This window comes from Amia ocellicauda, unplaced genomic scaffold (assembly GCF_036373705.1).
Source record: "Amia ocellicauda isolate fAmiCal2 unplaced genomic scaffold, fAmiCal2.hap1 HAP1_SCAFFOLD_31, whole genome shotgun sequence".
Classification (NCBI taxonomy): domain Eukaryota; kingdom Metazoa; phylum Chordata; class Actinopteri; order Amiiformes; family Amiidae; genus Amia; species Amia ocellicauda.
In genome coordinates this window covers 255,159-320,041 of record NW_027102876.1, presented here as the reverse complement: position 1 = coordinate 320,041, position 64,883 = coordinate 255,159, and the positions used below count along the sequence as shown (strand labels likewise).

The 64,883-nt window shown below is 44.2% G+C and overlaps 25 non-coding genes and 54 pseudogenes across 25 annotated transcripts; all 79 read right to left on the bottom strand.

Annotated features, from left to right (window-relative positions):
• Positions 1-17,186: 17,186 nt before the first annotated feature.
• LOC136730314 (uncharacterized) lies at positions 17,187-17,305 on the bottom strand (annotated as a pseudogene).
• A 213-nt stretch (positions 17,306-17,518) lies between these two features.
• LOC136730373 (uncharacterized) lies at positions 17,519-17,637 on the bottom strand (annotated as a pseudogene).
• A 215-nt stretch (positions 17,638-17,852) lies between these two features.
• Positions 17,853-17,971, bottom strand: LOC136730114 (uncharacterized; annotated as a pseudogene).
• Positions 17,972-18,519: 548 nt separating this feature from the next.
• On the bottom strand, positions 18,520-18,638 carry LOC136730169 (uncharacterized; annotated as a pseudogene).
• Positions 18,639-18,855: 217 nt separating this feature from the next.
• On the bottom strand, positions 18,856-18,974 carry LOC136730141 (uncharacterized; annotated as a pseudogene).
• Positions 18,975-19,193: 219 nt separating this feature from the next.
• On the bottom strand, positions 19,194-19,312 carry LOC136729900 (5S ribosomal RNA). Its single transcript, XR_010809161.1, has one exon. It is a non-coding gene; the product is annotated as a 5S ribosomal RNA (ribosomal RNA).
• Positions 19,313-19,529: 217 nt separating this feature from the next.
• LOC136729969 (5S ribosomal RNA) lies at positions 19,530-19,648 on the bottom strand. Its single transcript, XR_010809226.1, has one exon. It is a non-coding gene; the product is annotated as a 5S ribosomal RNA (ribosomal RNA).
• A 216-nt stretch (positions 19,649-19,864) lies between these two features.
• Positions 19,865-19,983, bottom strand: LOC136730333 (uncharacterized; annotated as a pseudogene).
• Positions 19,984-20,193: 210 nt separating this feature from the next.
• On the bottom strand, positions 20,194-20,312 carry LOC136730312 (uncharacterized; annotated as a pseudogene).
• A 216-nt stretch (positions 20,313-20,528) lies between these two features.
• Positions 20,529-20,647, bottom strand: LOC136729939 (5S ribosomal RNA). The gene has a single exon (XR_010809198.1). It is a non-coding gene; the product is annotated as a 5S ribosomal RNA (ribosomal RNA).
• Positions 20,648-20,858: 211 nt separating this feature from the next.
• Positions 20,859-20,977, bottom strand: LOC136730035 (uncharacterized; annotated as a pseudogene).
• A 224-nt stretch (positions 20,978-21,201) lies between these two features.
• On the bottom strand, positions 21,202-21,320 carry LOC136730208 (uncharacterized; annotated as a pseudogene).
• Positions 21,321-21,530: 210 nt separating this feature from the next.
• Positions 21,531-21,649, bottom strand: LOC136730182 (uncharacterized; annotated as a pseudogene).
• Positions 21,650-21,868: 219 nt separating this feature from the next.
• On the bottom strand, positions 21,869-21,987 carry LOC136729927 (5S ribosomal RNA). Its single transcript, XR_010809186.1, has one exon. It is a non-coding gene; the product is annotated as a 5S ribosomal RNA (ribosomal RNA).
• A 224-nt stretch (positions 21,988-22,211) lies between these two features.
• Positions 22,212-22,330, bottom strand: LOC136730207 (uncharacterized; annotated as a pseudogene).
• Positions 22,331-22,539: 209 nt separating this feature from the next.
• LOC136730289 (uncharacterized) lies at positions 22,540-22,657 on the bottom strand (annotated as a pseudogene).
• A 220-nt stretch (positions 22,658-22,877) lies between these two features.
• On the bottom strand, positions 22,878-22,996 carry LOC136730079 (uncharacterized; annotated as a pseudogene).
• A 221-nt stretch (positions 22,997-23,217) lies between these two features.
• Positions 23,218-23,336, bottom strand: LOC136729976 (5S ribosomal RNA). Its single transcript, XR_010809233.1, has one exon. It is a non-coding gene; the product is annotated as a 5S ribosomal RNA (ribosomal RNA).
• A 215-nt stretch (positions 23,337-23,551) lies between these two features.
• Positions 23,552-23,670, bottom strand: LOC136730325 (uncharacterized; annotated as a pseudogene).
• A 217-nt stretch (positions 23,671-23,887) lies between these two features.
• Positions 23,888-24,006, bottom strand: LOC136730271 (uncharacterized; annotated as a pseudogene).
• A 218-nt stretch (positions 24,007-24,224) lies between these two features.
• LOC136730144 (uncharacterized) lies at positions 24,225-24,343 on the bottom strand (annotated as a pseudogene).
• Positions 24,344-24,567: 224 nt separating this feature from the next.
• Positions 24,568-24,686, bottom strand: LOC136730338 (uncharacterized; annotated as a pseudogene).
• A 220-nt stretch (positions 24,687-24,906) lies between these two features.
• On the bottom strand, positions 24,907-25,025 carry LOC136730200 (uncharacterized; annotated as a pseudogene).
• Positions 25,026-25,231: 206 nt separating this feature from the next.
• LOC136730318 (uncharacterized) lies at positions 25,232-25,350 on the bottom strand (annotated as a pseudogene).
• A 219-nt stretch (positions 25,351-25,569) lies between these two features.
• On the bottom strand, positions 25,570-25,688 carry LOC136730145 (uncharacterized; annotated as a pseudogene).
• A 224-nt stretch (positions 25,689-25,912) lies between these two features.
• LOC136730300 (uncharacterized) lies at positions 25,913-26,031 on the bottom strand (annotated as a pseudogene).
• Positions 26,032-26,250: 219 nt separating this feature from the next.
• LOC136730189 (uncharacterized) lies at positions 26,251-26,369 on the bottom strand (annotated as a pseudogene).
• A 224-nt stretch (positions 26,370-26,593) lies between these two features.
• On the bottom strand, positions 26,594-26,712 carry LOC136730299 (uncharacterized; annotated as a pseudogene).
• Positions 26,713-26,931: 219 nt separating this feature from the next.
• LOC136730188 (uncharacterized) lies at positions 26,932-27,050 on the bottom strand (annotated as a pseudogene).
• A 225-nt stretch (positions 27,051-27,275) lies between these two features.
• On the bottom strand, positions 27,276-27,394 carry LOC136730340 (uncharacterized; annotated as a pseudogene).
• A 216-nt stretch (positions 27,395-27,610) lies between these two features.
• LOC136729983 (5S ribosomal RNA) lies at positions 27,611-27,728 on the bottom strand. The gene has a single exon (XR_010809240.1). It is a non-coding gene; the product is annotated as a 5S ribosomal RNA (ribosomal RNA).
• A 220-nt stretch (positions 27,729-27,948) lies between these two features.
• LOC136729987 (5S ribosomal RNA) lies at positions 27,949-28,067 on the bottom strand. The gene has a single exon (XR_010809244.1). It is a non-coding gene; the product is annotated as a 5S ribosomal RNA (ribosomal RNA).
• Positions 28,068-28,622: 555 nt separating this feature from the next.
• On the bottom strand, positions 28,623-28,741 carry LOC136729981 (5S ribosomal RNA). Its single transcript, XR_010809238.1, has one exon. It is a non-coding gene; the product is annotated as a 5S ribosomal RNA (ribosomal RNA).
• Positions 28,742-28,965: 224 nt separating this feature from the next.
• LOC136730280 (uncharacterized) lies at positions 28,966-29,084 on the bottom strand (annotated as a pseudogene).
• A 217-nt stretch (positions 29,085-29,301) lies between these two features.
• Positions 29,302-29,420, bottom strand: LOC136730390 (5S ribosomal RNA). Its single transcript, XR_010809283.1, has one exon. It is a non-coding gene; the product is annotated as a 5S ribosomal RNA (ribosomal RNA).
• A 554-nt stretch (positions 29,421-29,974) lies between these two features.
• On the bottom strand, positions 29,975-30,092 carry LOC136729921 (5S ribosomal RNA). Its single transcript, XR_010809180.1, has one exon. It is a non-coding gene; the product is annotated as a 5S ribosomal RNA (ribosomal RNA).
• A 220-nt stretch (positions 30,093-30,312) lies between these two features.
• On the bottom strand, positions 30,313-30,431 carry LOC136729842 (5S ribosomal RNA). Its single transcript, XR_010809109.1, has one exon. It is a non-coding gene; the product is annotated as a 5S ribosomal RNA (ribosomal RNA).
• Positions 30,432-30,652: 221 nt separating this feature from the next.
• Positions 30,653-30,771, bottom strand: LOC136730389 (uncharacterized; annotated as a pseudogene).
• A 215-nt stretch (positions 30,772-30,986) lies between these two features.
• LOC136730078 (uncharacterized) lies at positions 30,987-31,105 on the bottom strand (annotated as a pseudogene).
• Positions 31,106-31,319: 214 nt separating this feature from the next.
• LOC136730316 (uncharacterized) lies at positions 31,320-31,438 on the bottom strand (annotated as a pseudogene).
• A 219-nt stretch (positions 31,439-31,657) lies between these two features.
• On the bottom strand, positions 31,658-31,776 carry LOC136730148 (uncharacterized; annotated as a pseudogene).
• A 224-nt stretch (positions 31,777-32,000) lies between these two features.
• LOC136730279 (uncharacterized) lies at positions 32,001-32,119 on the bottom strand (annotated as a pseudogene).
• A 217-nt stretch (positions 32,120-32,336) lies between these two features.
• LOC136730378 (5S ribosomal RNA) lies at positions 32,337-32,455 on the bottom strand. The gene has a single exon (XR_010809282.1). It is a non-coding gene; the product is annotated as a 5S ribosomal RNA (ribosomal RNA).
• A 554-nt stretch (positions 32,456-33,009) lies between these two features.
• LOC136729966 (5S ribosomal RNA) lies at positions 33,010-33,127 on the bottom strand. The gene has a single exon (XR_010809223.1). It is a non-coding gene; the product is annotated as a 5S ribosomal RNA (ribosomal RNA).
• Positions 33,128-33,348: 221 nt separating this feature from the next.
• LOC136730062 (uncharacterized) lies at positions 33,349-33,466 on the bottom strand (annotated as a pseudogene).
• A 214-nt stretch (positions 33,467-33,680) lies between these two features.
• Positions 33,681-33,799, bottom strand: LOC136730248 (uncharacterized; annotated as a pseudogene).
• Positions 33,800-34,350: 551 nt separating this feature from the next.
• On the bottom strand, positions 34,351-34,469 carry LOC136729988 (5S ribosomal RNA). Its single transcript, XR_010809245.1, has one exon. It is a non-coding gene; the product is annotated as a 5S ribosomal RNA (ribosomal RNA).
• Positions 34,470-34,685: 216 nt separating this feature from the next.
• Positions 34,686-34,804, bottom strand: LOC136730357 (uncharacterized; annotated as a pseudogene).
• A 210-nt stretch (positions 34,805-35,014) lies between these two features.
• On the bottom strand, positions 35,015-35,132 carry LOC136729896 (5S ribosomal RNA). Its single transcript, XR_010809157.1, has one exon. It is a non-coding gene; the product is annotated as a 5S ribosomal RNA (ribosomal RNA).
• A 220-nt stretch (positions 35,133-35,352) lies between these two features.
• Positions 35,353-35,471, bottom strand: LOC136730205 (uncharacterized; annotated as a pseudogene).
• Positions 35,472-35,691: 220 nt separating this feature from the next.
• LOC136730377 (uncharacterized) lies at positions 35,692-35,810 on the bottom strand (annotated as a pseudogene).
• A 225-nt stretch (positions 35,811-36,035) lies between these two features.
• On the bottom strand, positions 36,036-36,154 carry LOC136730367 (5S ribosomal RNA). Its single transcript, XR_010809281.1, has one exon. It is a non-coding gene; the product is annotated as a 5S ribosomal RNA (ribosomal RNA).
• Positions 36,155-36,364: 210 nt separating this feature from the next.
• On the bottom strand, positions 36,365-36,483 carry LOC136729943 (5S ribosomal RNA). The gene has a single exon (XR_010809202.1). It is a non-coding gene; the product is annotated as a 5S ribosomal RNA (ribosomal RNA).
• A 221-nt stretch (positions 36,484-36,704) lies between these two features.
• On the bottom strand, positions 36,705-36,822 carry LOC136730266 (uncharacterized; annotated as a pseudogene).
• Positions 36,823-37,031: 209 nt separating this feature from the next.
• LOC136730270 (uncharacterized) lies at positions 37,032-37,150 on the bottom strand (annotated as a pseudogene).
• A 206-nt stretch (positions 37,151-37,356) lies between these two features.
• Positions 37,357-37,475, bottom strand: LOC136730295 (uncharacterized; annotated as a pseudogene).
• Positions 37,476-37,692: 217 nt separating this feature from the next.
• Positions 37,693-37,811, bottom strand: LOC136729974 (5S ribosomal RNA). Its single transcript, XR_010809231.1, has one exon. It is a non-coding gene; the product is annotated as a 5S ribosomal RNA (ribosomal RNA).
• A 220-nt stretch (positions 37,812-38,031) lies between these two features.
• Positions 38,032-38,150, bottom strand: LOC136729951 (5S ribosomal RNA). Its single transcript, XR_010809209.1, has one exon. It is a non-coding gene; the product is annotated as a 5S ribosomal RNA (ribosomal RNA).
• A 224-nt stretch (positions 38,151-38,374) lies between these two features.
• Positions 38,375-38,493, bottom strand: LOC136730014 (uncharacterized; annotated as a pseudogene).
• Positions 38,494-38,717: 224 nt separating this feature from the next.
• On the bottom strand, positions 38,718-38,836 carry LOC136730355 (5S ribosomal RNA). Its single transcript, XR_010809280.1, has one exon. It is a non-coding gene; the product is annotated as a 5S ribosomal RNA (ribosomal RNA).
• A 223-nt stretch (positions 38,837-39,059) lies between these two features.
• LOC136730061 (uncharacterized) lies at positions 39,060-39,178 on the bottom strand (annotated as a pseudogene).
• Positions 39,179-39,736: 558 nt separating this feature from the next.
• LOC136730180 (5S ribosomal RNA) lies at positions 39,737-39,855 on the bottom strand. The gene has a single exon (XR_010809263.1). It is a non-coding gene; the product is annotated as a 5S ribosomal RNA (ribosomal RNA).
• Positions 39,856-40,076: 221 nt separating this feature from the next.
• LOC136730388 (uncharacterized) lies at positions 40,077-40,195 on the bottom strand (annotated as a pseudogene).
• Positions 40,196-40,410: 215 nt separating this feature from the next.
• Positions 40,411-40,529, bottom strand: LOC136730118 (uncharacterized; annotated as a pseudogene).
• A 215-nt stretch (positions 40,530-40,744) lies between these two features.
• Positions 40,745-40,863, bottom strand: LOC136730249 (uncharacterized; annotated as a pseudogene).
• A 220-nt stretch (positions 40,864-41,083) lies between these two features.
• Positions 41,084-41,202, bottom strand: LOC136729925 (5S ribosomal RNA). The gene has a single exon (XR_010809184.1). It is a non-coding gene; the product is annotated as a 5S ribosomal RNA (ribosomal RNA).
• A 224-nt stretch (positions 41,203-41,426) lies between these two features.
• On the bottom strand, positions 41,427-41,545 carry LOC136730344 (5S ribosomal RNA). The gene has a single exon (XR_010809279.1). It is a non-coding gene; the product is annotated as a 5S ribosomal RNA (ribosomal RNA).
• Positions 41,546-41,767: 222 nt separating this feature from the next.
• LOC136730034 (uncharacterized) lies at positions 41,768-41,886 on the bottom strand (annotated as a pseudogene).
• Positions 41,887-42,110: 224 nt separating this feature from the next.
• On the bottom strand, positions 42,111-42,229 carry LOC136730278 (uncharacterized; annotated as a pseudogene).
• A 210-nt stretch (positions 42,230-42,439) lies between these two features.
• LOC136730005 (5S ribosomal RNA) lies at positions 42,440-42,558 on the bottom strand. Its single transcript, XR_010809247.1, has one exon. It is a non-coding gene; the product is annotated as a 5S ribosomal RNA (ribosomal RNA).
• A 209-nt stretch (positions 42,559-42,767) lies between these two features.
• Positions 42,768-42,886, bottom strand: LOC136730011 (uncharacterized; annotated as a pseudogene).
• Positions 42,887-43,110: 224 nt separating this feature from the next.
• LOC136730277 (uncharacterized) lies at positions 43,111-43,229 on the bottom strand (annotated as a pseudogene).
• Positions 43,230-43,439: 210 nt separating this feature from the next.
• On the bottom strand, positions 43,440-43,558 carry LOC136729910 (5S ribosomal RNA). The gene has a single exon (XR_010809170.1). It is a non-coding gene; the product is annotated as a 5S ribosomal RNA (ribosomal RNA).
• A 215-nt stretch (positions 43,559-43,773) lies between these two features.
• Positions 43,774-43,892, bottom strand: LOC136730130 (uncharacterized; annotated as a pseudogene).
• Positions 43,893-44,111: 219 nt separating this feature from the next.
• LOC136730386 (uncharacterized) lies at positions 44,112-44,230 on the bottom strand (annotated as a pseudogene).
• A 211-nt stretch (positions 44,231-44,441) lies between these two features.
• On the bottom strand, positions 44,442-44,560 carry LOC136730089 (uncharacterized; annotated as a pseudogene).
• A 215-nt stretch (positions 44,561-44,775) lies between these two features.
• On the bottom strand, positions 44,776-44,894 carry LOC136730362 (uncharacterized; annotated as a pseudogene).
• A 215-nt stretch (positions 44,895-45,109) lies between these two features.
• On the bottom strand, positions 45,110-45,228 carry LOC136730128 (uncharacterized; annotated as a pseudogene).
• A 219-nt stretch (positions 45,229-45,447) lies between these two features.
• On the bottom strand, positions 45,448-45,566 carry LOC136730179 (uncharacterized; annotated as a pseudogene).
• Between the last annotated feature and the right edge of the window lie 19,317 nt (positions 45,567-64,883).

Genomic DNA, 64,883 nt, shown 5'->3' with positions numbered 1-64,883 from the left:
AGAACCATAAAGGGATCCATCAGAGCGATTACTCGAGGAACCCTTTATGGTTCTGTGCAGAACAATATCTTCTAAGAGTGTGGAGTGTCGCCACACAATTTCTCTCAGAGGGCTTTTGACCAATGGCAATCCAATCCTGAATGACATCACCACTATCCTGTTGTACTTTATGCGAGAGATGTATTAAGTAGTTTATAATGAGAAGAATAACAATAATCACCTGTTTTTCATAGTTGCCTATAGGTTTTGTATCCATTGTCTCCTTCATATTAGGAAAGGAAGTTGATCCATAGCCTACTCAGAGACAACTGAGAGTTGGTCTCTGAGCAGCAGCACAAAGGGGTCGAGTCTCTCAATGTCCGTGTGTTGGAGATATTCCACCATATTGGTCCCAGCCTTTAAAACAATGTTAATGAAAGGTACTCACAGTCATTTTAAATATTACATCCTGTAATGTTTCCTTTCAAAATATAATCTTATTATGACTTGAACTAAATAAATCCTTTGACCCACTAATACCAAATTACAGTTAGGGGGGCCACAGGTGTGATTTGAAAATACGATCTTCCATGTCTTTCTGTTGTGTTTTGACCTGGGGATCTGTAATTGTCCAAGTGGCTACTGCACATGTACTTATTTAATATTAAATGTGTTATTTAATTAGGCTTGGTTCTGGTGAGCATGTACAAGACGTCAGCTTTTTAAATAACTGTGTGTATTGGATCATACACATTTTAGAAATACTCTCTCAAACTTCCCGCATTGGTACCTCACCAGGGAGGTAGAAAAAAGCAATAGCATTGAAAAAGTGTGATTGTAGTTCTGCTCTTCTGCAATATATTTCTACAAGATCAAGAACGGGCTCTGAAAACACTGAGGGTACAGGACGAGGACAGCGAAGCAATGAGCAACGCTTGATACAGGATAAGAGCAACGGATACTTAGAATTTATAGGTGTAGGCCCCGTAGTAAAATATTCCCATCCGTTTTCATGGTACAATACTTTGATAATGACCCCCAATAGTCTTTCAAATGCCTGAATATCTGAAAAACATTTTTTTTTTCTGAATTGAAAACCCTAGCTGGCTATGCATTCGTTTGGCACCATCTAACATTTCGGAATCTGTGCATTCTTTACCCTTCCACAGGCGGTACACACTGGCAGCAAAACATAAATTGTTACCTTGGTTTATGTCTATTATTTTACAAAATAAAATACCTTTTAAGCGCCTCCGCGCACCACCACCACCTTGCATATTTCTAATCACAGTGACCGTTATTCGCAAACTCAAATGTGATAGAATTTTGTTGTGACTTTGTAGTAAATTAGCTATGCTCTCTAAGAAATCTGCAGCGTCCAGCTCCCCCACATTTCGACTCCTCGATTAGAAAGGATTATGTAATGACCCCGAGCTCGGTCTCAGCTGTACAAAATCATTAGGACCCACATTGTGTGATATTTCATTTAGCAATCCTTGCACAGCTCCATGCACAATACGGACAGCATTCATATAAGATTGTACCAGATCCAGGTTCACAAACCTGAATTCTTCATAAAACTCCATACCCCGAAACCTATTAATTTCTCGGTCATAGCGACGAATAATCTCCAAAAACCCCCGAGGAGGGTCCCCGCCAACGCCACCCTCAGCCATTTGTTCATCATTTTCATTATTCATCTCTAACATTGCAGCATCACCACCCCCGATCTGATTATCATTGTTATTAGCTACCGATGCTAGTTCCTTAGATACATCCTGATCTATATATTCCTGAATTTCCAAGTTTACCGGATGGCCTCCCGTCTGGAGAGTGTGCAACAGTGTCTGTGACCGTGCTAATTGTGACACATTTGTTCTAAATTTAAGCCTACGCAGCATTCTTTTCGCAGCATTAATTTTATTTCGCATTACCCCCCTAATTACACAAGCAGACTGACAGATTTTGTGCTTCTCCTTTTTCATTGTTTGTCAATTGTTGTTTTCAGAATTGGTTGTTTTTTGTAACAACCCTTCTCGATCTTGCAGAGACTGATTGATTCACAGTGTGAATTACAGATTCATCAAACTCTCATCAGAAACGGGGCAATTCCCTATTTGTTTTAACAAATTTGTCAAAACATGTATTATGCACTGAGCGGTGTTTAACGCCTCCACAAGCTGACTGCATATCTTGCTAAACACCAGGGCCCTACAATCACCAGGGGTCTGTATGTCAACACAGGGTGATTGATCACATTTCATCTCAGTATCCCCACTAGTGGTGGCTTTAACCGTGCTTTTACCCCGTTTACCTCTTTTTACAGTAGCGGAGCTCGGTCGGTTCACTTTCACACATTGCACCCCCACATCGGTGGTGTCGTGTGCCACCCGGTTTGTCTTACTCAGGGCTTTTCTGGGCGCTGTGTTTCCCCTTTGTGTGACTGGTGGCTGTCTCCCCCGCTGTAGAACGGACCTCCCTTTATCAGCACGATCGGATCTCTTCACCTGTTTTCCACTTGACAAGCCTCTCAAGCAGGGCAATGCAGGCTGTGCCGCATTTTTAGCTATAATAAAACAAACATGTCAATTACACTTTATACAGTGACTTTTCACTACATTTCGAACAAATACAAAATATAATATTATTATTATTATTATTATTATTATTAATAACATTGGTAAAAACGGTGAATGTTACACACCTCCATTCAAAGTTTGCTCTGTGACTTGGGGTGGGTGGGGGAGTGCTTAGTTATGTGGGTTAAACAACTGTCAAATCAAAAAACAAACATTGGTCCCATAAATGTACACAATATAATGTTTTAGAAGATGTAATTAATTTATAATATGTAACAACTTGTTCTATGGCATACCATGAAATCTGAATAAAACTGGCCATTAAACACATTGCTTTGGCCCACCTTCAGAACACGTGTCTCCTGCGGTTTGGAAGGCGCTGTTCGGGACGTAGGCATTGGGGGTTGCGAGTTCCACTCTCCGTGGTCCCCTGCGGGGTGCTCGGCCCGACAGTCTCGGCTCTGTTATTCTGTGCTGTAATATCTCGGTTCTCTCTCACCTTAAATTATACAAACCATGAACTATGCATGATATACTAACACTTTTAAACCCAACTCTATTACTATAAAAAACATTCTTACCATCAATACATGATAACGCATTTACTAGCTCTTCCTCATCAAATGGACCCCAGTCAGATGCCATTATGAAGAGTGTGTCCCTTCATATATTATATTGGATGTGTAAAATTAACTGCTTGGAGCGGCTTATTTATGGGGGGGCAAAATGGTATTTCATAATTTTTCTAAGAATCACACAAAATTGTATTCCACATAACATACCAGGAAACCGCCAAAAATGTTGTTCTTATTACAGAATTCAGTTGGGGCGGTATGTTGGGGTGTCTATTTCACTCCGATAAAGTTGATCTCCAACAGACATCTGTATCTATGCGTGCTATGGTCATGGTCTCACGTTCAAAACAACGTGTACACACTGGGTGAGGTGACCATTTAGAGAGATAAATTGTTATCACATATTTGTTATGGACACGAGCCTAATGGGTACAAATGACTGTACCCACGTGGCACCCATACACGCACCCAACTCCGCCCACACTCCTCCTCCTCTGTAGAGCCACTGCCCCCCATTTACCCACGTGTCCCCACACACGCCCCCAACCCCACCCACACCACGCCTCCTCTGTAGAGCCGCCGGCCACCATTTACAGTATAAAGAGCATGCTGGTAAACACAGAAAACATGTCACCCGTTCGGGACAGAACAGGTCTGCGGTAACTGGTGGAAACCCCCATAGCGCACTATGGCTACACCAGCTAAGAAGACACCCCCTAGCGACCACGCTGCTGATGAAGATGCGGGGGCACCTAACACAAAATTAAGATGGTCGGAAGACAGGGACCCAAAAGAGGTAACACTTTATTTTACTTTAAAAAAGTGTTTAGAATATTATTATTAATTTTAATAGTATGCCGGTGTTTACATGCTGTTAGGCCGTATGTGTGTATATATAAATTTCAATGCAAAGTGAATTTAAATGCATGTTTTCTTCTTTGTATGTTTATCAAAAGAATAGTGTCAGCGCTCCTCCTCCGAGCCCCAGGGATGCTCTCCCAATGTCTGATGAAGACGAAGGTGTCAACACTGGTGATGAGTCTGAAGATGATGACAAGGACCATGAACATGGCAGGGAGGATAAAACCTCAGACACTGATGATGGAGTTGGACCATCAATGGAAAGAGAGGTAAATATAGAGGTCCTACAACTGTGTATAGTTGTGTACTTCTTTACTGACCGACACACATTACAGTTTTAAGTGTTATTTTCTTTTCTCTTCATTAGAATAGTGGAGTACCAGACACCAGTGATATGGATTCCTCTGTCAACTCTTTAAGACCCCGAACAAGATTGAACATTGCATGCTTCTGTTCTTGCCTTGCTAGAACCCACAAGAGTTTTGATTCAGACAGGGAAGTTCCGAGATATAATTGTAAAAACTATGATGATCATGTAACACTAGTGATGACACACACCATAAAGGGCATTATTGCGCTAGTGTTACAACATTGTATTGGCCGTGAATTAGTTGATAAGTGTGAGGCCTGTCTGATAGGTGACCCCAGCCAAGCACAGCATCTCTGTCTAACTTTAGATCACGAGCAAGGGAGTGTCTGGAGTAGTGTCGCTCTTATATGTAACAAAATAAGTGTCACCCACTTTCTAAATGTTGTGTTATGTGTTGCACGTGCCCTATGTGGGCTATGCATCACCAGACAGACTGAGAAAGAAGTGAAATCTCTTTTGCATAGCTTAGAAACATGCACTCTACCTTCGAGATGGTTAAGTGACTTGTTGGAAAGTGTAGATGAGTAAGTGATACAATTAATTGAGAAGGTTATAAATAACAAGCCTTATAAGATGTTTTACAAATTTGTTTTGCAATAAGACATTATATATATTTTTTCCAGAGAAAGAAAACTCCTGCTGCCGTGGGTTTATGTATACGTATGTTTGAGGAATCTCTGCTTGAAGATGCCATCCTCACTCTAATAGCTCACAAGTTTGGTGATTTGTATGACACTAGTAATCCTAATGTGACATTGCTGGTTGAGGATATTGTGAAAACAGTGGATGCCCTCCCCAACATGCTCAAGAGAATGCTGTATAAAGATCCACGTCCTGGTGTACCTGCTTTTACAGCTGTTCAAAAAGTTCTCCAGAGTTCTTTTGGAAACACCATCCCTATCATGACCAAGTCCAATATATATGTGTGTATTTAAAACTTGTATTTTTTAATTTACTAAAACAGTATCATAAGACAATATAACCTTAAAAACACAGTTTATGCTATAAAACATTACACCTCCACACAAGCAGGGTGAGGTACACTCGGACCCTCACCATGATGGATGTCACCCTAGCAAAATGGCTACCATCTTACCAAATGACCTATGACCTTACAAATGGTAACAAAATGGCTCCCATCTTACCAGATGACCTATGACCTTACAAATGGCTGACATCCAATATGGCCGATATCATCCAAGATGGCTGACAAGGGAGGGTAAAAGGGTAACCCTGGGGGTGATGGGAAGGAGAGAGAAGTTCCGGTTCAAAGGTGGGGGTAACCGGAAGGTGAGGTGGGCCTTCCGGTCTATGGTACGTAGGGAGGGCGGGACTTCCGGCTGTCAAAATTGTAAGTGATGCTGCCATCATACCGTTTGACATTGTCTCCAAGGTTCTCATCGTGAATAACAAACAAAATTCAAACTACCTTCTGGCCTGACCTTCTAGCTTGACCTAATCTTTCTTAAGTATACAAGAGAGAAAAACAGGTGTGAGAAAAGAATTTCTAACTTTCCTTCCATACATACATACATACATACATACATACATACATACGGAAAATAAATAATAGAATTTTGAATCACAATAAGATGTTATCAAGTACAGAAAAAGAAAATGTAATAAAATGTGATCTTAAATACATACAAATAAAGAAAATTGGTTTACTATTTCCAGATTCCTTTTTTGAAATACAATGACATGCATTACAAATGAGTATTTACATTATATTTACAGCCGGTGCTCGTGTGTCACTGTGTCCCTCAGGCTGTGGTAGGCGCTGACATATTGGGCAGCCAGGGTGGCTGTGTGTCCCTCCCCCAGGAGGACTGACCGTTTTTCTTTTTTCTAAGTTTTGTCACAGGTTGGGTGGGCATCCATTATGTTGTTACAGAATGTGTCCCTTATTTTGGGCTAAAGCTTTCCGTGGAGGGGAACGTGGATCAGTTTGTACCATTTTTGGGAAGATCTGCCTTGTTGGGGCGGAGCTGTGATCCAGGTGAACAGCAGATCGGGCATAGGTGGGCATGTGGGCAGAGGAGTAGGAAGGCCGGTCAAGCAAATAAGCTTGCTAAGGTACGCAGCAGCAGCAAGCAGCCCCCCCATCCAGCCAGCCAGCCAGTCTGGCTAGCAGTGACTGAGTGGTTGACAGACGGCAAGCAACGGAATGTACGTGCTCTGTGATGTCATAGCAGTCAGCTGAGAGAGGCTCGTGATGTCATCGCTGAGCTGTCTGTCTGTCTGTCTGTCTCTCTCTCTCTCTCTCTCTCTCTCTCTTCCTCTCAATTCAATTCATTTGTATTGTCAAAGCAATTGGACATACATACATACATACATACATACATATATATATATATATATATATATATATACATACATACAAACATCCATACATGCTAGAAAGTCATTACTATGTTATCTTAAAGGCTAACTAAGCAGAACATATATCATTATAGAACAGAGTTCATAGGTCAACACATGGTTTTAGGGAACAGGCTCGTAGGTCATACCGTTTGACATTGTCTCCAAGGTTCTCATCGTAAATAACAAACAGAAATCAAACTATCTTCTGGGCTGATCTTCTAGTTTGACCGTATCTTTCTTAAGTATACAAGAGAGAAAAACAGGTGTAAGAAAATAATTTCTAATTTTCCTTCTACACATATATACATACATACATACATATGTAGCGTTATGTTGGGTGTATTTGGATAAGAGCATTTGGGCTCTGAGCTGAAGCACGGATCTAAAGAAGACCTCTCCCCCCCCCAAAGTTATCAGATTTCCTTAGCTCATCAGCTTGGAACTGGTTTGCATCAAAGTGACAGTTTTGGGGAGGATGGCACCGAGAAGAGGCCAAATAGTTTGGAATTCTGCTATGAGATGTCTGGAGAAAGGGGCCTGTAGGTGATAAAAACTCTTTGAAGTGGACGAGAGCCGAAATCCCGACATAGAGCTACGAACCCGGGCCAACCGGCATTTCCAAAAGATGGCATGGATTGACATCAGTCATAAATCAAGCCCCCCTCCAATAGGACACTGGGGGCTGAAACCGAAATCCAATCTCAAGAACTCAGGGACCAATCACCTACTGATCTGACAGACTTTAAGGAACAGCGGACAGTCTTTCTCTCTCTCTTTCTCTCACCTGAACCAGAAACTCGCTGCCACAGCTCAACCTGTAGCTCTGTTGCCAGAACCGGAATCAGAAACCAACCAAGTCTTTGCCGGCAACAGAAGAGTTAAACTGGGAGAAGGAGATTGAGCCGTACGAAGAATTCTTTTAAAGGACTTTATTAAATAAATAACTTTACAGACCCACCTGATCAGTGGAGTTTTACAGCTGGACAATTGACTAAGTCGACTGAATACGAAAGTGTCAGTCACTTAAATAGCTATTTGAGTCTTAAGAAACTTGACCCTTGGAATAAACAGGGCCCTGCTTTCCTCAAAGACTTTGTCTTCAAGTAACTACGGTGGAACCCTGCTTACAAAGAAGATTTTGTGCACAACCTTGGAGCATTCAAACCAGTGGAAAATCTGTTTGGAAAAGACTCTACATTCCCGAAACCCCAACTTACAGGTGCATCGACTGAGTGGAAGTTCTTGGACAAAGCCGAACCGGACTGCCTTTGTTCCAAACCACACGGACCTCGTGCCGAGTGCTGTTATCTGAGCCCGAAGGCAGAGAGGCCTCTCTGCGACGAAGTTCACATAAGTTTAACAGTTTGGAGTTTGTGATTCATGACATTTGAGAAATCAATTAGAAATGTTAATCTGTGATTCATAACTCTAGAATGTGTAATATCATTTAGTTTTCTTAAATATAAATGTGTGTTGCATTAAACTGTTTTGTTGATAATTTTAGAAATAAAATCTGTCAACCCCGAGAAATATCTTCTCATTCCTGTTTAACTGTTTAGTCTGAAATTGACACAAGTTAATAGACATTAGATTATTGGTGGCCCTGCCTATCCTTAATCATTGAATAATAATCAGTTAAGGGAAATTGTGGTAACAAATAGGATCTTTCTCGGCACCTAAACGTAAATGAGACTGATATATATATAACGAGAAGTTACCCGACATAAAAACTAACCTGCGTAGTTATTTAATGTCTGACTAATAATACTAACGAGAGACTCACCTTCGTCTTACTAACCGGTATTGTAGTCAATGTGTTTATAACCTTTTTTGTTTAACGATTTGTTAAACGGAATGTACGTGCTCTGTGCTGTCATAGCAGTAAGCTGAGAGAGGCTCGTCATGTCATCGCTGAGCTGGCTGGCTGGCTGGCTGGCTCTCTGTGTGTGTGTGTGTGTGTGTGTGTGTGTATGTGTGTCTCTCTGTCTGTCTGTCTGTCTGTCTCTCTCTCTCTCTCTCTCCCTCTCAATTCAATTCATTTGTATTGTCAAAGCAATTGGACATGCATACATACATACATACATATATATGGAAAATAAACAATATGTGTACATCTCTTTCGGCATTAGTGGTGCCCTCACAGATGTGCAAGTTACATGACAGACAGACAGACAGACACACACACACTTTCACACACAGACAGACAGACAGACAGACAGACACACGCATATTATGGGTCTTTGTTGGGTAGTGAAATGGGTAGCATCAGTCGCAGTGTGGGTAATGTCAGGGAGCCAATCATAGTCCCCGTTATTTGCATATCGTGGCGCAAAGCATTCTGGGAAAAGCAACTAAACACGTTTAGTCATGTATTTGTCCATAGTTTACACATGAGATGAAAGAGACAGTATGACGTATTGAGCACCTAGGATTCCTCATGTGTATGTGAGGGGCAGAGGAACCGGATCCCAAGTGTGCGTCCCAGGTGCTATAGGTTTCAAAGCATGCAGGGGAATAGGCACCCCACCCTGACACCTACAGAAGACTGGATAGGGAGATATAAATAGCAATGGGGAGACTCTTGTACTTGGTGTGGCTCTATCCATATAGTGGGGCCAGCAGCCACTTAGCAGGTGCAGCAATAGAAGCTCAGCCTGGGGAGACTGGATTTAGCATTTCCTCTCCATTTTGATAACTATCCATAATCATTTCTGCAAAATACTTCTATGATACCTATGTATGTTTTTTACTTGTACTATATTATACTATCAAGTATCAGTGTACACATACAATGTGACCTGTTACATTAATACAGAGGCCACGGAAGGCCAGATCACTAATAGCCACTGTCCCCTGATATTACACTTTTTCACAATCACTTTGGCACTCATTTCAGAACCTTGATGTCATTTTTCAAAACTCTAGACACTAAACTCACACCCGATGATCAAAATGCACATTTTTCAAAACTCTAACACTTTTTTACAATTGCTTGGATACAATACACATCAACCTCAGATCATTTGTTCATTGAACTAAAATGACACAACTTACATCAAAGTATTACCATTTCAAAATGCAATTCACACATTACATCTGAGATCACTGTCTATTCATTTCATTACAGAGATCTAACTATCAATTGATACAGCTGCTCAAAATGATAAGTGACTGTTGCATTACTCTTAATGCATAGTTTTATGGAAACTGACAAACAGTATTCCATGTTTCGATCATGAAAGTTTCAGGATAATGAGATCCATTGACACCAATAACCGAGGAGCATGGTTTCTTAGGGTTACCATAGACTTGACTGTGTCTTCTTGTTTGTGAAGGAACAGGACTGTGTTTTCCTGTCTGGGTTCCCGCAGGCTTAAGTGGGTTTGACCTACTATTAGAAAAAAAAAAAAAAAAAAGGAGCGCTAATTAATTGTTCAATATCTGATACGCCGGTGATAATATAAAATAACGTGTTTATAGTTTATAGAAGTTTATAGTGTTTATGGTAAATGAAGAAAAGTCATTAAGTTATATACAAGTTCTATAAATGCAAACATTGAAAAGCATGTTTGTTGTTATTCCTATATAGGATTTAGTATTATTTGTGTTTTCTTGTTTTTTGCTATGTTTTCTCCCCTGTCGTTTATTGTTATTTTGCGGGCTTGCACGCCTTGGTTGTTGTGTACAAAACGATACATAGAAAATGGGAAAACGTGTTACTGTGTGGGAACAGCTCTAGTAAGACGGGCGACCCGCCACTTAAAGGTACACATGTAAGGTACATGTATGATAACTATGGAGTGAAGCGGTGCGTTTGACTGGACAATAGGTGACAGAAAATTAAGGTTTCCAGAAGATGGGACTTTTGATTCAGATAGACTTGAGCACCTAAAAACGGTTTTGCAAAATAGGAATACAAAGCATTAAGAAATGAGAAACCAAAGCTAGCTATCTTAAAACATTTGTTAGAGAAAAGAAAGAAACGACAACAGGCATAATTCAATCTGAATGCCCCGAAGACAAATTAAAAATATATATATATATATGTTTTTCAGTATAAATGACAGTCCTCAAGATACTGAAGGAAAATTACTAGATAAGTAATAAATAAGGGTAGTTTGAGACACTGCAGGTCAATATGACATGCCAACCAAAACCATGGTATCTGAATTTACTATGGATATAAATTAATATGTGTCTCTTTGTATGTTTGTACGTTTTCAGTTTGCGCAAGGTAAATGTCCATATTTTGACTTTTTCATGTACTGTATAGTCCAGAATATGACTAAGAGAGTCATAAGTCACAAATAGTTACAGAATGATAGCTAAAAAACGCCAGTTAAATATGTTGTAATAACAGACCTACAAGAAAGTCAGCATTTAACTGTACACAGAATGCTATTGCAAACAGAAATAATAATACAAAATTAAGTTATTTAAATAGGTCTTACGAATACAGAAGTTAAAAGTAACATGTTAGAAATGGAATTAGAGCCAAATTTAGAAATAGGAATCCGAGGCAACCACAAACATTCGGTGAAGGTTTCTTACATATTGATAAATAGATAACCAGATACTCCAGGAAATTAACGATGTGCTCATTTGGAAGCTATGAGTTCCACAATGAAGAGTTTTTAAATCCCTAGTAATAGATCCCTAAATACAATGTGTAGGTAAGAAATTAACTATTGATCAGTTCAATCTGGATTCGGGAACAGTTCTTCTGAACCTGTACTGGTGTAGATTGGACTTCAATAGGAGGAAGTGACACAATAAAGACATGAGCCGCGCAGGAGGACAGTCTTAGTGCCCACGCAGGTTCTTAGTTGGGGAAATCATTGACTGGACACATTTTTTGAAAATGTGCTTTCCTGAAGTACCTGGACATCATTATTGAGATCAATGAAAAGGCTTATTTTCCAAAGATTAAATACATTAATTAACTACAATAATGTAGTGAAATGTATATAAATAGTAATAATACAAATCGATCAAATATAACTTGCATTTTCTTGTAAGAAATTAGGAATAGGAGAAAGAACAGCTGTTGGGATGCAGTGCGATGTTATCCAAAATTGAAAGCGGTTGAGAAAGGAGAGTTTGTTCTGTGTGAGACAAATGTACTGCCACGAGAGACTCTGATGGTGATTGACTGGAATATGAGGGAAAATAATGAAGTTACTACAGGTATAACTAAAGGTGTAACATAACTAATTTAATGAAACATAGTCATGGCAAGTTATAAAACTGTTTGGAAATAGTCCTTTCACAAACAGAAATACCCTATCAATTAGGAAGAGGGGGGCAGGGGGCAAGGGCCGTATGTGCTCCTCTGCTCCCCCTGTTCGCCTGAGCAGACAAGCAGCCTGAGATGAGAGAGAGAGAGAGAGAGAGAGAGAGAGAGAGAGAGAGAGAGAAGTCAGAGACAAGGCAGAGACTGTAAGTACGTGTAAGGGTTCATAACTTATTACAAACAGAGCAAGAGTGTAATGAATGGTAATTTACACTGCTTGTATTAATAATGATAATAATATTGATGTTGATACAGACGAATACATCACATACTAGATGACAACCGCATAAAACTAATAATAATGATAATAGGAATAATAGGAGTATGGAAATAATTTCAAATTATGGTTTATTGGTAAAAAATGAATTGAGAAACAAAGATTAATAACTGCCATCATTTACCCAACTACTATTAACTATGGTGTTGAAGGAGCTGCTGTAATAGTTATTGTAATGTTCTCAGGTATTTAAGTTAGATAAAAGGACAAAGATAAGCACATTGTTTTGAAACTTTGACAACTCCACACAAAAAGAGTATCTACACTAGGAAGTAAAGCTGATTCAATAAACACAGGAGATATGATGCTGCTGACGACAGCTGAGTGCTGTACTGAAATAATTTGATAAATGAGATAAATTGGAATCAAGATTATTATTATTTTGAATTGTCCCTTTACTAGAAACCTTATAGATTGTGCGAATGTCAACTAATGTGATAGAGATGCCTTTTATAAGGACGATCTCTGATGTTGTGTGAACCACACATTGTGTCTTCAGACTGATTTATTCCACATGGCAGATATGCATATTATGAATCGTGTCCTGAAGGAACCGATGTCTGACCCATATGGAGAAGATGCTGGTGTTCTTGTTGAGACACAGTAGGCCGAGGGCGCGGCTTTAAAGACAGCCTCACAGCAACTTGAACAGACCAATGCTGAGGTCCACTACGCTGAAGTGATGCTTGACTCAGTGGAGAAATAAGTTAAAATACTATAATTAAAGGTTTTCCAGATTATAGGAATCTACAATATATTGTGAAACTGCTCAGATGACGTCCGCAGTAGCACATATTCTTCTATTGATAGTTTAATTTATAATGTACTATTAGTGGAGATGTCACATTATTCAAATGAATAGAATGACAGCCATGAAGTCAGAATCAGTCCATTGCCCTTCACTTAAGATTTGTACAATGTATAATGTTTATAAATCAAAACGCAACAAATATATGTACAATACAGTTTACAAACTGAATTTGTAAAAAAGAATGTTTTGCTGACTTTTGTATTCTCTTTGAAGCAACAAAATGTATGTGTTATGTATGTCGTAACTAGGGTTTGACTTTTATGACCTGGGGCTGGATGAAATTTAATTTGAGATGCACTGTAAAAGCTCCAGGAAATTGCAACTGGCCACTGCACCTTCCATAAGAGAGCTCAAACATTTGCTAATGCATTGGTTGCCTCACAGGCACTCTTTCCCTGGTTTGCCCATGTGGCGCATGGTGTTGGCCACACGGGCAAAGGGGGGATGTGTGCATCAGTCTTTTAAATTGGTTTGCCCCAGGTTTTATAGTAACAGCTTAGCAATATTGTAGAACTTGCCACATTTGTCAAGCTCATAATCCTGCAATATGCAAATAGATTGTGTTCAAAAGCTTAAATGTTGTGGATATGAATATATACTTGTAATAATATATAGGTGTTCTAAATGGGTTGAAGCCTATCCCGTAGGAAGGCTGAAGTAGTAAAAGTAGCAAAAATACAGTTAAGGGATGTTATATGTAGATTTCGCATTCCAGGGAAATTTCCAGTGATAGGAACACTCACTTCACTGGGACAATAGTGCAGGAACTATGCAAAGCCCTGCGAGGTAAACAACATTTTCACTGCCCCATCAGGCTCAGTCAGCTGGAGCAGTGGAGAAACAAAATGGGATATTAAAGAATAAGCTGTCTAATATATGCAAACAAACAGGACTCAAACGTCCAGATCCCCTTCCTATAGTCCTAATGACAATGAAATCGTCAGCAAATTGAGAAAAACAGGTCTTTCTCCGTGTGAGATTATTATGGGATGACTTATGAGACTCTCCATCACTCCTCCATTGTCTGTAAGGGAAATGGACATCCACTTGATGGATGATGCTATGTTGTCTTTTTGTATGGGACTAACACGTGCTTTCGAAGCTGTCCATTCACAGATGAAAGCCGCCCAGACTGAACCATCCCAGCAGGTTTACCACCCCTTCCAGCAAGATGACTGTGTATATCAAAGCACACAAGAGAAAGTCCTCCCAACAGCCCAGGTGGACAGGGCCCTACCAGGTGCTCCTGACCACCCACACAGCTGTGAAGTGCCTAGGAACGACGACATGGATCCACTCCTCACACTGCAAACTTGCCAATCGAGGCGATCAGCACAACCCTGGTGGAGAACAGAGGGATAAAGGAATTGTTCTTCCACATCAGATTTGACATTACTGTATGTATGCAGGCCCTTGTAATTGCTTTTCCAATACTGCCAACTGGTTATTGATGATTGATTTCACATTGTGGTACGAGTATCGAGTGAAATGCGTGCTATCCACCTCAACAACACAGCGATAACATGGAGCCGGCAGGTGATCCAGGTCACAATAGAGGTCAAGCAGTGGGAGGAGGAAGACGTGGTGGTCAAAGGTGTAGCGTAAGGTACACTTATAAAATTCAATTAAAGAAGTGAATTTATAGTATCACCTTATCACGAATCCTGGAATCTTGTAGAACTCATTTTCTGTAATAATTGGATGCAGACACCAATTCCAAAGATATAAATTGTCAAATTTATTCAAAAACAAAGACTAAATGTAGCACTACACTAATTATACAAAAGGGAAAAACTAATTAAAATTCAACTCTAGATCAACAAATCAAAGACAAATCACTTCCGTGACCAAATCAAAGACCATGGGATCGCATATGATAACACACAAATCATTAAACAAAAAAGGTTATAAACACATTGACTACAATACCGGTTAGTAAGACGAAGGTGAGTCTCTCATTAGTATTGTTAGTCAGACATTCAATAACTACGCAGGTTAGTATTTATGTCAGGTAACTTCTCGTTATATATATATCAGTCTCATTAACGTTTAGGTGGAGAGAAAGATCCTATCATTACTTGTTACCACAATTTCCCTTAACTGATTATTATTCAATGATTAAGGATAGGCAGGGCCACCTATAATCTGGTGTCTATTAACTTGTGTCAATTTCAGACTAAACAGTTAAACAGGAATGAGAAGATATTTCTCGGCGTTGTCAGATTTTATTTCTAAAATTATCAACAAAACAGTTGAATGCAACACACATTTATATTTAAGAAAACTAAATGATATTACACATTCTAGAGTTATGAATCACAGATTAACATTTCTAATTGATTTCTCAAATGTCATGAATCATGAACTCCAAACTGTTAAACTTATGTGAACTTCGTCGCAGAGAGGCCTCTCTGGCTTCGGGCTCAGATAACAGCACACGGCACGAGGTCCGTGTGGTTTGGAACAAAGGCAGTCCGGTTCGGCTTTGTCCAAGAACTTCCACTCAGTCGATGCACCTGGAAGTTGGGGTTTCGCGAATGTAGAGTCTTTTCCAAACAGATTTTCCACTGGTTTGAAGGCTCCAAGGTAGTGCACAAAATCTTCTTTGTAAGCAGGGTTCCACCGTAGTTACTTGAAGACAAAGTCTTTGAGGAAAGCAGGGCCCTGTTTATTCCAAGGGTCAAGTTTCTTAAGACTCAAATAGCTATTTAAGTGACTGACACTTTCGTATTCAGTCGACTTAGTCAATTGTCCAGCTGTAAAACTCCACTGATCAGGTGGGTCTGTGAAGTTATTTATTTAATAAAGTCCTTTAAAATAATTCTTCGCTCAATCTCCTTCTCCCAGTTTAACTCTTCTGTTGCCGGCAAAGACTTGGTTGGTTTCTGATTCCGGTTCTGGCAACAGAGCTACAGGTTGAGCTGTGGCAGCGAGTTTCTGGTTCAGGTGAGAGAGAGAGAGAGAGAGAGAAAGACTGTCCGCTGTTCCTTATAGTCTGTCAGATCAGTAGGTGATTGGTCCCTGAGTTCTTGAGATTCGATTTCGGTTTCAGCCCCAAGTGTCCTATTGGAGGGAGGCTTTATTTATGACTGATGTCAATCCATGCCATCTTTTGGAAATGCCGGTTGGCCTGGGTTCGTAGCTCTATGTCGGGATTTCGGCTCTCATCCACTTCAAAGAGTTTTTATCACCTACAGGCCCCTTTCTCCAGACATCTCATAGCAGAATTCCAAACTATTTGGCCTCTTCTCGGTGCCATCCTCCCCAAAACTGTCACTTTGATGCAAACCAGTTCCAAGCTGATGAGCTAAGGAAATCTGATAACTTTGGGGGGGGAGAGGTCTTCTTTAGATCAGTGCTTCAGCTCAGAGCCCAAATGCTCTTATCAAAATACACCCAACATAACGCTACATATGTATGTATGTATGTATATATGTGTAGAAGGAAAATTAGAAATTATTTTCTTACACCTGTTTTTCTCTCTTGTATACTTAAGAAAGATACGGTCAAGCTAGAAGGTCAGCCCAGAAGATAGTTTGATTTCTGTTTGTTATTTACGATGAGAACCTTGGAGACATTGTCAAACGGTATGACCTACGTGCCTGTTCCCTAAAACCATGTGTTGACCTATGAACTCTGTTCTATAATGATATATGTTCTGCTTAGTTAGCCTTTAAGATAACATTGTAATGACTTTCTAGCATGTATAGATGTATATATGTATGTATATATATATATATATATATATATATATGTATGTATGTATGTCCAATTGCTTTGACAATACAAATGAATTGAATTGAGAGGAAGAGAGAGAGAGAGAGAGAGAGAGAAAGAGAGAGAGAGAGACAGACAGACAGACAGACAGACAGCTCAGCGATGACATCACGAGCCTCTCTCAGCTGACTGCTATGACATCACAGAGCACGTACATTCCGATGCTTGTCGTCTGTCAACCACTCAGTCACTGCTAGCCAGACTGTCCCTAAGACAAAGTGTACAATACTTCAATTATATCTCCTCCAGACAGAAAGAGAGTATTACGAGCTACGATGAAGTTACCCAAGAGACGTATAAAGCTTGTAGCACCTGGTATTTCCAGGAGGTCACCCATCCAAGTACTGACCAGGACCTGCCCCGTTCAGCTTACGCGATCTGACGAGATCGAGCGCGTTCAGGACGGTGTGGACACAAGCCGAGAGGCCTGGTTGCATGATGTCTCTTAATGGTTGGCGGGTATTGACGGAACTTCCAGCAAAAAAAAAAAAAAAGAAAAACGGAGGGAAAAATATCAGTGCAGCAAAGGATGTTGAAAGTAGCCAGGTACGTGTACAATACTTCAATTATATCTCCTCCAGACAGAAAGAGAGTATTAAGAGCTACGATATAGTTACCCAGGAGACGTAAAAAGCTTGCAGAACCAGGTATTTCCAGGAGGTCCCACATTCAAGTAATGACCAGGCCCTGCCCCGTTTAGCTTCCGAGATCTGACGAGATGGGGCGCGTTCAGGACGGTGTGGTTGCAAGCCAAGAGGCCTGGCTGTATGATGTCTCTTAAAGGCTGGAGGGTATTGATGGAACTTCCAGCAAAAAAAAAAAAAAAAAGAAAAACGGAGGGAAAAATATCAGTGCAGCAAAGGGTGTTGAAAGTAGCTGGGTACGTGTACAATTCTTCAATTATATCTCCTCCAGACTGAAAGAGAGTATTAAGAGCTACGATGAAGTTACACAGGATACGTAAAAAGCTTGCATCACCTGGTATTTCCAGGAGGTCACCCATCCAAGTACTAACCAGGCCCTGGCCCGTTTAGTTTCCAAGGTCTGACGAGATCGGGCGCGTTCAGGACGGTGTGGCCGCAAGCCAAGAGACCTGGCTGCATGATGTCTCTAAATGGTTGGAGGATATTGACAGAACTTCCAGCAAAAAAAAATGAAAAAAGAAAAATGGAGGGAAAAATATCAGTGCAGCAAAGGGTGTTAAAAGTAGCCGGGAACGTGTACAATACTTCAATTATATCTCCTCCAGACAGAAAGAGAGTATAAAGAGCTACGATGAAGTTACCCAGGAGACGTAAAAGCTTGTAGCACCAGGTTTTTCTAGGAGGTCTCACATTCAAGTACTGACCAGGTCCTGCCCCGTTTCGTTTCCGAGATCTGATGAGATCGGGCGCGTTCAGGTCTGTGTGTCCGCAAGCCGAGATGCCTGGTTGCATGATGTCTCTTAAAGGCTGGCGGATATTGATGGAACTTCCAGAAAAAATAAAAAATAAAAAGAAAAATGGCGGGAAAAATATCAGTGCAGCAAAGGGTGTTGAAAGTAGCCGGGTACGTGTACAATTCTTCAATTATATCTCCTCCAGACAGAAATAGAGTATTAAAAGCTACGATGAAGTTACCCAGGAGACGAAAAAGCTTGCAGCACCTGGTATTTCCAGGAGGTCACCCATCCAAGTACTGACGAGGCCCTGCACCGTTTAGCTTCCGAGATCTGATGAGATCGACCGCGTTCAGGACGGTGTGGCCGCAAGCCAAGCAGCCTGGCTGCATGATGTCTCTTAAAGGCTGGAGGGTATTGACGGAACTTCCAGCAAAAAAAAAAAAGAAAAAAAAAAAATGGAGGGAAAAATATCTGTGCAGTAAAGGGTGTTGAAAGTAGCCGGGTACGTGTACAATTCTTCAATTAAATCTCCTCCAGACAGAAAGAGAGTATTAAAAGCTACGACGAAGTTCCCCAGGTGACGTAAAAAGCTTGCAGCACCTGGTACTTCCAGGAGGTCTCCCATCCAAGTACTGACCAGGTCCTGCCCCGTTTAGTTTCTGAGATCTGACGAGATCGGGCGCGTTCAGGACGGTGTGGCCACAAGCCGAGACGCCTGGCTGCATGATGTCTCTTAAAGGCTGGCGGGTATTGACGGAATTTCCAGCATAAAAAAAAAAAAAAAAATAGAAAAATGGAGGGAAAAATATCAGTGCAGGAAAGGGTGTTGAAAGAAGCCGGGTACGTGTACAATTCTTCAATTATATCTCCTCCAGACAGAAAGAGAGTATTAAGAGCTACGATAAAGTTACCCAGGAGAAGTAAAAAGCTTGCAGCACCTGGTATTTCCAGGAGGTCACCCATCCAAGTACTGACCAGGCCCTGCCCCGTTTAGCTTCCGAGATCTGACGAGATCGGGCGCATTCAGGACGGTGTGGCCACAAGCCGAGACGCCTGGCTGCATGATGTCTCTTAAAGGTTGGCGGGTATTGACGGAACTTCCAGCAAAAAAAAAAAAGAAAAAAGAAAAATGGTGGGAAACATATCAGTGCAGCAAAGTGTGTTGAAAGTAGCCGGGTACGTGTACAATTCTTTAATTATATCTCCTCCAGACTGAAAGAGAGTATTAAGAGCTACGATGAAGTTACCCAGGGGACGTAAAAAGCTTGCAGCACCTGGTATTTCCAGGAGGTCACCCATCCAAGTACTGTCTAGGCCCTGCCCCATTTAGCTTCCGAGATCTGATGAGATCAGGCGCGTTCAGGACGGTGTGGCCGCAAGCCAAGAGGCCTGGCTGCATGATGTCTCTTAAAGGCTGGCGGGTATTGACGGAACTTCCAGCAAAAAAAAAAAAAAAAATAGAAAAAGGGAGGGAAAAATATCAGTGCAGCAAAGGGTATTGAAAGTAGCCGGGTACATGTACAATTCTTCAATTATATCTCCTCCAGACAGATAGAGAGTATTAAGAGCTACGATAAAGTTACCCAGGAGACGTAAAACCTTGCAGCACTAGGTATTTCCAGGCGGTCTCACATTCATGTACTAACCAGGTCCTGCCCCGTTTAGCTTCCGAGATCTGACGAGATCGGGCGCGTTCAGTATGGTGTGGCCGCAAGCCGAGATGCCTGGCTGCATGATGTCTCTTAAAGGATGGCGGGTATTGACGGAATTTCCAGCAAAAAAAAAAAAGAAAAATAGAGGGAAAAATATCAGTGCAGCAAAGGGTGTTGAAAGTAGCCGGGTACGTGTACAATTCTTCAATTATATCTCCTCCAGACAGAAAAAGAGAATTAAGAGCTACGATGCAGTTACCCAGGAGACGTAAAAAGCTTGCAGCACCTGGTATTTCCAGGAGGTCACACATCCATGTACTGACCAGGCCCTGCCCCGTTTAGCTTCCGAAATCTGATATGATCGGGCGCATTCAGGACGGTGTGACTTCAAGCCAAGAGGCCTGGCTGCATGATGTCTCTTAAAGGCTGGCGGATATTGACGGAACTTCCAGCAAAAAAATAAAATAAAAAGAAAAATGGAGGGAAAAATATCAGTGCAGCAAAGGGTGTTGAAAGTAGCCTAGTACGTGTACAATTCTTCAATTATATCTCCTGGAGACAGAAAGAGAGTATTAAGAGCTACGATGAAGTTACCCAGGAGACGTAAAAAGCTTGCAGCACCTGGTATTTCTAGGAGGTCTCCCATCCAAGTACTGACCAGGCCCTGCCCCATTTAGCTTCCGAGATCTGACGAGATCGGGCGCATTCAGGACGGTGTGGCCACAAGCCGAAAGACCTGGCTGCATGATGTCTCTTAAAGGTTGGCGGGTATTGACGGAACTTCCAGCAAAAAAAAAAAAAAGAAAAATGGATGGAAAAATATCAGTGCAGCAAAGGGTGTTGACAGTAGCTGGGTACGTGTACAATTCTTCAATTAAATCTCCTGCAGACAGAAAGAGAGAATTAAGAGCTACGATAAAGTTACCCAGGACACGTAAAAGCTTACAGCACCTGGTATTTCTAGGAGGTCTACCATCCAAGTACTGACCAGGCCCTGCCCCGTTTAGCTTCCGAGATCTGACGAGATCGGGCGCATTCAGGACGGTGTGGCCACAAGCCGAAAGGCCTGGCTGCATGATGTCTCTTAAAGGTTGGCGGGTATTGACGGAACTTCAAGCAAAAAAGAAAAAGAAAAAAAGAAAAAAGAAAAATGGATGGAAAAATATCAGTGCAGCAAAGGGTGTTGACAGTAGCTGGATACGTGTACAATTCTTTAATTATATCTCCTCCAGACAGAGAGAGAGTATTAAGAGCTACGATAAAGTTACCCAGGAGACGTAAAAGCTTGCAGCACTAGGTATTTCCAGGAGGTCTCACATTCATGTACTGACCAGGTCCTGCCCCGTTTAGCTTCCGAGATCTGACGAGATCGGGCGCGTTCAGGATGGTGTGGCCGCAAGCCGAGATGCCTGGCTGCATGATGTCTCTTAAAGGCTGGCGGGTATTGACGGAACTTCCAGCAAAAAAAAAAAAGAAAAATAGAGGGAAATATACCAGTGCAGCAAAGGGTGTTGAAAGTAGCCGGGTACGTGTACAATTCTTCAATTATATCTCCTGGAGACAGAAAGAGAGTATTAAGAGCTACGATGAAGTTACCCAGGAGACGTAAAAAGCTTGCAGCACCTGGTATTTCTAGGAGGTCTCCCATCCAAGTACTGACCAGACCCTGCCCCGTTCAGCTTCCGAGATCTTACGCGATCGGGCGCATTCAGGACGGTGTGGCCACAAGCCGAAACGCCTGGCTGCATGATGTCTCTTAAAGGTTGGCGGGTATTGACGGAACTTCCAGCAAAAAAAAAAAAAAAAAAATAGAAAAATGGAGGGAAAAATATCAGTGTAGGAAAGGGTGTTGAAAGTAGCCGGGTACGTGTACAATTCTTCAATTATATCTCCTGGAGACAGAAAGAGAGTATTAAGAGCTACGATGAAGTTACCCAGGAGACGTAAAAAGCTTGCAGCACCTGGTATTTCTAGGAGGTCTCCCATCCAAGTACTGACCAGGCCCTGGCCCGTTTAGCTTCCGAGATCTGACGAGATCGGGCGCGTTCAGGACGGTGTGGCCACAAGCCGAAAGGCCTGGCTGCATGATGTCTCTTAAAGGTTGGCGGGTATTGACGGAACTTCCAGCAAAAAATAAAAAGAAAAAAAGAAAAAAGAAAAATGGATGGAAAAATATCAGTGCAGCAAAGGGTGTTGACAGTAGCTGGATACGTGTACAATACTTCAATTATATCTCCTCCAGACAGAGAGAGAGTATTAAGAGCTACGATACAGTTACCCAGGAGACGTAAAAGCTTGCAGCACTAGGTATTTCCAGGAGGTCTCACATTCATGTACTGACCAGGTCCTGCCCCGTTTAGCTTCCGAGATCTGACGAGATCGGGCGCGTTCAGGATGGTGTGGCCGCAAGCCGAGATGCCTGGCTACATGATGTCTCTTAAAGGCTGGCGGGTATTGACGGAACTGCCAGCAAAAAAAAAAAGAAAAATACAGGGAAATATACCAGTGCAGCAAAGGGTGTTGAAAGTAGCCGGGTACGTGTACAATTCTTCAATTATATCTCCTGGAGACAGAAAGAGAGTATTAAGAGCTACGATGAAGTTACCCAGGAGACGTAAAAAGCTTGCAGCACTGGTATTTCTAGGAGGTCTCCCATCCAAGTACTGACCAGAACCTGCCCCGTTCAGCTTCCGAGATCTGACGAGATCGGGCGCATTCAGGACGGTGTGGCCACAAGCCGAAAGGCCTGGCTGCATGATGTCTCTTAAAGGTTGGCGGGTATTGACGGAACTTCCAGCAAAAGAAAAAAAAAAAAAAAATAGAAAAATGGAGGGAAAAATATCAGTGCAGGAAAGGGTGTTGAAAGTAGCCGGGTACGTGTACAATTCTTCAATTATATCTCCTCCAGACAGATAGAGAGTATTAAGAGCTACGATAAAGTTACCCAGGAGACGTAAAAGCTTGCAGCACCAGGTATTTCCAGGAGGTCTCACATTCAAGTACTGACCAGGTCCTGCCCCGTTTAGCTTCCGAGATCTGACGAGATCGGGCGCGTTCAGGACGGTGTGGCCACAAGCCGAGATGTCTGGCTGCATGATGTCTCTTAAAGGCTGGCGGGTATTGACGGAATTTCCAGCAAAAGAAAAAAAAAAAAAAAATAGAAAAATGGAGGGAAAAATATCAGTGCAGGAAAGGGTGTTGAAAGTAGCCGGGTACGTGTACAATTCTTCAATTATATCTCCTGGAGACAGAAAGAGAGTATTAAGAGCTACAATGAAGTTACCCAGGAGACGTAAAAGGCTTGCAGCACCTGGTATTTCTAGGAGGTCTCCCATCCAAGTACTGACCAGGCCCTGCCCCGTTTAGCTTCCGAAATCTGACGAGATTGGGCGCATTCAGGACGGTATGGCCGCAAGCCAAGAGGCCTGGCTGCATGATGTCTCTTAAAGGTTGGCGGGTATTGACGGAACTTCCAGCAAAAAAAAAAAAAAAAAAGAAAAATGGATGGAAAAATATCAGTGCAGCAAAGGGTGTTTACAGTAGCTGGGTACGTGTACAATACTTCAATTATATCTCCTCCAGACAGATAGAGAGTATTAAGAGCTACGATAAAGTTACCCAGGAGACGTAAAAGCTTGCAGCACCAGGTATTTCCAGGAGGTCTCACATTCATGTACTGACCAGGTCCTGCCCCGTTTAGCTTCCAAGATCTGACAAGATCGGGCGAGTTCAGGATGGTGTGGCCGCAAGCCGAGATGCCTGGCTGCATGATGTCTCTTAAAGGTTGGCGGGTATTGACGGAACTTCCAGCAAAAAAAAAATATAAAAAAAGAAAAATGGATGGAAAAATATCAGTGCAGCAAAGGGTGTTGACAGTAACTGGATACGTGTACAATACTTCAATTATATCTCCTCCAGATAGAGAGAGAGTATTAAGAGCTACGATAAAGTTACCCAGGAGACGTAAAAGCTTGCAGCACTAGGTATTTCCAGGAGGTCTCACATTCATGTACTGACCAGGTCCTGCCCCGTTTAGCTTCCGAGATCTCACGAGATCGGGCGCGTTCAGGATGGTGTGGCCGCAAGCCGAGATGCCTGGCTGCATGATGTCTCTTTAAGGCTGGCGGGTATTGACGGAACTTCCAGCAAAAAAAAAATATAAAAAAAGAAAAATAGAGGGAAATATACCAGTGCAGCAAAGGGTGTTGAAAGTAGTCGGGTACGTGTACAATTCTTCAATTATATCTCCTGGAGACAGAATGAGAGTATTAAGAGCTACGATGAAGTTACCCAGGAGACGTAAAAAGCTTGCAGCACCTGGTATTTCTAGGAGGTCTCCCATCCAAGTACTGACCAGGCCCTGTCTCGTTTAGCTTGCGAAATCTGACGAGATCGGGCGCATTCAGGACGGTGTGGCCACAAGCCGAAAGGCCTGGCTGCATGATGTCTCTTTAAGGCTGGCGGGTATTGACGGAACTTCCAGCAAAAAAAAAAAAAAAAAAAAGAAAAAAGAAAAATGGATGGAAAAATATCAGTGCAGCAAAGGGTGTTGACAGTAGCTGGATACGTGTACAATACTTCAATTATATCTCCTCCAGACAGAGAGAGAGTATTAAGAGCTACGATAAAGTTACCCAGGAGACGTAAAAGCTTGCAGCACTAGGTATTTCCAGGAGGTCTCACTTTCATGCACTGACCAGGTCCTGCCCCGTTTAGCTTCCGAGATCTGACGAGATCGGGCGCGTTCAGGATGGTGTGGCCGCAAGCCGAGATGCCTGGCTGCATGATGTCTCTTAAAGGCTGGCGGGTATTGACGGAACTTCCAGCAAGAAAAAAAAAAAAAAAAAATGGAAAATGGAGGGAAAAATATCAGTGCAGCAAAGGCTGTTGAAAGTAGCCGGGTACGTGTACAATACATCAATTATATCTCCTCCAGACAGATAGAGAGTATTAAGAGCTACGATGAAGTTTCCCAGGAGACGTAAAAAGCTTGCAGCACCAGGTATTTCCAGGACGTCTCCCATCCAAGTACTGACGAGGCCCTGCCCCGTTTAGCTTCAGAGATCTGACGAGATCGGGCGCGTTCAGGATGGTGTGGCCGCAAGCCGAGATGCCTGGCTGCATGATGTCTCTTAAAGGCTGGCGGATATTGACGGAACTTCCAGCAAAAAAAAAAAAAAATGGATGGAAAAATATCAGTGCAGCAAAGGGTGTTGACAGTAGCTGGGTACGTGTACAATACTTCAATTATATCTCCTCCAGACAGATAGAGAGCATTAAGAGCTACGATAAAGTTACCCAGGAGACGTAAAAGCTTGCAGCACGAGGTATTTCCAGGAGGTCTCACATTCATGTACTGACCAGGTCCTGCCCCGTTTAGCTTCCGAGATCTGACAAGATCGGGCGCGTTCAGGACGGTGTGGCCGCAAGCCGAGATGTCTGGCTGCATGATGTCTCTTAAAGGCTGGCGGGTATTGACGGAATTTCCAGCAAAAAAAAAAAAAAAAAAAAAGAAAAATGGAGGGAAAAATATCAGTGCAGGAAAGGGTGTTGAAAGTAGCCGGGTACGTGTACAATTCTTCAATTATATCTCCTGGAGACAGAAAGAGAGTATTAAGAGCTACGATGAAGTTACCCAGGAGACGTAAAAAGCTTGCAGGACCTGGTATTTCCAGGAAGTCTCCCATCAAAGTACTGACCAGGCCCTGCCCCATTTAGCTTCCGAGATCTGATGAGATCGGGCGCGTTCAGGACGGAGTGGCCACAAGCCGAAAGGCCTGGCTGCATGATGTCTCTTAAAGGTTGGCGGGTATTGACGGAACTTCCAGCAAAAAAAAAAATTAAAAAAAGAAAAAAGAAAAATAAATGGAAAAATATCAGTGCAGCAAAGGGTGTTGACAGTAGCTGGATACGTGTACAATACTTCAATTATATCTCCTCCAGACAGAGAGAGAGTATTAAGAGCTACGATAAAGTTACCCAGGAGACGTAAAAGCTTGCAGCACTAGGTATTTCCAGGAGGTCTCACATTCATGTACTGACCAGGTCCTGCCCCGTTTAGCTTCCGAGATCTGACAAGATCGGGCGCGTTCAGGACGGTGTGGCCGCAAGCCGAGATGTCTGGCTGCATGATGTCTCTTAAAGGCTGGCGGGTATTGACGGAATTTCCAGCAAAAAAAAAAAAAAAAAAAAAGAAAAATGGAGGGAAAAATATCAGTGCAGGAAAGGGTGTTGAAAGTAGCCGGGTACGTGTACAATTCTTCAATTATATCTCCTGGAGACAGAAAGAGAGTATTAAGAGCTACGATGAAGTTACCCAGGAGACGTAAAAAGCTTGCAGGACCTGGTATTTCCAGGAGGTCTCCCATCAAAGTACTGACCAGGCCCTGCCCCGTTTAGCTTCCGAGATATGATGAGATCGGGCGCGTTCAGGACGGAGTGGCCACAAGCCGAAAGGCCTGGCTGCATGATGTCTCTTAAAGGTTGGCGGGTATTGACGGAACATCCAGCAAAAAAAAAAATTAAAAAAAGAAAAAAGAAAAATAAATGGAAAAATATCAGTGCAGCAAAGGGTGTTGACAGTAGCTGGATACGTGTACAATACTTCAATTATATCTCCTCCAGACAGAGAGAGAGTATTAAGAGCTACGATAAAGTTACCCAGGAGACGTAAAAGCTTGCAGCACTAGGTATTTCCAGGAGGTCTCACATTCATGTACTGACCAGGTCCTGCCCCGTTTAGCTTCCGAGATCTGACAAGATCGGGCGCGTTCAGGACGGTGTGGCCGCAAGCCGAGATGTCTGGCTGCATGATGTCTCTTAAAGGCTGGCGGGTATTGACGGAATTTCCAGCAAAAAAAAAAAAAAAAAAAAAGAAAAATGGAGGGAAAAATATCAGTGCAGGAAAGGGTGTTGAAAGTAGCCGGGTACGTGTACAATTCTTCAATTATATCTCCTGGAGACAGAAAGAGAGTATTAAGAGCTACGATGAAGTTACCCAGGAGACGTAAAAAGCTTGCAGGACCTGGTATTTCCAGGAGGTCTCCCATCAAAGTACTGACCAGGCCCTGCCCCGTTTAGCTTCCGAGATATGATGAGATCGGGCGCGTTCAGGACGGAGTGGCCACAAGCCGAAAGGCCTGGCTGCATGATGTCTCTTAAAGGTTGGCGGGTATTGACGGAACTTCCAGCAAAAAAAAAAATTAAAAAAAGAAAAAAGAAAAATAAATGGAAATATACCAGTGCAGCAAAGGGTGTTGACAGTAGCTGGGTACGTGCACAATACTTCAATTATATCTCCTCCAGACAGATAGAGAGTATTAAGAGCTACGATGAAGTTACCCAGGAGACGTAAAAAGCTTGCAGCACCTGGTATTTCTAGGAGGTCTCCCATCCAAGTACTGACCAGGCCCTGCCCCGTTTAGCTTCCGAGATCTGACAATATCATGCGCGTTCAGGACGGTGTGGCCGAAAGCCAAGAGACCCGGCTGCATGATGTCTCTTTAAGGCTAAAGGGGATTGACGGAACTTCAATCAAAAAAAAAAAGAAAAAAGAAAAATGGAGGGAAAAATATCAGTGCAGCAAAGGGTTTTGAAAGTAGCCGGGTACGTGTACAATTCTTCAATAATATCTCCTACAGACTAAAAGAGAGTATTAAGAGCTATGATGAAGTTACCCAGGAGACGTAAAAAGCTTGCAGCACCTGGTATTTCCAGGAGGTCACCCATCCAAGTACTGACCAGGCCCTGCCCCGTTAGCTTCCGAGATCTGACGAGATCGGGCGCGTTCAGGACAGTGTGGCCGCAAGCCAAGAGGCCTGGCTGCATGATGTCTCTTAAAGGCTGGCAGGTATTGATGGAACTTCCAGCAAAAAAAAAAAAAAAAAAAAATGGAAAATGGAGGGAAAAATATCAGTGCAGCAAAGGCTGTTGAAAGTAGCCGGGTACGTGTACAATACTTCAATTATATCTCCTCCAGACAGATAGAGAGTATTAAGAGCTACGATGAAGTTTCCCAGGAGACGTAAAAAGCTTGCAGCACCAGGTATTTCCAGGAGGTCTCCCATCCAAGTACTGACCAGGCCCTGCCCCGCTTAGCTTCCGAGATCTGATGAGATCGGGCGTGTTCAGGACGGTGTGGCCGCAAGCCAAGAGGCCTGGCTGCATGATGTCTCTTAAAGGCTGGCGGGTATTGACGGAACTTCCAGCAAAAAATAAAAAATAAATAAATAGAAAAATGGAGGGAAAAATATCAGTGCAGGACAGGGTGTTGAAAGTAGCCGGGTACATGTACAATTCTTCAATTATATCTCCTCCAGACTGAATGAGAGTATTAAGAGCTACGATGAAGTTACCCAGGAGACGTAAAAAGCTTGCAGCACCTGGTATTTCCAGGAGGTCTCACATTCAAGTACTGACCAGGTCCTGCCCGTTTAGCTTCCGAGATCTGACAATATCATGCGCGTTCAGGACGGTGTGGCCGAAAGCCAAGAGGCCCGGCTGCATGATGTCTCTTTAAGGCTGGCGGGTATTGACGGAACTTCAAGCAAAAAAAAAAAGAAAAAAGAAAAATGGAGGGAAAAATATCAGTGCAGCAAAGGGTTTTGAAAGTAGCCGGGTACGTGTACAATTCTTCAATAATATCTCCTACAGACTGAAAGAGAGTATTAAGAGCTATGATGAAGTTACCCAGGAGACGTAAAAAGCTTGCAGCACCTGGTATTTCCAGGAGGTCACCCATCCAAGTACTGACCAGGCCCTGCCCCGTTTAGCTTCCGAGATCTGATGAGATCGGGCGCGTTCAGGACGGAGTGGCCACAAGCCGAAAGGCCTGGCTGCATGATGTCTCTTAAAGGTTGGCGGGTATTGACGGAACTTCCAGCAAAAAAAAATATTAAAAAAAGAAAAAAGAAAAATAAATGGAAAAATATCAGTGCAGCAAAGGGTGTTGACAGTAGCTGGATACGTGTACAATACTTCAATTATATCTCCTCCAGACAGAGAGAGAGTATTAAGAGCTACGATAAAGTTACCCAGGAGACGTAAAAGCTTGCAGCACTAGGTATTTCCAGGAGGTCTCACTTTCATGTACTGACCAGGTCCTGCCCCGTTTAGCTTCCGAGATCTGACGAGATCGGGCGCGTTCAGGATGGTGTGGCCGCAAGCTGAGATGCCTGGCTGCATGATGTCTCTTAAAGGCTGGCGGGTATTGACGGAACTGCCAGCAAAAAAAAAAAAAAAAAAAGAAAAATGGATGGAAAAATATCAGTGCAGCAAATAGTGTTGACAGTAGCTGGGTACGTGTACAATACTTCAATTATATCTCCTCCAGACAGATAGAGAGTATTAAGAGCTACGATGAAGTTACCCAGGAGACGTAAAAAGCTTGCAGCACCTGGTATTTCTAGGAGGTCTCCCATCCAAGTACTGACCAGGCCCTGCCCCGTTTAGCTTCCGAGATCTGACGAGATCGGGCGCATTCAGGACGGTGTGGCCACAAGCCGAAAGGCCTGGCTGCATGATGTCTCTTAAAGGTTGGCGGGTATTGACGGAACTTCCAGCAAAAAAAAAAAAAAAAAAAAATAGAAAAATGGAGGGAAAAATATCAGTGCAGGAAAGGGTGTTGAAAGTAGCCGGGTACGTGTACAATTCTTCAATTATATCTCCTGCAGACTGAAAGAGAGTATTAAGAGCTACGATAAAGTTACCCAGGAGACGTAAAAGCTTGCAGCACCTGGTATTTCCAGGAGGTCTCACATTCAAGTACTGACCAGGTCCTGCCCGTTTAGCTTCCGAGATCTGACAATATCATGCGCGTTCAGGACGGTGTGGCCGAAAGCCAAGAGGCCCGGCTGCATGATGTCTCTTTAAGGCTGGCGGGTATTGACGGAACTTCAAGCAAAAAAAAAAAGAAAAAAGAAAAATGGAGGGAAAAATATCAGTGCAGCAAAGGGTTTTGAAAGTAGCCGGGTACGTGTACAATTCTTCAATAATATCTCCTACAGACTGAAAGAGAGTATTAAGAGCTATGATGAAGTTACCCAGGAGACGTAAAAAGCTTGCAGCACCTGGTATTTCCAGGAGGTCACCCATCCAAGTACTGACCAGGCCCTGCCCCGTTAGCTTCCGAGATCTGACGAGATCGGGCGCGTTCAGGACGGTGTGGCCGCAAGCCAAGAGGCCTGGCTGCATGATGTCTCTTAAAGGCTGGCGGGTATTGATGGAACTTCCAGCAAAAAAAAAAAAAAAAAAAAATGGAAAATGGAGGGAAAAATATCAGTGCAGCAAAGGCTGTTGAAAGTAGCCGGGTACGTGTACAATACTTCAATTATATCTCCTCCAGACAGATAGAGAGTATTAAGAGCTACGATGAAGTTTCCCAGGAGACGTAAAAAGCTTGCAGCACCAGGTATTTCCAGGAGGTCTCCCATCCAAGTACTGACCAGGCCCTGCCCCGCTTAGCTTCCGAGATCTGATGAGATCGGGCGTGTTCAGGACGGTGTGGCCGCAAGCCAAGAGGCCTGGCTGCATGATGTCTCTTAAAGGCTGGCGGGTATTGACGGAACTTCCAGCAAAAAATAAAAAATAAATAAATAGAAAAATGGAGGGAAAAATATCAGTGCAGGACAGGGTGTTGAAAGTAGCCGGGTACATGTACAATTCTTCAATTATATCTCCTCCAGACTGAATGAGAGTATTAAGAGCTACGCTGAAGTTACCCAGGAGATGTAAAAAGCTTTCAGCACCTGGTATTTCCAGGAGGTCAACCATCCAATTACTGACCAGGCCCTGCCCAGTTTTTCTTCCGAGATCTGACGAGATCTTGCGTCTTCAGGACGGTGTGGCCTCAAGCCAAGAGGCCTGGCTGCATGATGTCTCTTAAAGACTGGAGGGTATTGATGGAACTTCCAGCAAGAAACAATAGAAAAAAGAAAAATGGAGGGAAAAATATCAGTGCAGCAAAGCGTGTTGAAGGTAGCCGGGTACGTGTACAATTCTTCAATTATATCTCCTCCAGACAGATAGAGAGTATTAAGAGCTACGATAAAGTTACCCAGGAGACGTAAAAGCTTGCAGCACCAGGTATTTCCAGGAGGTCTCACATTCAAGTACTGACCAGGTCCTGCCCCGTTTAGCTTCCGAGATCTGACGAGATCGGGCGCGTTCAGGACGGTGTGGCCACAAGCCGAGAGGCCTGGCTGCATGATGTCTCTTAAAGGTTGGCGGGTATTGACGGAACTTCCTGCAAAAAAAAAAAAAAAAAGAAAAATGGATGGAAAAATATCAGTGCAGCAAAGGGTGTTGACAGTAGCTGGGTACGTGTACAATACTTCAATTATATCTCCTCCAGACAGATAGAGAGCATTAAGAGCTACGATAAAGTTACCCAGGAGACGTAAAAGCTTGCAGCACGAGGTATTTCCAGGAGGTCTCACATTCATGTACTGACCAGGTCCTGCCCCGTTTAGCTTCCGAGATCTGACAAGATCGGGCGCGTTCAGGACGGTGTGGCCGCAAGCCGAGATGTCTGGCTGCATGATGTCTCTTAAAGGCTGGCGGGTATTGACGGAATTTCCAGCAAAAAAAAAAAAAAAAAAAAAGAAAAATGGAGGGAAAAATATCAGTGCAGGAAAAGGTGTTGAAAGTAGTCGGGTACGTGTACATTTCTTCAATTATATCTCCTGGAGACAGAAAGAGAGTATTAAGAGCTACGATGAAGTTACCCAGGAGACGTAAAAAGCTTGCAGGACCTGGTATTTCCAGGAGGTCTCACATCAAAGTACTGACCAGGCCCTGCCCCGTTTAGCTTCCGAGATCTGATGAGATCGGGCGCGTTCAGGACGGAGTGGCCACAAGCCGAAAGGCCTGGCTGCATGATGTCTCTTAAAGGTTGGCGGGTATTGACGGAACTTCCAGCAAAAAAAAAAATTAAAAAAAGAAAAAAGAAAAATAAATGGAAAAATATCAGTGCAGCAAAGGGTGTTGACAGTAGCTGGATACGTGTACAATACTTCAATTATATCTCCTCCAGACAGAGAGAGAGTATTAAGAGCTACGATAAAGTTACCCAGGAGACGTAAAAGCTTGCAGCACTAGGTATTTCCAGGAGGTCTCACTTTCATGTACTGACCAGGTCCTGCCCCGTTTAGCTTCCGAGATCTGACGAGATCGGGCGCGTTCAGGATGGTGTGGCCGCAAGCTGAGATGCCTGGCTGCATGATGTCTCTTAAAGGCTGGCGGGTATTGACGGAACTGCCAGCAAAAAAAAAAAAAAAAAAAGAAAAATGGATGGAAAAATATCAGTGCAGCAAATAGTGTTGACAGTAGCTGGGTACGTGTACAATACTTCAATTATATCTCCTCCAGACAGATAGAGAGTATTAAGAGCTACGATGAAGTTACCCAGGAGACGTAAAAAGCTTGCAGCACCTGGTATTTCTAGGAGGTCTCCCATCCAAGTACTGACCAGGCCCTGCCCCGTTTAGCTTCCGAGATCTGACGAGATCGGGCGCATTCAGGACGGTGTGGCCACAAGCCGAAAGGCCTGGCTGCATGATGTCTCTTAAAGGTTGGCGGGTATTGACGGAACTTCCAGCAAAAAAAAAAAAAAAAAAAAATAGAAAAATGGAGGGAAAAATATCAGTGCAGGAAAGGGTGTTGAAAGTAGCCGGGTACGTGTACAATTCTTCAATTATATCTCCTGCAGACTGAAAGAGAGTATTAAGAGCTACGATAAAGTTACCCAGGAGACGTAAAAGCTTGCAGCACCTGGTATTTCCAGGAGGTCTCACATTCAAGTACTGACCAGGTCCTGCCCGTTTAGCTTCCGAGATCTGACAATATCATGCGCGTTCAGGACGGTGTGGCCGAAAGCCAAGAGGCCCGGCTGCATGATGTCTCTTTAAGGCTGGCAGGTATTGACGGAACTTCAAGCAAAAAAAAAAAGAAAAAAGAAAAATGGAGGGAAAAATATCAGTGCAGCAAAGGGTTTTGAAAGTAGCCGGGTACGTGTACAATTCTTCAATAATATCTCCTACAGACTGAAAGAGAGTATTAAGAGCTATGATGAAGTTACCCAGGAGACGTAAAAAGCTTGCAGCACCTGGTATTTCCAGGAGGTCACCCATCCAAGTACTGACCAGGCCCTGGCCCGTTAGCTTCCGAGATCTGACGAGATCGGGCGCGTTCAGGACGGTGTGGCCGCAAGCCAAGAGGCCTGGCTGCATGATGTCTCTTAAAGGCTGGCGGGTATTGATGGAACTTCCAGCAAAAAATAAAAAATAAATAAATAGAAAAATGGAGGGAAAAATATCAGTGCAGGACAGGGTGTTGAAAGTAGCCGGGTACATGTACAATTCTTCAATTATATCTCCTGGAGACAGAATGAGAGTATTAAGAGCTACGCTGAAGTTACCCAGGAGACGTAAAAAGCTTGCAGCACCTGGTATTTCCAGGAGGTCACCCATCCAAGTACTGACCAGGCCCTGCCCCGTTAGCTTCCGAGAACTGACGAGATCGGGCGCGTTCAGGACGGTGTGGCCACAAGCCGAGAGGCCTGGCTGCATGATGTCTCTTAAAGGTTGGCGGGTATTGACGGAACTTCCTGCAAAAAAAAAAAAAAAAAGAAAAATGGATGGAAAAATATCAGTGCAGCAAATGGTGTTGACAGTAGCTGGGTACGTGTACAATACTTCAATTATATCTCCTCCAGACAGATAGAGAGTATTAAGAGCTACGATAAAGTTACCCAGGAGACGTAAAAGCTTGCAGCACCAGGTATTTCCAGGAGGTCTCACATTCATGTACTGACCAGGTCCTGCCCCGTTTAGCTTCCGAGATCTGACTTGATCGGGCGCGTTCAGGATGGTGTGGCCGCAAGCCAAGATGCCTGGCTGCATGATGTCTCTTAAAGGCTGGCGGGTATTGACGGAATTTCCAGAAAAAAATAAATAAATTGAAAAATGGCGGGAAAAATATCAGTGCAGGAAAGGGTGTTGAAAGTAGCCGGGTACGTGTACAATTCTTCAATTATATCTCCTGGAGACAGAAAGAGAGTATTAAGAGCTACGATGAAGTTACCCAGGAGATGTAAAAAGCTTGCAGCACCTGGTATTTCTAGGAAGTCTCCCATCCAAGTACCGACCAGGCCGTGCCCCGTTTAGCTTCCGAGATCTGACGATATCATGCGCGTTCAGGACGGTGTGGCCGAAAGCCAAGAGGCCCGGCTGCATGATGTCTCTTAAAGGTTGGCGGGTATTGACGGAACTTCCAGCAAAAAAAAAAAAAAAAAAAAAGAAAAATGGATGGAAAAATATCAGTGCAGCAAAGGGTGTTGACAGTAGCTGGGTACGTGTACAATTCTTCAATTATATCTCCTCCAGACAGAAAGAGAGAACTAAGAGCTACGATAAAGTTACCCAGGAGACGTAAAATCTTGCAGCACCAGGTATTTCCAGGAGGTCTCCCATCCAAGTACTGACCAGGCCCTGCCCCGTTTAGCTTCCGAGATCTAACGAGATCAGGCGCATTCAGGACGGTGTGGCCACAAGCCGAAAGGCCTGGCTGCATGATGTCTCTTAAAGGTTGGCGGGTATTGACGGAACTTCCAGCAAAAAAAAAAAAAAAAAAAGAAAAATGGATGGAAAAATATCAGTGCAGCAAATGGTGTTGACAGTAGCTGGGTACGTGTACAATACTTCAATTATATCTCCTACAGACAGAGAGAGAGTATTAAGAGCTACGATAAAGTTACCCAGGAGACGTAAAAGCTTGCAGAACTAGGTATTTCCAGGAGGTCTCACTTTCATGTACTGACCAGGTCCTGCCCCGTTTAGCTTCCGAGATCTGACGAGATCGGGCGCGTTCAAGATGGTGTGGCCGCAAGCCGAGATGCCTGGCTGCATGATGTCTCTTAAAGGCTGGCGGGTATTGACGGAACTGCCAGCAAAAAAAAAAAAGAAAAATAGAGGAAAATATACCAGTGCAGCAAAGGGTGTTGAAAGTAGCCGGGTACGTGTACAATTCTTCAATTATATCTCCTGGAGACAGAAAGAGAGTATTAAGAGCTACGATGAAGTTACCCAGGAGACGTAAAAAGCTTGCAGCACCTGGTATTTCCAGGAGGTCACCCATCCAAGTACTGACCAGGCCCTGCCCCGTTAGCTTCCGAGATCTGATGAGATCGGGCGCGTTCAGGACGGTGTGGCCGCAAGCCAAGAGGCCTGGCTGCATGATGTCTCTTAAAGGCTGGCGGGTATTGACGAACTTCCAGCAAAAAAAAAAAAAAAAAAAAAATGGAAAATGGAGGGAAAAATATCAGTGCAGCAAAGGCTGTTGAAAGTAGCCGGGTACGTGTACAATACTTCAATTATATCTCCTCCAGACAGATAGAGAGTATTAAGAGCTACGATGAAGTTTCCCAGGAGACGTAAAAAGCTTGCAGTACCAGGTATTTCCAGGAGGTCTCCCATCCAAGTACTGACGAGTCCCTGCCCCGTTTAGCTTCCGAGATCTGACGAGATCGGGCGTGTTCAGGACGGTGTGGCCACAAGCCAAGAGGAGGGCTGCATGATGTCTCTTAAAGGCTGGCGGGTATTGACAGAACTTCCAGCAAAAAATAAAAAATAAATAAATAGAAAAATGGAGGGAAAAATATCAGTGCAGGACAGGGTGTTGAAAGTAGCCGGGTACATGTACAATTCTTCAATTATATCTCCTCCAGACTGAATGAGAGTATTAAGAGCTACGCTGAAGTTACCCAGGAGATGTAAAAAGCTTTCAGCACCTGGTATTTCCAGGAGGTCACCGATCCAATTACTGACCAGGCCCTGCCCAGTTTTTCTTCCGAGATCTGACGAGATCTTGCGTCTTCAGGACGGTGTGGCCGCAAGCCGAGATGCCTGGCTGCATGATGTCTCTTAAAGGTTGGCGGGTATTGACGGAACTTCCAGCAAAAAAAAAATATAAAAAAAGAAAAAAGAAAAATGGATGGAAAAATATCAGTGCAGCAAAGGGTGTTGACAGTAGCTGGATACGTGTACAATACTTCAATTATATCTCCTCCAGACAGAGAGAGAGTATTAAGAGCTACGATGAAGTTACCCAGGAGACGTAAAAAGCTTGCAGCACCTGGTATTTCTAGGAGGTCTCCCATCCAAGTACTGACCAGGCCCTGCCCCGTTTAGCTTCCGAGATCTGACGAGATCGGGCGCATTCAGGACGGTGTGGCCACAAGCCGAAAGGCCTGGCTGCATGATGTCTCTTAAAGGTTGGCGGGTATTGACGGAACTGCCAGCAAAAAAATAAAAGAAAAATAGAGGGATATATACCAGTGCAGCAAAGGGTGTTGAAAGTAGCCGGGTACGTGTACAATTCTTCAATTATATCTCCTGGAGACAGAAAGAGAGTATTAAGAGCTACGATGAAGTTACCCAGGAGACGTAAAAAGCTTGCAGCACCTAGTATTTCTAGGAGGTCTCCCATCCAAGTACTGACCAGGCCCTGCCCCGTTTAGCTTCCGAGATCTGACGAGATCGGGCGCATTCAGGACGGTGTGGCCACAAGCCGAAAGGCCTGCCTGCATGATGTCTCTTAAAGGTTGGCGGGTATTGACGGAACTTCCAGCAAAAAGAAAAAAAAAAAAAAATAGAAAAATGGAGGGAAAAATATCAGTGCAGGAAAGGGTGTTGAAAGTAGCCGGGTACGTGTACAATTCTTCAATTATATCTCCTGCAGACTGAAAACGAGTATTAAGAGCTATGATGAAGTTACCCAGGAGACGTAAAAAGCTTGCAGCACCTGGTATTTCTAGGAGGTCTCCCATGCAAGTACTGACCAGGCCCTGCCCCGTTAGCTTCCGAGATTTGACAAGATCGGGCGCGTTCAGGATGGTGTGGCCGCAAGCCGAGATGCCTGGCTGCATGATGTCTCTTAAAGGTTGGCGGGTATTGACGGAACTGCCAGCAAAAAAAAAAAGAAAAATAGAGGGAAATATACCAGTGCAGCAAAGGGTGTTGAAAGTAGCCGGGTACGTGTACAATTCTTCAATTATATCTCCTGGAGACAGAAAGAGAGTATTAAGAGCTACGATGAAGTTACCCAGGAGACGTAAAAAGCTTGCAGCACCTGGTATTTCCAGGAGGTCACACATCCAAGTACTGACCAGGCCCTGCCCCGTTAAGCTTCCGAAATCTGATATGATCGGGCGCGTTCAGGACGGTGTGACTACAAGCCAAGAGGCCTGGCTGCATGATGTCTCTTAATGGCTGGCGGATATTGACGGAACTTTCAGCAAAAAAAAAAAAAAATGGATGGAAAAATATCAGTGCAGCAAAGGGTGTTGACAGTAGCTGGGTACGTGTACATTACTTCAATTATATCTCCTCCAGACAGAGAGAGAGTATTAAGAGCTACGATAAAGTTACCCAGGAGACGTAAAAGCTTGCAGCACGAGGTATTTCCAGGAGGTCTCACTTTCATGTACTGACCAGGTCCTGCCCCGTTTAGCTTCCGAGATCTGACGAGATCGGGCGCGTTCAGGATGGTGTGGCCGCAAGCTGAGATGCCTGGCTGCATGATGTCTCTTAAAGGCTGGCGGGTATTGACGGAACTGCCAGGAAAAAAAAAAAAAAAAAAAGAAAAATGGATGGAAAAATATCAGTGCAGCAAATAGTGTTGACAGTAGCTGGGTACGTGTACAATACTTCAATTATATCTCCTCCAGACAGATAGAGAGTATTAAGAGCTACGATGAAGTTACCCAGGAGACGTAAAAAGCTTGCAGCACCTGGTATTTCTAGGAGGTCTCCCATCCAAGTACTGACCAGGCCCTGCCCCGTTTAGCTTCCGAGATCTGACAAGATCGGGCGCATTCAGGACGGTGTGGCCACAAGCCGAAAGGCCTGGCTGCATGATGTCTCTTAAAGGTTGGCGGGTATTGACGGAATTTCCAGCAAAAAAAAAAAAAAAAAAAATAGAAAACTGGAGGGAAAAATATCAGTGCAGGAAAGGGTGTTGAAAGTAGCCGGGTACGTGTACAATTCTTCAATTATATCTCCTGGAGACAGAAAGAGAGTATTAAGAGCTACGATGAAGTTACCCAGGAGACGTAAAAATCTTGCAGCACCTGGTATTTCTAGGAGGTCTCCCATCCAAGTACTGACCAGGCCCTGCCCCGTTTAGCTTCCGAGATCTGACGAGATCGGGCGCATTCAGGACGGTGTGGCCACAAGCCGAAAGGCCTGGCTGCATGATGTCTCTTAAAGGTTGGCGGGTATTGACAGAACTTCCAGAAAAAAAAAAAAAAAAAAAAAAAAAAAAGAAAAATGGATGGAAAAATATCAGTGCAGCAAAGGGTGTTGACAGTAGCTGGGTACGTGTACAATTCTTCAATTATATCTCCTCCAGACAGAAAGAAAGAACTAAGAGCTACGATAAAGTTACCCAGGAGACGTAAAATCTTGCAGCACCAGGTATTTCCAGGAGGTCTCCCATCCAAGTACTGACCAGGTCCTGCCCCGTTTAGCTTCCGAGATCTTACGAGATCGGGCGCATTCAGGACGGTGTGGCCACAAGCCGAAAGGCCTGGCTGCATGATGTCTCTTAAAGGTTGGCGGGTATTGACGGAACTTCCAGCAAAAAAAAAAAAGAAAAAAAGAAAAAAGAAAAATGGATGGAAAAATATCAGTGCAGCAAAGGGTGTTGACAGTAGCTGGATACGTGTACAATACTTCAATTATATCTCCTCCAGACAGAGAGAGAGTATTGAGAGCTACGATAAAGTTACCCAGGAGACGTAAAAGCTTGCAGCACCTGGTATTTCTAGGAGGTCTCCCATCCAAGTACTGACCAGGCCCTGCCCCGTTTAGCTTCCGAGATCTGACGAGATCGGGCGCATTCAGGACGGTGTGGCCACAAGCCGAAAGGCCTGGCTGCATGATGTCTCTTAAAGGTTGGCGGGTATTGACAGAACTTCCAGCAAAAAAAAAAAAAAAAAAAAAAAAAAGAAAAATGGATGGAAAAATATCAGTGCAGCAAAGGGTGTTGACAGTAGCTGGGTACGTGTACAATTCTTCAATTATATCTCCTCCAGACAGAAAGAAAGAACTAAGAGCTACGATAAAGTTACCCAGGAGACGTAAAATCTTGCAGCACCAGGTATTTCCAGGAGGTCTCCCATCCAAGTACTGACCAGGTCCTGCCCCGTTTAGCTTCCGAGATCTTACGAGATCGGGCGCAATCAGGACGGTGTGGCCACAAGCCGAAAGGCCTGGCTGCATGATGTCTCTTAAAGGTTGGCGGGTATTGACGGAACTTCCAGCAAAAAAAAAAAAGAAAAAAAGAAAAAAGAAAAATGGATGGAAAAATATCAGTGCAGCAAAGGGTGTTGACAGTAGCTGGATACGTGTACAATACTTCAATTATATCTCCTCCAGACAGAGAGAGAGTATTGAGAGCTACGATAAAGTTACCCAGGAGACGTAAAAGCTTGCAGCACTAGGTATTTCCAGGAGGTCTCACATTCAAGTACTGACCAGGTCCTGCCCGTTTAGCTTCCGAGATCTGACAATATCATGCGCGTTCAGGACGGTGTGGCCGAAAGCCAAGAGGCCCGGCTGCATGATGTCTCTTTAAGGCTGGCGGGTATTGACGGAACTTCAAGCAAAAAAAAAAAGAAAAAAGAAAAATGGAGGGAAAAATATCAGTGCAGCAAAGGGTTTTGAAAGTAGCCGGGTACGTGTACAATTCTTCAATAATATCTCCTACAGACTGAAAGAGAGTATTAAGAGCTATGATGAAGTTACCCAGGAGACGTAAAAAGCTTGCAGCACCTGGTATTTCCAGGAGGTCACCCATCCAAGTACTGACCAGGCCCTGCCCCGCTTAGCTTCCGAGATCTGATGAGATTGGGCGTGTTCAGGACGGTGTGGCCGCAAGCCAAGAGGCCTGGCTGCATGATGTCTCTTAAAGGCTGGCGGGTATTGACGGAACTTCCAGCAAAAAATAAAAAATAAATAAATAGAAAAATGGAGGGAAAAATATCAGTGCAGGACAGGGTGTTGAAAGTAGCCGGGTACATGTACAATTCTTCAATTAAATCTCCTCCAGACTGAATGAGAGTATTAAGAGCTACGCTGAAGTTACCCAGGAGATGTAAAAAGCTTTCAGCACCTGGTATTTCCAGGAGGTCAACCATCCAATTACTGACCAGGCCCTGCCCAGTTTTTCTTCCGAGATCTGACGAGATCTTGCGTCTTCAGGACGGTGTGGCCTCAAGCCAAGAGGCCTGGCTGCATGATGTCTCTTAAAGGCTGGCGTGTATTGATGGAACTTCCAGCAAGAAACAAAAGAAAAAAGAAAAATGGAGGGAAAAATATCAGTGCAGCAAAGCGTGTTGAAGGTAGCCGGGTACGTGTACAATTCTTCAATTATATCTCCTCCAGACAGATAGAGAGTATTAAGAGCTACGATAAAGTTACCCAGGAGACGTAAAAGCTTGCAGCACCAGGTATTTCCAGGAGGTCTCACATTCAAGTACTGACCAGGTCCTGCCCCGTTTAGCTTCCGAGATCTGACGAAATCGGGCGCGTTCAGGACGGTGTGGCCGCAAGCCGAGATGTCTGGCTGCATGATGTCTCTTAAAGGCTGGCGTGTATTGACGGAATTTCCAGCAAAAAAAAAAAAAAAAAAGAAAAATGGATGGAAAAATATCAGTGCAGGAAAGGGTGTTGAAAGTAGCCGGGTACGTGTACAATTCTTCAAATATATCTCCTCCAGACAGATAGAGAGTATTAAGAGCTACGATAAAGTTACCCAGGAGACGTAAAAGCTTGCAGCACCAGGTATTTCCAGGAGGTCTCACATTCATGTACTGACCAGGTCCTGCCCCGTTTAGCTTCCAAGATCTGACGAGATCGGGCGAGTTCAGGATGGTGTGGCCGCAAGCCGAGATGCCTGGCTGCATGATGTCTCTTAAAGGCTGGCGGGTATTGACGGAATTTCCAGCAAAAAAAAAAAAAAAAAAAATAGAAAACTGGAGGGAAAAATATCAGTGCAGGAAAGGGTGTTGAAAGTAGCCGGGTACGTGTACAATTCTTCAATTATATCTCCTGGAGACAGAAAGAGAGTATTAAGAGCTACGATGAAGTTACCCAGGAGACGTAAAAAGCTTGCAGCACCTGGTATTTCTAGGAGGTCTCCCATCCAAGTACTGACCAGGCCCTGCCCCGTTTAGCTTCCGAGATCCGACGAGATCGGGCGCATTCAGGACGGTGTGGCCACAAGCCGAAAGGCCTGGCTGCATGATGTCTCTTAAAGGTTGGCGGGTATTGACGGAACTTCCAGCAAAAAAAAAAAAGAAAAAAAGAAAAAAGAAAAATGGATGGAAAAATATCAGTGCAGCAAAGGGTGTTGACAGTAGCTGGATACGTGTACAATACTTCAATTATATCTCCTCCAGACAGAGAGAGAGTATTGAGAGCTACGATAAAGTTACCCAGGAGACGTAAAAGCTTGCAGCACCTGGTATTTCTAGGAGGTCTCCCATCCAAGTACTGACCAGGCCCTGCCCCGTTTAGCTTCCGAGATCTGACGAGATCGGGCGCATTCAGGACGGTGTGGCCACAAGCCGAAAGGCCTGGCTGCATGATGTCTCTTAAAGGTTGGCGGGTATTGACAGAACTTCCAGCAAAAAAAAAAAAAAAAAAAAAAAAAGAAAAATGGATGGAAAAATATCAGTGCAGCAAAGGGTGTTGACAGTAGCTGGGTACGTGTACAATTCTTCAATTATATCTCCTCCAGACAGAAAGAAAGAACTAAGAGCTACGATAAAGTTACCCAGGAGACGTAAAATCTTGCAGCACCAGGTATTTCCAGGAGGTCTCCCACCCAAGTACTGACCAGGTCCTGCCCCGTTTAGCTTCCGAGATCTTACGAGATCGGGCGCATTCAGGACGGTGTGGCCACAAGCCGAAAGGCCTGGCTGCATGATGTCTCTTAAAGGTTGGCGGGTATTGACGGAACTTCCAGCAAAAAAAAAAAAGAAAAAAAGAAAAAAGAAAAATGGATGGAAAAATATCAGTGCAGCAAAGGGTGTTGACAGTAGCTGGATACGTGTACAATACTTCAATTATATCTCCTCCAGACAGAGAGAGAGTATTGAGAGCTACGATAAAGTTACCCAGGAGACGTAAAAGCTTGCAGCACTAGGTATTTCCAGGAGGTCTCACTTTCATGTACTGACCAGGTCCTGCCCCGTTTAGCTTCCGAGATCTGACGAGATCGGGCGCGTTCAGGATGGTGTGGCCGCAAGCCGAGATGCCTGGCTGCATGATGTCTCTTAAAGGCTGGCGGGTATTGACGGAACTGCCACCAAAAAAAAAAAAGAAAAATAGAGGGAAATATACCAGTGCAGCAAAGGGTGTTGAAAGTAGCCGGGTACGTGTACAATTCTTCAATTATATCTCCTGGAGACAGAAAGAGAGTATTAAGAGCTACGATGAAGTTACCCAGGAGACGTAAAAAGCTTGCAGCACCTGGTATTTCTAGGAGGTCTCCCATCCAAGTACTGACCAGGCCCTGCCCCGTTTAGCTTCCGAGATCTGACGAGATCGGGCGCATTCAGGACGGTGTGGCCGCAAGCCAAGAGGCCTGGCTGCATGGTGTCTCTTAAAGGTTGGCGGGTATTGACGGAACTTCCAGCAAAAAAAAAAAGAAAAATAGAGGGAAATATACCAGTGCAGCAAAGGGTGTTGAAAGTAGCCGGGTACGTGTACAATTCTTCAATTATATCTCCTGGAGACAGAAAGAGAGTATTAAGAGCTACGATGAAGTTACCCAGGAGACGTAAAAAGCTTGCAGCACCTGGTATTTCTAGGAGGTCTCCCATCCAAGTACTGACAAGGCCCTGCCCCGTTTAGCTTCCGAGATCTGACGAGATCGGGCGCATTCAGGACGGTGTGGCCACAAGCCGAAAGGCCTGGCTGCATGATGTCTCTTAAAGGTTGGCGGGTATTGACGGAACTTCCAGCAAAAAAAAAAAAGAAAAAAAGAAAAAAGAAAAATGGATGGAAAAATATCAGTGCAGCAAAGGGTGTTGACAGTAGCTGGATACGTGTACAATACTTCAATTATATCTCCTCCAGACAGAGAGAGAGTATTGAGAGCTACGATAAAGTTACCCAGGAGACGTAAAAGCTTGCAGCACTAGGTATTTCCAGGAGGTCTCACTTTCATGTACTGACCAGGTCCTGCCCCGTTTAGCTTCCGAGATCTGACGAGATCGGGCGCGTTCAGGATGGTGTGGCCGCAAGCCGAGATGCCTGGCTGCATGATGTCTCTTAAAGGCTGGCGGGTATTGACGGAACTGCCACCAAAAAAAAAAAAGAAAAATAGAGGGAAATATACCAGTGCAGCAAAGGGTGTTGAAAGTAGCCGGGTACGTGTACAATTCTTCAATTATATCTCCTGGAGACAGAAAGAGAGTATTAAGAGCTACGATGAAGTTACCCAGGAGACGTAAAAAGCTTGCAGCACCTGGTATTTCTAGGAGGTCTCCCATCCAAGTACTGACCAGGCCCTGCCCCATTTAGCTTCCGAGATCTGACGAGATCGGGCGCATTCAGGACGGTGTGGCCGCAAGCCAAGAGGCCTGGCTGCATGATGTCTCTTAAAGGTTGGCGGGTATTGACGGAACTTCCAGCAAAAAAAAAAAAAAAAAAGAAAAATGGATGGAAAAATATCAGTGCAGCAAATGGTGTTGACAGTAGCTGGGTACGTGTACAATACTTCAATTATATCTCCTCCAGACAGATAGAGAGTATTAAGAGCTACGATAAAGTTACCCAGGAGACGTAAAAGCTTGCAGCACCAGGTATTTCCAGGAGGTCTCACATTCATGTACTGACCAGGTCCTGCCCCGTTTAGCTTCCGAGATCTGACGAGATCGGGCGCGTTCAGGATGGTGTGGCCGCAAGCCGAGATGCCTGGCTGCATGATGTCTCTTAAAGGCTGGCGGGTATTGACGGAATTTCCAGCAAAAAAAAAAAAAAATATATAGAAAAATAGAGGGAAAAATATCAGTGCAGGAAAGGGTGTTGAAAGTAGCCGGGTACGTGTACAATTCTTCAATTATATCTCCTCCAGACAGAAAGAGAGTATTAAGAGCTACGATGAAGTTCCCCAGGAGACGTAAAAAGCTGGCAGCACCTGGTATTTCCAGGAGATCTCCCATCGAAGTACCGACCAGGCCCTGCCCCGTTTAGTTTCCGAGATCTGACGAGATCGGGCGCGTTCAGGACTTTGTGTCCGCAAGCCGAGAGGCCTGGCTGCATGATGTCTCTTAAAGGTTGGCGGGTATTGACGGAACTTCCAGCAAAAAAAAAAAAAAGAAAAATGGATGGAAAAATATCAGTGCAGCAAAGGGTGTTGAAAGTAGCCGGGTACATGTACAATTCTTCAATTATATCTCCTGCAGACTGAAAGAGAGTATTAAGAGCTACGATGAAGTTACCCAGGAGACGAAAAAGCTAGCAGCACCTGGTATTTCCAGGAGGTCTCCCATCAAAGTACTGACCAGGCCCTGCCCCGTTTAGCTTCCGAGATCTGACGAGATCGGGCGCGTTCAGGCCGGTGTGGCCTCAAGCCAAGAGGCCTGGCTGCATGATGTCTCTTAAAGGCTGGAGGTTATTGACGGAACTTCCAGCAAAATAAAAAAGAAAAAAGAAAAATGGAGGGAAAAATATCAGTGCAGCAAAGGGTGTTGAAAGTAGCCGGGTATGTGTACAATTCTTCAATTATATCTCCTCCAGACAGAAAGAGAGTATTTAGAGCTACGATAAAGTTACCCAGGAGACGAAATAACTTGCAGCACCTGATATCTCCAGGAGGTCACCCATCCAAGTACTGACGAACCCTTGCCCCGTTTAGCTTCCGAGATCTGATGAGATTGGGCGCGTTCAGGACGGTGTGGCCGCAAGCCAAGAGGCCTGGCTGCATGATGTCTCTTAAAGGCTGACGGGTATTGACGGAACTTCCAGCAAAAAAAAAATGGATAAAGAAAAATGGATGGAAAAATATCAGTGCAGCAAATGGTGTTGACAGTAGCTGGGTACGTGTACAATACTTCAATTATATCTCCTCCAGACAGATAGAGAGTATTAAGAGCTACGATAAAGTTACCCAGGAGACGTAAAAGCTTGCAGCACCAGGTATTTCCAGGAGGTCTCACATTCATGTACTGACCAGGTCCTGCCCCGTTTAGCTTCCGAGATCTGACGAGATCGGGCGCGTTCAGGATGGTGTGGCCGCAAGCCGAGATGCCTGGCTGCATGATGTCTCTTAAAGGCTGGCGGGTATTGACGGAATTTCCAGCAAAAAAAAAAATAAATATATAGAAAAATGGAGGGAAAAATATCAGTGCAGGAAAGGGTGTTGAAAGTAGCCGGGTACGTGTACAATTCTTCAATTATGTCTTCTCCAGACAGAAAGAGAGTATTAAGAGCTACGATGAAGTTCCCCAGGAGACGTAAAAAGCTGGCAGCACCTGGTATTTCCAGGAGATCTCCCATCGAAGTACTGACCAGGCCCTGCCCCGTTTAGTTTCCGAGATCTGATGAGATTGGGCGCGTTCAGGACGGTGTGGCCGCAAGCCAAGAGGCCTGGCTGCATGATGTCTCTTAAAGGCTGACGGGTATTGACGGAACTTCCAGCAAAAAAAAAATGGATAAAGAAAAATGGAGGGAAAAATATCAGTGCAGCAATGGGTGTTGAAAGTAGCCGGGTACGTGTACAATACTTCAATTATATCTCCTCCAGACAGAAAGAGAGTATTAAGAGCTACGATGAACTCACCTAAAGGATTATTAGGAACACCATACTAATACTGTGTTTGACCCTCTTTCGCCTTCAGAACTGCTTTAATTCTACATGGCATTGATTCAACAAGGTGCTGAAAGCATTCTTTAGAAATGTTGGCCCATATTGATAGGATAGCATCTTGCAGTTGATGGAGATTTGTGGGATGCACATCCAGGGCACGAAGCTCCCGTTCCACCACATCCCAAAGATGCTCTATTGGGTTGAGATCTGGTGACTGTGGGGGCCAGTTTAGTACAGTGAACTCATTGTCATGTTCAAGAAACCAATTTGAAATGATTCGACCTTTGTGACATGGTGCATTATCCTGCTGGAAGTAGCCATCAGAGGATGGGTACATGGTGGTCAAAAAGGGATGGACATGGTCAGAAACAATGCTCAGGTAGGCCGTAGCATTTAAACGATGCCCAATTGGCACTAAGGGGCCTAAAGTGTGCCAAGAAGACATCCCCCACACCATTACACCACCACCACCAGCCTGCACAGTGGTAACAAGACATGATGGATCCATGTTCTCATTCTGTTTACGCCAAATTCTGACTCTACCATCTGAATGTCTCACCTCTTTTTCCTATTTGTAGTGGAGATGAGTGGTACCCGGTGGGGTCTTCTGCTGTTGTAGCCCATCCGCCTCAAGGTTGTACGTGTTGTGGCTTCACAAATGCTTTGCTGCATACCTCGGTTGTAGCGAGTGGTTATTTCAGTCAAAGTTGCTCTTCTATCAGCTTGAATCAGTCGGCCCATTCTCCTCTGAGCTCTAGCATCAACAAGGCATTTTCGCCCACAGGACTGCCGCATACTGGATGTTTTTCCCTTTTCACACCATTCTTTGTAAACCCTAGAAATGGTTGTGCGTGAAAATCCCAGTAACTGAGCAGATTGTGAAATACTCAGACCGGCCCGTCTGGCACCAACAACCATGCCACGCTCAAAATTGCTTAAATCACCTTTCATTCCCATTCAGACATTCAGTTTGGAGTTCAGGAGATTGTCTTGACCAGGACCACACCCCTAAATGCATTGAAGCAACTGCCATGTGATTGGTTGATTAGATAATTGCATTAATGAGAAATTGAACAGGTGTTCCTAATAATCCTTTAGGTGAGTGTATATGTATGTATGTTTATGTATGTCCAATTGCTTTGACAATACAAATGAAATGAATTGAGAGAGAGAGAGAGAGAGAGAGAGGAATATGAGCTCCTAAAAAACATTTGTTTTTATACATAAGCGGATTTAATTTGTGATTTACAAATGAATATATAGCACTATAAACATACACAGAAGACATGGAATAGAAATTCAGAAGAAAAAGTATTCAAAAAATAATAATTTTAAGAGAAACACAAAAAGAAGAAAGCAGAGAGACAGTTCAGGAAGAAAAGTCAGAAAAGAAAAGCTGAAGACAAGAATTGGAGGTAAGAGACAAATAATTAAACAAAAAAATATGTATTAATAAAATAAATAAGCATTCTCAGTAGTTGACTCAGCCAATGAAAATGCAGAGCTCCGATTTGAATAGAGTGACAGTAGGAGAGAGCCCAACTGCCACTGAGACTGATAGAAATCTATCGAACAGCAGTCTGACTGCAGAGCTGCCTTTTGAAATCTGATACCCTGAAGACATTCGCTCTGCACAGGCTAAGAAGGACTACAAACAAGCTGTGATGAGAGCATCTCCTGAGACCCTCATCCTAGACTACACCGGTAAAGGAGAAAACAGGGTCAAGAACAATCTACTGTTCTACACCGCCTTTCACAAAACCCTGTGCCAGACATACCCCAATAACAACAAGAGGGGCATTAGCAGAGGCAGGCAGATCTCAGTGCTGGTAGAGAAAGACACAGACAGTGTGATGCTCACTTTTAATGTATACCACAACGGGACCATCATGGTGCAGGGCAGCGAGAGCAGCCTGGACCAATTAGCTCTCGGCTTCCACACCTCAAAGCAGCAGACTGAGGTAGAGAAACAAGAGCCAGAGCCGGCCACCCTGCAGTCTGCCCCCAGCCACACGGAGCCAGACAGTGCCCCATCTCCCACAGACTGCCCCCCTGTCTCCCCAAAACTCTCCAGCAACATTAAAACACTAAAGGAATGCCTATCAGTGCTGGAGCTGGAGTTTGCGGAGTTCAGGGAGCAGACCTTGAGCACCCTGGCCCAGACCTCCTTGTGCGATCAGCTCCGGGATGAGATGCACAGACTAAAGATGCAGCACAAGGCTGAGATCCATGAGCTGAGAGCAGCAGTGAGAGACCTGGAGGAGCAGAGCCAAACCCTGAGGACGGAGCTGCGCAGAGCGAGGGAGGAGCTGACCAGGACACCCCAGCACAGCCAGCTAAGGAGCCTGCAGAGCCAGCTGGAGGAGCTAAGAGAGGAGCTACACATCACTGGAGCACAGAGACTGCACTGCACTGACCCCACAACACCTCCAACCCCTGACGCACCCACTGATCCACCCACACTCCCCACCACTCCTGACACACCCACTATCACCAGACCTGCCACTAATACACAACCCCCTGAAACGCCACTCCCCCAAAACACACCCGCTGCCCCCACCACTCCCGACGCAAACCCGGAGTGGCAGGTCAACGCAGAGGTGGTCATTCTGAGCGAATCCAATGGGAAGTTCCTGGTTGAGAGGCGCCTCTTCCCTGGGCGAAAAGTGAAAAAGCTTTGGTGCTCCACAGCACAGAGAGCCCTGGAGCTGCTCTCCAAGAGGAGGCTTTGCCAAGTCAAACACATCCTCATCCACACCGGCACTAACGACCTGAGTGCCCGCAGGGGCGATGTGGCCTCAGCCCTGAGACAGGTAGCAACGAAAGCCACAGAGGAATTCCCAACTGCCAAAATTTCCATCTCCACACTGCTGCCCCGCACAGACGTGCCCCTGCACATCATCCAGGCCATCAACGCAGAAGTGTCCCGAAGATGTGCCCTCCTCCCCAACGTCCACCTGGCACACCACTGAGACATCCAGCCACATCACCTGTATGACCACGTCCACCTCAACAAGACGGGTGTGAGGATCATCTCAAAGGTCCTCAAGGACACAACCCTGGGCCGAAACCCCACACACCCCCACCTCGAGACCAGGAGCAACCCCCCCAGCCCCCGGCCACATCCCCAGCCACCGGCTCCACCCCAGCCCCAGCCCCTGAGACCCCGCGGCCCCATTCCCCACCCCCCCATCCCCAGAGGGCCCGTCCAGCACAGCAGAGCGGACAGCCGGGGACCAGCACAGCCACACAGCCACGCAGCAGCGGCTTCCAGAGCCTGGAGGCCCGATGCTGCCCAGCTGGCCCAGATAAGGCAACTCCTCAGTGTCATCTGTACCACACTGCTGAGTTAACTGAGCCTCAACACACATATATATGGTTGTGGAGATGGAGAGTAAGAAAAAATGTGATTTAATTATTCTGATATTTTGATGCAAAGATAAAATCTTTGTGTGATTATTATGTATATCCATATATAATTATTAATAGTAATATAATATCAGTTGTAGACCACAAATTAAACTTTCTTATGTAGAAGAGACAAGTATAATAAAATATATGAACATGTCCTTTAAAATAAGCAGTTGGAATATGCAGGGTTTACGCTCCTCAACTTTTGGAATGAAGAGCACAGGCCCTGAACTGATCAACACTGTAAATAGTTCAGATGTTTTCATTCTTGTAGAGACTTGGTGCTGTGCAGATATGTCTATACACTGGATGGATACAATGGATACAGGGAGCTGATTGTGCCCTCCTATAAAAAACCCAAAGTCAGGTGTGGCAGGGCCTCGTGGGGGATTATCGTGTGGTACAGGGAGGAGCTCCGAGCAGCCCTATGCCCAGTACAGAGAGGAGACACACACCTGTGGATGAAAATCAGAAAAGACACCCTACAAAATAACACAGATATATACCTATGTGCAATTTATATGCCACCCGCAGACTCCCCCTACTATAATGAGGAAGGCTTTCATGAGCTTCAAAACGAAATCTGCCACTTCCAGACCCTGGGCTCTGTACTGCTGTGTGGCGATCTCAATGCCAGGACTGGCAGAGAGATGGACTACATCAATACAGAGGGGAACACACACCTGTTCGGAGACTCCCCGCTGTGCCACACACACACCTCCACACTGACACAGCCACGACAGCGTGGTAAACAAGAGCAGGAAGCAGGTAGTGCGCCTATGTAAAAGCCTGGGTCTATATATCATCAATGGCAGGACCAGGGGGTACTCTCTGGGGAGATTCACATACTGCTCGGCTCTGGGCAGCAGTGTGGTGGACTACGCCATAACTGACCTGGACCCACAAGCCAACAATGCGTTTGTAGTCAGACAACAATCTCCACTATCAGACCACAGCCAAATAACACTTTACCTAAAAAGATTAGCGCAGCCACAAGTCAGAGCCAAAATTCCCACAAAACTGGTCTCCCTGCCACCCAGTTAGAGATGGTCAGAGCCCAGCACAGAGAACTACACAAGAGCCCTGAATAGTGATGAGATTGAAAACATGTTAGACAGATATCAATCCTCACACTATCAAATAAACCAAAACGGAATAAACTCAGCCACCAAAACACTGAATGAAATATTTGAGAGACTGGCTTTAAAATCAAACATTAAAACAATTAAAAACCAAAATATGAAATCGTCTAAAAGAAAAAAAGAACAGTGGTGTGACCAGGAGTGTGAAACTTCTAGGAAACACCTGAGACATCTCTCCAACACTAAACACAGAGAGCCCGACAACCAGGAGGCTCGCCTCAGCTACTGCCAGGCCCTGCGGCACTACAAGCAACTCCTCAGTAAGAAAAAAGACCACTATATGGGCAGAATAAATACCCCAAAAACAAAAAATGAAATACCAATTCAAAATGGAGAAATCTGGAAAACACACTTTGAAAAACTTTACCAAAATGTTGAAAACAATCCAAAGCCAGAACAGGTTAAAATATTAAAAAACCTAAATAAATTGGAAGAAATCATTAAGAATAACCAAAATCCCTTAGATAACCCATTTACAATACAGGAACTAAAACATCAACTCAAAATCCTCAAACCCAGGAAAGTCAGCGGCCCCGACAGCATCAGCCCTGAGATGCTGAAGCACAGCAGCCCGCAGCTGCAGGAGGCTCTGCTCAAACTCTTTAACCTGGTGCTGAGAGCCGGGTGTTTCCCTGAGGTCGGGAATCAAGGATTGATCACCCCGATTTTTAAAAGTGGAGACAAATTAGACCCCAATAACTACTGGGGCAGCTGTGTGAGCAGTAACCTGGGGAAGGTGTTCTGCAGTATCATCAACGCCCAGATACTGGCCTTCCTTACCAAGCACAGTGTCCTGAATAAGAGTCAGATTGGCTTCCTACCAAAACACCGCACAACCGATCATATTTACACTCTACACACCCTCATAAATAAATATACCCAAAACAATAAAGGAAAAATATTTGCCTGTTTTGTAGACTTTAGAAAGGCATTTGACTCAATCTGGCACAAGGGATTATTTTATAAACTTCTACAGAGTGGTGTAGGGGGTAAAGTTTATGACATCATTAAATCAATGTATTCTGAAAACAAATGCGGAGTTCAAATTGGCAACTCAAGAACAGAGTTCTTCACTCAGGGGCGGGGAGTGAGACAGGGCTGCAGTCTGAGTCCAACACTGTTCAACATCTACATCATCGAGTTGGCCACAGTGTTGGAGCAGTCTGACGCCCGCAGCCTAACTCTCCATGACACAGAGATCAAGTTCCTGCTCTATGCAGACGACCTGGTGCTGCTGTCGCCCACAGAGCAGGGGCTTCAGCAGAACCTGGCGCTGCTAGAGCAGTACTGTCAGAAATGGGCCCTGGCAGTCAATCTGGACAAGACCAGAGTTATGGTTTTTCAGAAAAAAGCCCCATCTCAGGGAAACAGGTACCGCTTCACTCTGGGCAGCACTGGATTAGAGCACTGCACCAGATACAACTACCTTGGCCTGACCATCAGTGCGTCAGGGAGCTTCAGCCTGGCTATAAACGCATTAAAAGACAAGGCACGCCGGGCATTTTATGCCATAAAGACACAATTTGGGAAAACAACAATACCAATAACTATTTGGATTAAAATATTAAACTCCATCATCCAACCAATCCTGCTATATGGGAGCGAAGTGTGGGGTCCCCTCATGAACCTCAATAACAGCAATTGGGACAAAAGCCCCATGGAAATATTCCACCTAGAATTTAATAAAAACATCTTACACGTACACAGAAACGCCCCCACGGCTCTGAGGCTCACAGAGCCCGAACACACAATGACCAAAACAACTACAATTGGGAAAATTGACATGTACCTGAAAAGCAAATACACAAAAGATTAGAGACACGAATTAGAATTACAAAACAAATTGGAATGCTACCGGGCCCTGAATAGAAACATTACATTGGCTGAATACTTAAAAATCCAAAATATAAAAGAGAGACAAAATCTAACTAAATACAGGCTCAGTGACCACAGCCTCGCCATTGAAAAAGGCCGCTACAGAAAATTCTGGGTTGCCAGAGAAGAGCGGCTGTGCAGCCAGTGTGACCTAGGGGAGGTCGAAACACAGGCGCATTTCCTGCTGTCCTGCCCTAAATACACAAAAATCAGGGAGACATACTTTAAAATATTAAAAATGCATATCCCTGAGTTCAGCATGATCCCCGATTGCTGCAAACTCCCCGTCCTGCTGGGAGAGGAGGAGCGCACTGCCTTCTTAGCAGCGCAATATGTATCCACCTGCCACAGCCTGCGAGACAGTGTGTAGACACCAGCCTGTGGCACTCCATTTGCAAAACAAAATAAAAACAGTGATTTTTCTGATGTCATGACACAAATTTTGATACAAACAACAAATATGGTTTATATCCTACTTAATTTTATTTCAATGTGTACTATATTTGTTCCACTGAATCTTGTATTGCAATGTTTTGTCTTGATTGATAGAACATTTGTATCTGCTTTGGCAATATTGTGATAGATCATGCCAATAAAGCACCTTTGAATTGAATTGAAATGAATTGACAGACAGACAGACAGACACACGCACACACACACACACACACACACACACACACACACAGAGCCAGCCAGCCAGACAGCCAGCCAGCTCAGCCATGACATCACGAGCCTCTCTCAGCTGACTGCTATGACATCACAGAGCACGTACATTCCGTTGCTTGCCGTCTGTCAACCACTCAGTCACTGCCAGCCAGACTGGCTGGCTGGCTGGATGGGGGGGCTGCTTGCTGCTGCTGCGTATCTTAGCAAGCTAATTTGCCTGACCGGCCTTCCTACTCCTATGCCCAAATGCCCACCTAAGCCTCGTTTGTAATGCATGTCATTGTATTTCAAAAAGGAATCTGGAAATAGTAAACCTATTTTCTTTATTTGAATGTATTAAAGATCACATTTTATTACATTTTCTTTTTCTGTACTTCATTACATTATATTGAGATTCATAATTCTATTATTTATTTTCCGTATGTATGTATGTATGTATGTATTATTGTATGGAAGGAAAGTTAGAAATGATTTTCTCAAACCTGTTTTTCTCTCTTGTATACTTAAGAAAGATAAGGTCAAGCTAGAAGGTCAGGAGGCCATAAGGTAGTTTGATTTCTGTTTGTTATTTACGATGAGAACCTTGGAGACAATGTCAAACGGTATGACCTACGTGCCTGTTCCTTAAAACCATGTGTAGATCTATGAACTCTGTTCTATAATGAAATATGTTCTGCTTAGTTAGCCTTTAAGATAACATTGTAATGATTTTCTAGCATGTATGTATGTATGTATGTATGTCCAATTGCTTTGACAATACAAATGAATTGAATTGAGAGGGAGAGAGAGAGAGAGAGAGAGAGAGAGAGAGAGACAGAGAGAGAGACAGACAGACAGACAGACAGACTGACAAACACAAACAGACACACACACACACACACACACACACACACACACACACACACAGACACACACACAGCCAGCCAGCCAGCCAGCCAGCCAGCTCAGCGATGACATCACAAGCCTCTCTCAGCTGACTGCTATGACATCACAGAGCATGAACATTCCGTTGCTTGCCGTCTGTCAACCACTCAGTCACTGCTAGCCAGACTGGCTGGCTGGCTGGATGTGGGGGCTGCTTGCTGCTGCTGTGTACCTTAGCAAGCTTATTTGCTTGACCGGCCTTCCTACTCCTCTGCCCACATGCCCACCTATGCCCGATCTGCTGTTCACCTGGATCACAGCTCTGCCCCAACAAGGCAGATCCTCCCAAAAATGGTACAAAATGATCCACGTTCCCCTCCACAGAAAGCTTTAGCCCAAAATAAGGGACACATTCTGCCCAATATGTCAGCGCCAACCACAGCCTGAGGGACACAGTGACACACGAGCACTGGCTGTAAATATAATGTAAATACTCGTTTGTAATGCATGTCATTGTATTTCAAAAAAGGAATCTGGAAATGGTATACCTATTTTCTTTATTTGTATGTATTAAAGATCACATTTTATTACATTTTCTTTTTCTGTACTTCATTACATCTTATTGTGATTCATAATTCTATTATTTATTTTCCGTGTATATGTATGTATGTATGTATTGTGACAAACCAAGGGGCAGGGTCATACATGGCAGATATGTCAGGCCAGGTCTGCTGCAAGGTGTGTACTCTAGGGTAGAATACCGACCCTAGGCAACTACACTCCCCAGAAACCCTCAGGCAGCCATTCTAGCACCTAATGTGGTCACTTGGTGTTACTTCCTCAATTATTCACCAGGTATATAAGGCGGGCCTGAGAGAGAGAGAAGTGAGAGACAATAGGGTGAGTTATCTGGAAAACAGAGGTAGCTCATAAGGAGAAAGCCAAGACTTATTTATTCCAGACTTTGTTTAAAATAGAATGATTATGTAAGATTAGTTACAACTCCAGTGTGAGTTAGGTTTTGTTTTCAGATTTGTTTTGTTTGAAGTAAACATACAGGCACAGCCCTGTATTTGCAACCTCCTCCCTGGGTCATGACTGGTTTTTACTCCTAAGAAGATCACAGAGAAGACCCGCACATGTGTACAGCCAAGGCGTTTTGTCACATTTGGTGTAGAATGCGGGCAGCACCTCATGAAACCCAGACTGGCTGAGTGAATTTTTTTATCCAAAAAAAAAAAAACTACAGGCTGTAATAGCCCAACAGGAAGCGACCAGGGTGCAGCAGGTGGCTCACCAGGATGCTATGCGGATGCATCAGGAAGCACTGCAGGTCCAGCATGATACAAATAAAATGTTTAGAGAAGAGCAGGAAAAGGTGACTAAAGAGCTGAAAGAGAGTGTTGAAGCACTTGCAACCAGGATTGGGCCACAGGGGGCTGCAACCCATTCCACTCCCCGCACCAATCACTTTCTGCAGAAAATGACAAAACAGGACGATGTTGAGGCCTTCCTTATGACCTTTGAGAGGACAGCAGAGAGAGGGATGGCCAAAAGATTCCTGGGCAGGGCTTGTGGCACCTTATCTGGCAGGGGATGCACAGAAAGCGTACTTTGATCTGGAGCTGAAGGACGCCCAGGACTATGATAAATTGAAAGCGGAGATAATGACCCGATTGGGCGTGACCACCGCAGTGAGGGCACATCGGTTTCAGCAGTGGGCCTACCAACCAGGACAACCAATCCGAACGCAGATGTTTGATCTGATCCATCTGGCCAGGAAATGGCTACAGCCAGAGGTCCATTCATCAGCCGAGGTGGTGGAGGCCATAGTCCTTGACAACTACCAACGCTGTTTGCCCAAGGACGTTCGACGCTGGGTTGGCCAGAATGAGGTGCTGTCCGCTGACACCTTGGTGGCCATTGTAGAGCGGTTCTATACAGCCGGAGCAGCAGAGCATGTACCGGAGGTTAAAAACTCGTTCCCCAGGCCATGACGAACCAGCGGACCGGGTAAGATGGTTCCAAAGTACTCTGGGAAACATGACGCGCTGGACTGGAAGAAAAGAGCAAGACTGGGGGGGGCAAAGGTGGGGCCTAAAGCCGAGACTAAGGGTTATAGGGGGTCACCATCACAACCAATTGTCTGCTACAATTGTGACAAAGTAGGACATATTGCGGCCCACTGCCCAGGTAGAGAGGAACCAATGCAATGTAATGTGTGTGATATGGGGAAAGAGAAACCGGTATTTTATGCCTGCCCTGTTGGGACGGATGTTTTCATAGGCGGAGTACCTAATCCAAAACACATGTGTACAGTGATAGTCGATGAGAAAGAAGTGGCTGCTCTACTCGACTCTGGCAGTATGGTTACACTGGTCACAGAAAAATTAGTAGCGACCAACAAGCTGGATAGACATCAGGAGCTCAGTATCACATGCACACATGGTGACACACGCCCCTATCCCACAGCCCTTGTAAACATACAGACAGAGGCCGGGAAACTAGATTACGAAGTCGGTGTGGTACCCAACATGCCATATGATGTGATACTGGGACGATATTTTCCTAATTTTGGAAAACTAGATAGAAAACATAGTAAATTGGAAATGCACACTGAAAACTGTAAGCCAGAAGTTGCCTCGATCCCACAACTAGAGCTAAAAGTAGACCTGGTTCCAGTTGAGTCGACAGTGAAGGTTTTGGTTGGGGAAAATTAAACTGAAAACATAGGGGTGGAATGTAGTGACGTAGATGACCCTATGGAGGGTGAGGAACCCAGCACTAGCAGGGTGGGTGAGAATCCATTCATAGAGACCCCTGAAGCTGACAATGTAGAAGTGTCAGTGTTAGAGGGACTCCCCACTGATTTTGGCAGAGCACAGGTGCGAGATCTCACTCTACACTATGCTAAAGAAAATGTGAAGGTAGTAAATGGGACCCCTATGACTACTGCAGACCCGCCAACAGCTTATCCTTATTTTATGGTAAAAAATGACCTATTGTACCGTGTAAATAAGATAGGGGTGGACATTGTGGAGCAATTGCTAGTTCCCACCCCATTCAGACGAACAGTTCTCAGTCTGGCACATGGGCATATCCTGGGGGGACATCTGGGGATGGACAAAACCAAGGATAGACTCCTGAGGAGGTTTTACTGGCCAGGCATACATGCAGACGTGACAGAACATTGTAGCTCATGTCCTGAATGTCAACTACATGCTCCTAAACCAGCCTTCAGAAGCCCACTGGTCCCTTTGCCCATCATAGAGACCCCCTTTGCTAGGATAGCTATGGATGTGGTGGGACCTCTCCCAAAATCAGCCAGAGGGCATCAGTATATACTGGTTATTTTGGATTATGCCACCAGGTACCCAGAAGCCATTCCACTGCGGACCATGGCTTCAAAAGGTATTGCAAAAGAGCTAATGTTGATGTGTAGTAGGGTGGGGATACCGAGGGAGATATTAACAGATCAGGGCACACCCTTTATGTCTAAGGTTATGACCGATCTGTGTAAATTGTTGCAGGTTAAGCAGTTGAGAACATCAGTCTACCACCCACAAACAGATGGGTTGGTTGAGAGATTTAATAGGACCCTGAAGTCCATGCTAAGAAAGGTAATCGATAAGGATGGGAAAAATTGGGAATTCATGCTGCCCTACTTGATGTCTGCCATTAGGGAAGTCCCACAGGCTTCCCTGGGCTTTTCGCCTTTTGAACTGTTATATGGGAGGCACCCCAGGGGGATATTAGACATAGCCCGTGAAACGTGGGAACACGAGTCCACTCCTTTCCGGAGTGTAGTCGAGCACATCAATGCTATGCAAGAGAGAATAGCCACAGTCACTCCCATTGTGAGAGAGCACCTAAGGCAGGCACAGGAACACCAACAATTCGCCTATAATCGTCAGGCTACACTGAGGGTGTTCCAGCCTGGTGATAGGGTGTTGGTGTTGGTTCCCACTGTAGAATGTAAATTTCTGGCTACGTGGATGGGACCTTATGAGATTATAGAGCGAATACGGGAAGTGAACTATAAGGTTCAGCAACCCGGCCGCCGACCCCCAGAACAAATATATCATGTCAACTTAATAAAAGCCTGGAAGGACAGGGAAGTGTTGATGTTGACTTACCCCCCTCAGCCACTAGGGACACCGAAGGTGAATATTGCAGCTGCCTTGTCACCTGACCAGTTGAAGGAGGTGAACGACTTGATAATACGTAATAGGGAAGTTTTCTCAGGCATACCGGGGCGTACCCATTTAGTCTCTCACAACATTGTGTCTCTCCCAGGAAAGAAGGTAAATATGAGGCCTTACAGGGTACCAGAAGCTCGCAGGAACACTATTAGAAATGAGGTTAAGGAAATGCTGGAGGCAGGGGTTATTGAAGAATCCCACAGTGAGTGGTCCAGCCCTATAGTCATGGTTTCCAAACCTGATGGCTCCTGGAGATTCTGTAATGATTTTAGAAAGGTTAATGAAATTTCAAAGTTTGATGCATACCCAATGCCCCGAGTAGATGAATTGTTAGAGAATATTGGGAATGCTCGCTATATTTCAACTATTGACTTAGCCAAGGGCTACTGGCAGATTCCCTTGACCCCGGGTGCCAAAGAAAAAACAGCCTTTGCAACCCCAGATGGTCTGTTTCACTACACAGTGATGCCCTTTGGCCTGCATGGTGCTCCTGCCACCTTTCAAAGGTTGATGGACCACATACTTAGACCACACAGGACGTATGCGGCAGCATATTTAGATGATGTGGTCATTCACAGTCCAGATTGGGAATCACATTTGTCTCAGCTCCAAGCGGTATTGGATTCAATACATGCAGCAGGCCTGATGGCTAATCCAACCAAATGCAATTTGGGGTTGGAAGAGGCCAAATACTTGGGCTATACAGTAGGGAGGGGTATGGTGAAACCCCAAATATCCAAGGTTGAAGCCATAAACTCTTGGCCTAGGCCTGTCAATAAAAAGCAGGTTAGGGCATTTTTAGGGTTAACTGGGTATTACCGGAGGTTTATTCCCAACTATGCTACCTTAGCGGCCCCTCTGACTGATATGACTAAGGCTACAGAACCCAATATGGTTAGATGGGGTGATACAGCAAACCGGGCTTTCCGGAGCCTACAGGAGGCGCTCTGCCGCAACCCCGTTTTAATGGTACCTGACTTTCAGAAAGAATTTATAGTCCAGACGGACGCCTCTGAGGTGGGGATCGGAGTGGTTTTGTCCCAAAGAATGGGTGATCACGAACACCCGGTGTTGTTCCTTAGCAGAAAGTTGGAATCCAATGAAATAAATTATTTGGTAGTTGAAGAAGAATGTTTGGCAGTGAAGTGGGCTTTGGACAGTCTTCGATACTATTTGTTGGGCAGGCACTTCACCCTGATCACTGACCATGCCCCCCTCACTTGGATGCATCGTTCGAAAGACAGGAATGCCCGTGTGATGAGGTGGTTTTTGAGTCTCCAACATTTTCATTTCACCCTGCAGCACAGGCCAGGGAAGGCCATGGGGAATGTTGATGGGCTGTCCCGGGTGCATGCTTTTTTGCGGCTGTCGCTCGACCTATGGGGTCGCAGCTGGGGGGGAGGATGTGGGACAAACCAAGGGGCAGGGTCATACATGGCAGACATGTCAGGCCAGGTCTGCTGCAAGGTCTGCACTCTAGGGAAGAAAACCGACCCTAGACAACTACACTCCCCAGAAACCCTCAGGCAGCCTAATGTGGTCACTTGGTGCTACTTCCTCAATTATTCACCAAGTATATAAGGCGGAAAGATAGAGTCAAGCTAGAAGGTCAGGCCAGAAGCTAGTTTGATTTCTGTTTGTTATTTACGATGAGAACCTTGGAAACAATGTCAAACGGTATGACCTACGTGCCTGTTCCCTAAAACCATGTGTAGACCTATGGACTCTGTTCTATAATGATATATGTTCTGCTTAGTTAGCCTTTAAGATAACATAGTAATGACTTTCTAGCATGTATGCATGTATGTATGTCCAATTGCTTTGACAATACAAATGAATTGAATTGAGAGGGAGAGAGAGAGAGAGAGAGAGAGAGAGAGAGAGAGAGACAGACAGACTGAAAAACAGACAAACAGACACACACACACACACACAGGCATACACACACACACACAGAGCCAGCCAGCCAGCCAGCTCAGCAATGACATCACGAGCCTCTCTCAGCTGACTGCTATGACATCACAGAGCACGTACATTCCGTTGCTTGCCGTCTGACAACCACTCAGTCACTGCCAGCCAGACTGGCTGGCTGGCTGGATGTGGGGGATGCTTGCTGCTGCTGCGTACCTTAGCAAGCTTATTTGCTTGACCGGCCTTCCAACTCCTCTGCCCACATGCCCACCTATGCCCGATCTGCTGTTCACCTGGTCACAGCTCCGCCCCAACAAGGCAGATTCTCCCAAAAATGGTACAAACTGATCCACGTTCCCCTCCACGGAAAGCTTTAGCCCAAAATAAGGGACAAATTCTGTAACAACATAATGGATGCCCACCCAACCTGTGACAAAACTGAGAAAAAAGAAAAACACCAGTCCTCCTGGGGGAGGGACACACAGCCACCCTGGCTGCCCAATATGTCAGCGCCTACCACAGCCTGAGGGACACAGTGACACACGAGCACCGGCTGTAAATATAATGTAAATACTTGTTTGTTATGCATGTCATTGTATTTCAAAAAAGGAATCTGGAAATAGTAAACCTATTTTCTTTATTTGTATGTATTAAAGATCACATTTTTTTACATTTTAATTTTCTGTACTTCATTACATCTTATTGTGATTCATAATTCTATTATTTATTTTCCGTGTAGATGTATGTATGTATGTATGTATGTATGTATGTATGTATATGTATGTATGTCCAATTGCTTTGACAATACAAATGAATTGAATTGAGAGGGAGAGAGAGAAAGAGAGAGAGAGAGAGAGAGAGAGAGAGAGAGAGAGAGAGAGGAATATGAGCTCCTAAAAAACATTTGTTTTTATACATAAGCGGATTTAATTTGTGATTTACAAATGAATATATAGCACTATAAACATACACAGAAGACATGGAATAGAAATTCAGAAGAAAAAGTATTCAAAAAATAATAATTTTAAGAGAAACACAAAAAGAAGAAAGCAGAGAGACAGTTCAGGAAGAAAAGTCAGAAAAGAAAAGCTGAAGACAAGAATTGGAGGTAAGAGACAAATAATTAAACAAAAAAATATGTATTAATAAAATAAATAAGCATTCTCAGTAGTTGACTCAGCCAATGAAAATGCAGAGCTCCGATTTGAATAGAGTGACAGTAGGAGAGAGCCCAACTGCCACTGAGACTGATAGAAATCTATCGAACAGCAGTCTGACTGCAGAGCTGCCTTTTGAAATCCGATACCCTGAAGACATTCGCTCTGCACAGGCTAAGAAGGACTACAAACAAGCTGTGATGAGAGCATCTCCTGAGACCCTCATCCTAGACTACACCGGTAAAGGAGAAAACAGGGTCAAGAACAATCTACTGTTCTACAGCGCCTTTCACAAAACCCTGTGCCAGACATACCCCAATAACAACAAGAGGGGCATTAGCAGAGGCAGGCAGATCTCAGTGCTGGTAGAGAAAGACACAGACAGTGTGATGCTCACTTTTAATGTATACCACAACGGGACCATCATGGTGCAGGACAGCGAGAGCAGCCTGGACCAATTATCTCTCGGCTTCCACACCTCAAAGCAGCAGACTGAGGTAGAGAAACACAAGCCAGAGCCAGCCACCCTGCAGTCTGCCCCCAGCCACACGGAGCCAGACAGTGCCCCATCTCCCACAGACTGCGGGAGTTCAGGGACTAAAGATGCACCACAAGGCTGAGATCCATAAGCTGAGAGCAGCAGTGAGAGACCAGGAGGAGCAGAGCCAAACCCTGAGGACGGAGCTGCACAGAGCGAGGGAGGAGCTGACCAGGACACCCCAGCACAGCCAGCTGAGGAGCCTGCAGAGCCAGCTGGAGAAGCTAAGAGAGGAGCACAGAGACTGCACTGCACTGACCCCACAACACCTACAACCCCTGACGCACCCACTGACGCACCCACTGATCCACCCACACTCCCCACCACTCCTGACACCCCCACTATCACCAGACCTGCCACTAATACACAAACCCCTGAAACGCCACTCCCCTATAACACACCCGCTGCCCCCACCACTCCCGACGCAAAACCCGGAGTGGCAGGTCAACACAGAGGTGGTCATTCTGAGCGACTCCAATGGGAAGTTCCTGGATGAGAGGCGCCTCTTCCCTGGGCGAAAAGTGAAAAAGCTTTGGTGCCCGACAGCACAGAGAGCCCTGGAGCTGCTCTCCAAGAGGAGGCTGTGCCAGGTCAAACACATCCTCATCCACACCGGCACTAACGACCTGAGTGCCCGCAGGGGCGATGTGGCCTCAGCCCTGAGACAGGTGGCAAAGAAAGCCACAGAGGAATTCCAAACTGCCAAAATCACCATCTCCACACTGCTGCCCCGCACAGACGTGCCCCTGCACATCATCCAGGCCATCAACGCAGAAGTATCCCGAAGATGTGCCCTCCTCCCCAACGTCCACCTGGCACACCACTGAGACATCCAGCCACATCACCTGTATGACCACGTCCACCTCAACAAGACGGGTGTGAGGAAGGTCCGTTTTTAGTGTTTCTCTGAACACATCCAAGCTTACCTAGGCGCTACATATTATTTTCAATTACCCGTAATTCTGATCTGTATTTTGGCTTGTTAATAGAAGTTATTGAAGTTGGACTCCTAATTCAAAATAACCAATATGTATCTCAACGTAATTTACTGACAGACATCACTCTTTATCACTTTCACTTTTGAAGGAACTGCTTTGTATTCTGTGTATTGTTTTATTGTAGTGCTGCTTCCTTTCTTGGCCAGGTTTTACTTGCAAACGTGATTTTATTCTCAATGTAAGCTCAAAGTCAAATAGTTTAAATAAGAAAACAATGTATTGAAATGAGAACATCATGAACCTGTGTAATTGTGCTGAAGGACAAGCACTGAAAGCAGAGAGAATTTTGTGTTTGGCATTGAATAGCCTTAAAGAAAACTATGCCGTTTTTGGAAACTTTCATATTTAAGTTGAATGTAGGCAAAAACATTCCAGTCACTCTGAAGAGAGAATACAGTTTACTGTTCGAATAAGTAGCCCCTGAATTGAAGATAAAAATCAAAAGTGCTGTTCGTAATTAGTTTACACTTTTACATCAGATGTCTTGTTTTTGCGTTCCAAATTGAGGAGTTGTGGCATATAATGTAAATGAAGTTACTTCACTAGTAGTGCGATTTCTACGTTGTGTATGTGTGTTTGTATATATGAACTCATACATTTTTTAAAGATTGTATTTGGAAAACAAATTCAGGTATAGCACGTGTCCCCCTTTTGAATGGGTTCTATATATAACATTTTAAAACGAATGGTTCTGTGTAGAACGCTATGTTTGGGGGTTCTTCATGTAACCCCTTTGAAGGGGTTCTACATAGAACCATAAAGGGATCCATCAGAGCGATTACTCGAGGAACCCTTTATGGTTCTGTGCAGAACAATATCTTCTAAGAGTGTGGAGTGTCGCCACACAATTTCTCTCAGAGGGCTTTTGACCAATGGCAATCCAATCCTGAATGACGTCACCACTATCCTGTTGTACTTTATGCGAGAGATGTATTAAGTAGTTTATAATGAGAAGAATAACAATAATCACCTGTTTTTCATAGTTGCCTATAGGTTTTGTATCCATTGTCTCCTTCATATTAGGAAAGGAAGTTGATCCATAGCCTACTCAGAGACAACTGAGAGTTGGTCTCTGAGCAGCAGCACAAAGGGGTCGAGTCTCTCAATGTCCGTGTGTTGGAGATATTCCACCATATTGGTCCCAGCCTTTAAAACAATGTTAAAGAAGATGTTAAAGATATTGTAGAAATATATTGCAGAAGAGCAGAACTACAATCACACTTTTTCAATGCTATTGCTGTTTTCTACCTCCCTGGTGAGGTACCAATGCGGGAAGTTTGAGAGAGTATTTCTAAAATGTGTATGATCCAATACACACAGTTATTTAAAAAGCTGACGTCTTGTACATGCTCACCAGAACCAAGCCTAATTAAATAACACATTTAATATTAAATAAGTACATGTGCAGTAGCCACTTGGACAATTACAGATCCCCAGGTCAAAACACAACAGAAAGACATGGAAGATCGTATTTTCAAATCACATCTGTGGCCCCCATAACTGTAATTTGGTATTAGTGGGTCAAAGGATTTATTTGGTTCAAGTGATAATAAGATCATATTTTGAAAACAAACACTACAGGATGTCATATTTAAAATGACTGTGAGTACCTTTCTTTAGTGACGGTTCTGAGGGGGGCAGGGATTAGTTGAGTGTGCTAATTGGAGCTGTGAAGTGTGCAGAGAAAATACAAATGTTTTCTTTTAATATGAAAACAAAGAACTTTTTTTTAACACCGACCTGGGATTGTGTTTCTTTCCAAGTTTCCTTATTGTTTCTGAGAAGAGACTGTTCACTTGCAAAGTGAACTGGACCCGTGTGACTCGCAGGTAAGGAGAGCCCGTGTTGAACTAAGATGGCTACAGTGAGTTTTCCTGGACAAAGCTCGGGCAAAGGATAGCGCAGAGTGCACCTGCACCTGAGATTGTGTTGAGAAGCTTTGTGATAAGAGCAGGTAAAGAGGGAAAAGAAACACAAGTATTTTCTTTGTTTGAAGAACACATTTTGTTTTAACTGAAACGGGACTACAACTTTTGAAAGGGAAATAGTTGCTAGTGCACTGTATTTTTATTGAGTTTATTAGAAGAAAAAAGCTTATATTTTGGACAGAACGAACTCATTTGGCATGCAACTAGCAGCAAACGATGTGAAGCAAACAAAACAGTTAGCAAGTTAGCAAGTTACAGTCTGTCCTAGGTCCTAGGTGCTTATGGTTGTTTATGGGTTCCCTTACCTTAGCCAGTGTCATGTACGGGTGTCCGTACCTTACTGGAGTGTTTGTTTTTATTATAATATATATACATAATATAATATATAATAATGTAA